The sequence below is a fragment of the Arachis ipaensis genome, chromosome B1, assembly GCF_059453495.1.
Source record: "Arachis ipaensis isolate K30076 ecotype BB chromosome B1, ASM5945349v1, whole genome shotgun sequence".
Taxonomy (NCBI): Eukaryota; Viridiplantae; Streptophyta; class Magnoliopsida; order Fabales; family Fabaceae; genus Arachis; species Arachis ipaensis.
The window spans coordinates 149,482,061-149,537,110 of record NC_142436.1 but is presented as its reverse complement, the minus strand read 5'-3'; the positions used below and the strand labels follow the sequence as shown (position 1 = coordinate 149,537,110).

General features: G+C 36.4%; 4 protein-coding genes across 7 annotated transcripts; 1 reads left to right on the top strand and 3 right to left on the bottom strand.

Moving 5' to 3' along the window:
- Positions 1-433: 433 nt before the first annotated feature.
- On the bottom strand, positions 434-1,580 carry LOC107627457 (protein NPGR2-like). The gene is made up of 2 exons (XM_021116964.2): positions 684-1,580; positions 434-592 (listed from the first exon to the last, which is right to left on the bottom strand). The coding sequence occupies exons 1-2, from the start codon at positions 1,578-1,580 to the stop codon at positions 434-436; spliced, it is 1,056 nt and encodes a 351-aa protein (XP_020972623.2).
- A 3,900-nt stretch (positions 1,581-5,480) lies between these two features.
- Positions 5,481-10,136, top strand: LOC107615436 (homeobox protein knotted-1-like 2). 2 transcript variants are annotated; one of them, XM_088502208.1, is made up of 5 exons: positions 5,481-6,366; positions 7,738-7,858; positions 8,900-9,243; positions 9,328-9,464; positions 9,874-10,136. In XM_088502208.1, exons 1-5 carry the CDS (start codon positions 5,890-5,892, stop codon positions 9,905-9,907), a joined length of 1,113 nt encoding a protein of 370 aa, XP_088358334.1. In that variant the 5' UTR covers positions 5,481-5,889; the 3' UTR covers positions 9,908-10,136. The 2 variants fall into 2 exon arrangements, with proteins under 2 accessions (XP_088358334.1, XP_088358333.1); XM_088502207.1 differs by having other exon boundaries at positions 9,871-10,136.
- A 941-nt stretch (positions 10,137-11,077) lies between these two features.
- On the bottom strand, positions 11,078-11,899 carry LOC107640782 (uncharacterized). Its single transcript, XM_016344285.3, has one exon. It carries the CDS (start codon positions 11,702-11,704, stop codon positions 11,261-11,263), a length of 444 nt encoding a protein of 147 aa, XP_016199771.1. The 5' UTR covers positions 11,705-11,899; the 3' UTR covers positions 11,078-11,260.
- Positions 11,900-12,640: 741 nt separating this feature from the next.
- LOC107640791 (RAF-like serine/threonine-protein kinase 20) lies at positions 12,641-18,589 on the bottom strand. 3 transcript variants are annotated; one of them, XM_088502210.1, is made up of 11 exons: positions 18,412-18,589; positions 15,314-18,169; positions 15,128-15,226; positions 14,824-14,993; positions 14,593-14,661; positions 14,361-14,513; positions 14,098-14,261; positions 13,836-13,983; positions 13,482-13,604; positions 13,294-13,381; positions 12,641-13,200 (listed from the first exon to the last, which is right to left on the bottom strand). In XM_088502210.1, the coding sequence occupies exons 2-11, from the start codon at positions 18,165-18,167 to the stop codon at positions 12,980-12,982; spliced, it is 4,089 nt and encodes a 1,362-aa protein (XP_088358336.1). In that variant the 5' UTR covers positions 18,168-18,169; positions 18,412-18,589; the 3' UTR covers positions 12,641-12,979. The 3 variants fall into 3 exon arrangements, with proteins under 3 accessions (XP_088358336.1, XP_088358335.1, XP_088358337.1); XM_088502209.1 differs by having other exon boundaries at positions 15,128-18,169; positions 18,412-18,586; XM_088502211.1 differs by having other exon boundaries at positions 15,128-18,582.
- Between the last annotated feature and the right edge of the window lie 36,461 nt (positions 18,590-55,050).

Here is a 55,050-nt window from a genome sequence, read left to right as displayed (position 1 = left end):
CCATCTTGCTTGATAGTTGACCTTTGTGCTCAATTTTTGGCATTTTAGCTGGTCGTGCAAACGCCATATTTTGGATAGATGATGGATTATTAAATCTTGCTAATTTGTCCTTTTGCCTTAGACACGTACTCGGAAGTTCTTGCACAGTTTTATTATTTTATCGGTTAATATAAATTATTCATAACCTATATATTTTATTTCTGTAAATAACGATGATATATACAGAGAAGAAAATGTGTTTCTATTTTCTTATTAAAAAACAGAGAAGGTGAGTGCAATATATAAAAAAGTGAAATGAGAAGTGAGAACAGGTTTGATCTGTATATTAATAAGCAATTCGACCATTACAAGACAATGAAAGTGGCATCATCTGCATAAATATTATCCTACCCAAGTTCAGAATCCTTGTCCCAAATAAGCTTTTGTTACTATATTACCCTATTGCATAACATCTAGTAGAAGAGTATAGTTTGATGGCCCGAGATTTTGAAAGGCAGGCCTCTGCGTCACGCCACTGTGAAAGGCTGATGTATACATAAGCAAGATCATGCCATACTTCAACTTCCAAATTCCTAATCTGATCTCTTTTGTCCTGTCACCAATGGTATGGAAAAGGGTAAGGACCTTAAAGCAATATGACTATGAAAAAGTATTTTGGGACTGGAAAAATTAAGAAAACAAACCTTAAATAGCTTATTCCGAGAACCAAAACTTTTACTATGAACTTGAAGAACAGCAAGAAGCTGAGTGTATGTCTCAATGGCACTCTTTAACTGGCCCTGAGCGATCTGAAGTTTCGCCTTTGTTCGTAACAAATCACCTTGATCCCATTTCCCAGTCTGATCCAAAGCAGCATTGATAATAGATTCAGCATCTAAGAACCGCTTTTGTGCGGATAATACCCTAGATAACAGTAACCAACCTTTAACATTAGAGCCAACTTCAAGTTTTACAATGCACTTAGCATAATGAAGTGCAGCATCCAACTTCCGTTGCTCAGCGTATTCTAAACTCAGATGGTATAATACAACAGGGTCTTCCATTCTGCTCAATTTGCAGGCAGTTTCAAGGGTATGAAGTGCCTCAGATTGTCTCTTAGCCCTCTCAGCATCAGAAATGGCCAATTTCGAGTATGCAGAAAGTGTAACACCAAGTAAGAAATTGGCCATATTTTCTAACTGATTACATTTTCCATCCAAGTTCTCAAGTGCCATCCGAGCAAAGCTTACCCCAGGGTCTTTTGTAACACTGAAGTTCTCGCAACAAATCTTAGAATCCATTAACAAACTTGGAACATGTCTTGGGTCCTCTCTATTACTCAGCAGTTTTCTAAGAAGATCCAGCGCTTCCACGTTCTTCCCTGCTCCGTAATAACAAAGAGCTAAAGCATAGAACCTCTCCTTTCGATGGATAGTTCCAGGAAGCAATTCTTCCAATTGATTGGCTAAAATCATCAAATCTCCAGAAACCAAAATTGAAGGATCCCACTCAATTCTATTTAGAGTGACTTTTCTTAGCAAAATCATTAAAAGAAGTATAGCCTCTTCAATGTTGTTTCTAGGCACAAACGATCCATCCATTTGGTCCCAATAGGGTAATATAGTAACAAAAGCAATTTAAAATTTACCAATTGCCCCAATTTTGTGCTTCCGACAGATATCTATCAGATCTTTCGTGGAATTGAGTATTGACAACCTCAGATATCTGTCACCCATTACAGGAGGCAAATGATGAGAAAGCTTGATTAGATGATAATAATAATAATAAACTTATAAAAGGAATCTGATTGTTCAAAAGTTACAAACACTCTTGACTCACCATATGAGAAGCAAGATTTTTTAGATTTGGTTGAAGGCCTGTGCATTTTGCTCCATGAGTGTACCTATTAGACCTCCAATTGCTGCAAAAAAACACACTGCAAAGTTCAGAGGAGGTTCTTTATGCTTGAACACTAAAGCAAGGAAATGCAGATACACAATATTTTTAGAGGTAAATAAAATGAAAAATGATATGGAAACTGACCTTTGTAAGGCATTCCTGGCACTGATGAGGCAACATCGGATGGAGCAGCAGCAAGGCGAGAAGAAGGGCCTGAAACTTTTTCCTGCAAAAGAAACAAAAAAGAGAGAAACTTGAGTTTTCACTGCTACAAAATAAAATTTATGAAAGTATATTCTGTTTACTTCCTTTTTTGTCACACTATTTCTTGGTAATTCTATTACTCAACATCTGAAGTTTTCCCTTATTTAACATTCATAAAAATAAGTGAAGAGAAATCACCGTGATAGCTTTTTCCTGCAAAATAATAACAACAATAGCAATGCATGATGCTTGATCTGTTTGAAAAAGAGGAAGAAGGTTCTTGCTTTGCAAAGGGACCTACATCAACAGGTATATTCTGCTTTATCCTAAAGTAGTGTTGTATTTACTCTATCCGTTTCAAAATATCTGTCACCTTGAAAACTCAGTACACTCACAATTCAATGTATCTAGATATATTTAGTATGGATGTACCAAGAGTACTATATATGCTTGTTTGTTCATCTAGAAGGCTACTGTAACTATGCTTATGTTGTGCTTCATAGCAAATGTTTACATGGCCAATCTCAACTCATCAATTGCAGATTTCAGAAAGAAAGAAACTAATTTCTTCCATAGACAGTGACAATATTAGTAAACCAGAAGGGGGCAGTATTTCTTATGAACATGGCACCAATGGCAGAAGCCATTCTTTTGAGAACCAAAATGGTAACATTCTAGGCATTTATGGAGGCTTTGATGAATCTAACCTAAGGATTCAAAATTCATCATCTTGACTATTCTAAAAGAATCAAACCGAACTGAGAAGAAGGCAGAGGAAAAAGTATACCTTGCTGGGTTTGTCGTCCTCAACAAGAAGTGGGGTTGAGGAAAGTTGTCCTATTTCAGTGTCATCAGGGAGCGGCGGCGGACGATGCGTGTTGTGGCGGCGAGGGTAGGCGAACCAGAGAGAAGAAGATGATAAAATGGCGTCACGCTAGCAGACCTCTCTTGGCGGCGGACGCAGGGAGTGGCGGCGGACGCAGGGAGCGGCGGAGGACGATGCGTGTTGTGGGGGCGAGGGTAGGCGAACCAGAGAGAAGAAGATCAGAAAATGGCGTTACCCTAGCAGATCTCTCTTGGCGGCGGACGCAGGGAGGGGCGGCGGACGATGCGTGTTGTGGCGGCGAGGGTAGGCGAACCAGAGAGAAGAGAGAAGAAGATGAGAAAATGGCGTTACCCTAGCAGACCTCTCTTCTTCGTTGAATGTGAAACTGAATCTGAAACTAAGAGATAAAGGGAAAAAGTGTAAATAACAAAAGTTAAGGGATCAAAATTTAATTAATAAATTTTTTTAAAAAAAAAAAACGGGGTACATTTTGTAATTATTTTACTGTAGGTTAATCATACTCCCACACAAAAGTGGGAGCAAGGAATCCTTGGCCTATTTTTCATTACAATTAAAATAAAATTTTTTCTTCTAAAATTAACAAATACCCTATCTCATTCTTCTTCTTTATCTTTCTCTCTCTCTTTTTTCCCATTCTCTATTTTTCTTACCTTTGTATTTTACAAAAAATAAAATTAACAATATAATATAATTCAAATAAAAAAAAATTATTATACGCATATTTTTTATTTAGTTCTAATTTTTTACTGTTTATCTTTTTAATTTATATTTTTTCTTCTTTTTCTTCAAATATTTATTATATATAATTTAGAGAAAATACTAATGTGATTAAAAATTAGAATAAAGATTCAATTATTTAAAAAAAAAATTTGAATTAATTTTATAACTATCAATATAATTTTTTTTATACTAATATCTAATTATATTTTTATATACATATATAGAAAAAAATATTATTTTTAAATAGTAAACATAAAAATTAACTATTTCTATTTGTGCAATAGACTTAACACCTAATTAAATATAAAAATATACACGTTAACTTCTTTCAAATTTTAGATAACGAATGTTAAAATTAATTATTAGTAAAAGATTAAACTTTTTCATATGAAAATAATAACTAAAAATTTTATTATTTATTTTTTTTATCTACGGAGACCATGATCTTCTTAGTCAACGGAGACTTTCGTCTCTGACGACCTTTTTATAAAAATAGTTTAATGCTATAAATATTTTGTGTCATAATCTATAATATAAGTACAGATGTTTAAAAAATTTATATTCCTGTAATATTATTACGGATAAAAATACTAGTAGAAACTAAATTAGACCTTTATTCCAATTATTTGCTAAGTATAAAAATATTGGTTAATATATATTAATTCTCCAAATTTTCTCCTTGTGTATATATTGGAACGGAAATGTTTGGTAACCAAAGAAAATCAGCAAAAAACAGCCATAACTTGCCTTATTTAGCATTTATTAATTGTTGCGACAATTAATTAATGCTAAATAAGGCAAGTTCTGACTGTTTTTTTTTTTGTCTATCTAGCATTATCCATATTGGAAATGGGAAAGTCTAGGGCCAGCAATTATTAAAATTTGGCTAGCACTTAACCAGCAAAAAGAAAATGAATGATTTTTTACCGTTAGATGAAATCTCACACTATTAAATACACTATTGATGATTAATTAAGAGCTACAACTCACAAAATCTGCTGGCCTAGCACTCCTCAATTTAAGAAGAAATGTAAATTTACTTATTTATTTTGGAGGTGTAAATACTAAATAGGATTTTCTCGAGTTTGTTGCATTGTACGGTAAAGGGTCTGATGGAAAACGAAAACGATGCCTGGCGCACAGAAGGGGAAGAGAGAAGAGGCAAGAGGCAAGATATGAAAAGTAAGATGTCACTTCTTCCCAGCAGTGTATGTATGTGTAGTGTAGTAGCACTAACTAGTAAAGTAAATATCTGCCATCAACACCACAAAGGGGCTTCCTTGCTGGACCTCAAAGGTTTGTTTCTGTTTTTCCCTTTTCCACCTTTATTATTATTATTTTCTATTCTCGTCCCAATCCCTACCATGCACTTAGCCTCCCCTATAATCGCCTATTTTAATACCCATATAATTACCCATTTAGCACTCCCCGTGATCTTTCCTCTAAAGAAAAAACAACACGTCAACGTAATGCTGTTTCATTCTTAGCCTTTTTGAACACGATATCTTAATCTATGTAACAAGTAGGGTATCCAAATTGACATAAATGGATTTTAATTCGCTTAAAGAAAAAGGATTACTATTATTTATTTTAATTTGTTGTAGGTATAAACGAATAAAAATTAATAATACATATGTCATGTAGCTGCCTCTCCTACATCATTGATGAATGGATCTTTGTCTTTATCAGAGGAAATCACCAATCACCTCACACCACAAACCCTACCACGTTATCACCAATCCCACCGTTGGATTGATCTCTGTGTCAACCCTTATACTTATAATTTCTCCTTTTTAAACACTAAATTGACTCATTATTATCTATTATCATTGGAGAGAAGATAACAAAAGATTCATTGAACATATATAGGCTTTTCACAAAAAATAATAATAACAAAAAGTAGAAGGAGTAGTGGACTTAATGCACAAAAATAATAAGTAAATTTGATGCATTATTATTACTTAGTTCTTTCTCTCTGTATATGCTTTTTTCCCTTAAAAAGTGTTTTCTCCAAACCTCTTCCATCTTTTTCTATCTTTATCTTCATCGTCACCACCACCACCAACAACTACTCCTCTCTAGTTTTCACTGCAGAAATTCTCTAGCTAGAAACTTCCCCTCTTTGACTTCATGCCGAGTTTGGATCTCAGTAGTGCAAACTAATAAAAGGATAATCGAGAACAAATGCAGTCATCGTAATAATTTAAAAAGACGAAGAAGGGCTTAATAATTGAACGGAAATGGCTTTCCACGAGCACCATATGCAGCACGAGATAGCGTTTCAGCGCTTCACCGAGGAGCAAGAACTAACAGCAGAGAATAGGGACATGCAGCAGCAGAGGGCGGCGGGGGTGGTTGCGCCGCCGACGTGGCTCAACAACCCTAGCAGTCATCATCATCGACAGCAGCAGAATTTCCTGCACCAGCTGCAACCACCACCACCACCACCGGAGACAGCGACCACGACGGAGAAGAGCATGGATCGGAACACAAGTTTCGAATCGTCTGATGAATTGAGGGAATACAAAGCAGACATCTTAGGACACCCGCTGTACGACCAGCTTCTGTCGGCTCATGTTTCTTGCCTGAGAATCGCCACACCAGTTGACCAGCTTCCACGGATCGACGCGCAGTTGCAGCAGTCGCAGCGCGTCGTTGATAAGTACTCTGCCCTCGCAAACCCTGTCGTTGATGACAAGGAGCTCGATCACTTCATGGTAATAATAATAGTAATCATTCTTTTTTTTTTTTTTTTTCTGTCAAATTTAAACCTAATACTTCCTTTTCCTCTTAAATGTCAAACCTTTTGTGTTTTTTTTTTTTTAATTACTATTTTGCTTCTACCAAACTTAGACGGTTACACCTACTACCTTTCATGAATTCTTGGGTTTAACGAACGATATATCACAATCTATTATTATTATTATTATTATTATTATTATTTTGAGCTTGAGGTTTATCCGGTGATGGGGATTTTGATAATTGTTAAGGTGGATGTGAATAAATGAATCTAATTTAATTTAATTTTGGATAACGATTGAGGGTTCTAATTATATGATAGTGCCTTCTCCAATTCCTAGACCTTCGATAATGCTGCAGACTTTATGACTTTAATTTATATGGAATCTTTTCTGTTAAATGTTGACATGTTGGTCTTTTTCCATGGTTCACTTTTCTTTTCTCTGAAAATTGGATGGCTCACTTGCTAAATTCTTATAATGGAATAAGTTCCAAGATTATTATTACCTGTATACTGAAACTGAACTTTAAGCTTTCGATCGATGATTACGAAGTTCTTTCAAGCTTTTTTTTTTTTTTCCCTCATATCAAATGTACGTACGTTTCTGGCAGTACATTAATGAGAGAGGTATGGGACCTTGCTGATTCGGTACGTACTAACTATTAATTAAATTAATTAACCGGTTATGGTATTATTTGTCCCCTACCATATGGCACTGCCGATTCAATCTACCAACTACATAAAATAATTAATGTTACTAGTAATATTGAATCATCATTTATATTCTTTGTAATAATATTAACAATGTTTGTTCATGCCAAAATTAAGTTTGTGATCACTTTAAGAATTTTCAAATTCAGAAAGGTGGAGAAAAAGTGGATGAGTGGATTGTTGGGTGAGTAGCTAGAATATAGTAGATTATATAGTAGGTATTTAAACAGACACACAATTTTGTTAGTAGTGTGCAACTAACATAGTTTAATATTAATATGGTGTTACTAACCAGCATCTGAAAAGGTGTTATAAAGCATTGATTGATGTATATCAAGCTATGAGTTTTTAATAAATGCAATTGATAAAAAAATTCAAACCTTTCTAACTACTCTTGATTCTTTAAGTAGTGATGTTAGAAAAGTGGATATCAAAATCTTATATTAATATTCATCAGTAGAGGTTTGGTTTTGTGGGGTTTATTATTATGATATGATCCTAATAATCATGTAGCAATATAATATAATACAAGCAAGTAATAATTCTTTCCAGTGTTGGTTGGTTCTGAAGAAGAATGCTGTATTCATGATGATGACGAAGATCCTTTTTTAAGGTTTGATTGTACTTTTATTTGTAGACACATTATGTTCTGCTGCTATGTGCGTTCAAGGAACAGTTGCAGCAACATGTCCGTGTTCATGCCATGGAAGCAGTGATGGCTTGTTGGGATCTCGAGCAGTCTCTACAAAGCTTGACCGGTAAGCTTTAATTTAAGCATCATCACATTCATCCCAATCATAAAGTGTCAACATTTGTTCTTTTTATTTTTCTTATACTTTAGTTAATAGTATCCAACTAATAGTTTTTAGAAGTTTCAAATGAGTTCTAATAAAAGTTAAAAATGAAAACTCAATCTACACGTGAAGTTGATAATTGAAAATGGTTAGATAAAAATTTAGTCAAATAATTCAAATTATTTAAAGGCTCTCAATTATCAATTACACGTACTGTACCTAAAATTTTACCTTCAGATATTTTAATTTCTAATAAATATTTATAAGAATTCATAAATTAATCTATAGAACAAATTGGTTTTTTTTATCATTTTAAAAGAGTGTAATTTGTTTTAGAATAATATTTTTTATCTAATTATTTAAAAATAAAATTTATTAAAAACTTATTTATACAATATTTATATTAAAATTTTGATTAATAATAACAAAAAAATTAATTTATTGAACAAAAATAATGATAAAAAATGTTAAAAAGATAAAAATTTGTTGAGTAATAAAATGTACTATATAGTATATACTAACTTTGCTATTCACCTTATTATAATATCTAAAAAGTAATGTCTAATTTATTAAAAAAAATTAATATTAATATTTAATTTAAAAAGTATAAAAATAAATAATTTTTAAATATTTAAAATTTGTTATAAAAAATAAGTTAGACAAAAATTAAATACAATCTATTATAGGTAATATATAAATATAGAGAAAGTCTGGGAGGTTAATAGATTTTGTAATTTTTAGCCATCAATTAGTCATCAATGATGTTTTTAATGGTATGAGATTGTATCTAATGGTATAAAATTATTCAATTTTCTTTTAATAGTTAAATGCTAGCCAGAATTTAACAAAAGTGCTGGCTATCACTCTTCTTATATAGAATTCAGCTTCTTCTATTTGTTATATATAAAAAAAAAACAAAGAGAGAAAATGAAATGTGTATTGTCAAAGTACATATTTATTTCGATTAGTTTGAGGGAACCCTAAAGGTGTAGGAACATGGAGCAGGTGTATCTCCTGGGGAAGGAACGGGAGCAACAATGTCGGACGACGAAGATGAGCAAGCGGAGAGCAACGGTGGCGGCGGTGGCGGGGGGAACCTATACGAAGGAAGCTTTGACGGTGTTGATAGTCTTGGTTTTGGTCCTCTTGTGCCGACTGAGAGTGAAAGATCGTTGATGGAGCGAGTGAGGCATGAACTGAAGCATGAACTCAAACAGGGTTACAAGGAGAAGATCGTTGACATCCGAGAAGAGATTCTCCGCAAGAGAAGAGCTGGCAAGCTTCCTGGTGACACCACCTCCCTTCTCAAAGCTTGGTGGCAATCACATTCTAAATGGCCCTACCCTACTGTAATTAATTATTAACCTACCTTAATTAATTCTACCCTACTTAATTAATCTATGTGTTTTATAATTTCAAATTACTCATTGCAGGAGGAAGACAAGGCCAGGCTGGTGCAGGAAACTGGATTGCAATTAAAGCAGATAAATAATTGGTTCATAAATCAAAGGAAAAGGAACTGGCATACTAACCCCTCTTCCTCTAGTAACTCTAAAACCAAGCGCAAGAGGTATATATTTTTACGGAAATATTTGGTAACCAAAGAAAATTAGCCAAAAACAGCATAACTTTTCTTATTTAGCATCTATTAATTGTTGCGACAATTAATGAATACTAAATAAGGCAAGTTCTGCATGTATTTTTTGTCTCCCTACAATTACCCATATTTTTAAATGAAAAGAACAAATTTAGGTGAAAACTCATTTGCAGTTACTTTCATGTAAAGTTGATACTTAAAAGTCATTAGATGACAATTTAGTCAAATCATTGAACGATTCTCAACTATCAACTTTACATGAAGAGAACTGCATTTGAGATTTTACTGCAAATTTATCCTAATCAAGTAATCATCATGTTAGTTATGTTTATATATGCTGATGATTGCTGTAGTGAATGAATATTATTAATTAATGCAGCAGTGCAGGTGAGAGCAGTAACCAAAGCTTCATGTGATGAACCAAAAGGAAATTAAGATATATACATACATATATATATATATCTATAACATTATAATGCTAGTCTTCGATTGCTTGCTGGGATTCTTAGACCTTAATTAACGTCCGAGGGCTACTGATATGGATGTAAAAGGGGATATATATCACTCTTGAATATTTTTGCTTTAAACACAGTAAACCCTAATATTGATGTACATATATGACTATATATATTTTCTGCCTTTATGCTCGTGCATACCTCATATATAGTTCATATTTCTGGCTAGCTCTTTATCTTTTAAAAAAATCATTTTATTATAATTTAGGATGGAATAATTGACGAGTTTAATTATACTAAGAGAAATTCATTACAATCCAGCTGGTAAACAAATAAACGATATGAGCATATATGCTGCAAAGTCTATTCTATGAACCTGATGATAATATTGGTGAATTCTATTATTCCCAGTAAGAATGTGCATAATTGCTAGTCTATTACTTGATGTGTTATATTCACACTTTCGTCTATTTTATTTATTTAAATATTTAAAAATATAAGATAATAATTAATTATATTTTTATTTTTGTCTTATATTTAAATTAATATTCATTAATTCTCTATTTTTTACTAAAAATGTTGATCCACTAGTGTTCTCCTAAATATTATTCATATCATTTCACTTTAAAGGTTGTAGATTTATTTATTTTGTAGGTGAAAATCTTTTAGAAAATGAGTTTGTATTTAAGTACAATTTATATATTTTTTATATTATTATATTATATATATATTAAAATCATTCATTAATATAAAATATATATTAAAAATATATTAAATAACACTTATATTTATATAATAATTAATTTAATAATTGATTTTTTTATATGCGCATAACATTTTTTCTTAAACAATATAAAATAGTTTGTAAAGTAGAGTTTCATAATTCCACTATAATATAAAATATGTAATTAATTAAAAGAAAATTAGTTCCGGTTTATTTATCTAAGCTATTTGTTTTTGACTTGGCATAAAACAAAAGAAAAGAATAAATGAGCATTTTGTGAACAAGTGGTTCCCCACAACGCGTTTACTTTTAATTTTCTCACGCAATCGTTTTCTTCCATTATCTTCCATTAATGGCTTGAATTGAATCTGTTCTATCGGTTAATAAGGCAAACACCGTGCAACTGGTTTTGCTGATCAAGAGGTGGTAGCACGTAAAATTATGAACAAAAAGAATATAGTGATCTTTACATATTGAGTTGAATCAAATGAATTCAGCTAACTATATAGGAAAAATACGAATAACATGTGAACAAATTTTACTGAATGAATCAATCTTAAAATTAGTATACACAGAATTTTATATTAATATCATGACTCATTTTGGCGGCGACCAACAGGAATAGGAGCAGAAAATCTGGCTGAGAAACTTGGAGGTATGTGATCTTCATCTTCGCTTTGAGCTCCACTATTGAAGTTAAGAGCATAACTGTGTTCATCATATTGAAACCTCTGCTTTTGATGCTTCTTGCCATACCCACTTATCTTTCTTATGAAAGTTTTCCACTTTGGACCCGCAATCACTTCCGAAGCCTCCTTCACCTTCCTTAACTTTTCCATCATCCATGGTTCTCCTTCGCCGCCGACGCCCTTTTGCTCCGCCAGTAAACGCTTACCTTCTTCGTCGCCGCGCCACCACCTCAAGCTGAGACTACGAAAGCATCCGCATCCGCATCCGCTAACATCTTCCAGGCCTTCAAAACCTCGTTCGTGCTCCATTTCCATCACCAATGGTCTTCCCTCGTAAGAACCCATGTATATTGGTATTCGTGTGTGGCTGCGTTGCCTTGTTTATTAGAGGAAGGATTTATATGGCAGAGGGTGATGATTAGAAGCAAGAGGAAGAAAAGTCAAAGAAAGCGTAGGAGACATGTTTGAACTTTGAATTTAGAAGGTTCCAAGCAAATATCCAATGAAAAGATAGAGGTACTCTCGGAGATGCTATTTTAAAGTCTACTCTATTACGCGATCTCTTCCGCATTTTATACACTGACATTACTCAAATCATGAAATGTAATAAATTAAATATAGCCAAGTAGTGAAGTAATGTTACGAGTACTTCAATCCCAACAGGGGTGGTGTGGTGTGATACTGTGATGTTGTTCGTTCTGCCTCCCCGCGTAGATTACGCAATGTTTTCTTACGAGCAAAAAATTGAATAATTTGGGAAATGGGTTCAAAAGTTAAGCCCAATAGCCACGGCCCATAAAAAAATCTTTTCTATATGTGCTGGTATTTTCTAATCTTATGTTAGTTGATTATTTATTGTTTTGTGCATTGAAGAAAAAGTATTTTAACGCAAATTTAAGTATTTAACCAAAGCACACTAAGTTGAATTTCCATGTTTTTCTCTGAGCAATCTTTTTTTTTTTTTTTAACATATCCTTTTATTTGATTCAGTCTAGTAACTAAATTGACCTATTCTCCAGGAGAAGAACAAGATCACTTACAGCTGGAAGTGCAAGACCAAAAATAAAAGAATAAAACAGAAAGCCTGAGTCAAACTAACTTATTAAAGTAGATATCTTGAGCTTATGAATTTAGTGAGTCGAGCTCAAACCTGAGATTTGAGTCTATTGGATCATAAATTAGCTCAATTATAATAGAGGAAACAAAGGAAGAAAACAACAAGCACAGTTGAGATACGGACTTCGGCACAATTGTAAAGCATTAAATAACGATCCATCACCCTTATTAAAAGGAGTAGTAATTAATTAAAAGAAATAATACCGATGGTTTAAAAATGTTCAAGTCTTTACAGTATCCGTATTTACAAGCCCTATCAAAGTGTGAACATATATTTTTCTTTTTCCAAATAGAAATGAATAATTCTATATTGTTCCCCTTAAAGAGTTGTATCATGTAGTAAGATAAAAGTGCAATATAGCTAAATGCCTGATAGCCCCTAACAGGATTGGTGTATCAACTCCTTGAACCAACAAAACCTTCCCTATCAATAAGTATTGCACACGATGCGTTGACAGAGTTAAATAATTGGATGGAACACAAACCAGAGAAATCGAGAAGAAGTCATTTCTGCACTTGGCTCTGCAAGGAAGAGGGTTGCTGCTGCTGTTGGGTTTGACCTTTGGCAGTGATCTTGGTCGCCATGGATCGCAATTCATTGGCAATCTCAGTGAAGCTAGGTCTCTCCGATGGTTCTGAGGACCAGCAAGTCTCCATCAGCAACCTCCATTTTGAATCGCAAGATTCCGGAACTGGAGGGCGCAAAGTGTTGCTCACAATACCACCTGAATTATATTTGGAATAACCATGATGCAACGGCTCAATAACTGAAAAGTGAGGTAGCTAAATCTAATGTGTGGATTCAAACTGCGGATTACCTATAATGGCACCATAATGCAAATCAGCGTATGGCTCTTCTCCAGTTAAGAGTTCCCACATCACAATACCAAATGAGAAAACATCAACCTAAGACCAAATGCCAATGCACAAGCATCAATTTCAAAGAGTGACAAAACACGAAGAAAGTACCAAAATACATCAATGGTTCGTCAGATAAAGTATAAACCTTCTCCGAAACAAGGCTACTGCTCCCATTCAGCAGCTCCGGAGCCATCCAAGGTAGAGTTCCTCTCACACCACCAGAGATCAGCGTCTGACGCTTCACTTTGGAAAGACCCAAGTCACCAACCTGATATCAGAAGCAAAGCTGTAAAAGAACAATTTATTTCTCTAAAAGGAAGGGGCATTGTCAGATTTATAATTAGTTGTTCCATGCTAAAAGTTAAGCAATGTTATACTCATACATGAAACGAAGTACTAAAGGCCCTAAAATCAGTGAAAATAAAACTCAGGCCATAAAGGACGGTTAATAAAGCATAGCTTCGAAGTCAAATTCCAATGATATATCAAGCATTTAAACCTTGCATATTGGGCGGTGGGGATCTCGGAGATTCACAAGCAAGTTGTCACTTTTCAAGTCAAAGTGAACTATGTTTTTTCCATGCAGGTACTCCATACCAAAGGCCACATCCATTGCAATCAAGAGTCGCTTGCGCTTGTCAAGGTTCCTGTATGATGGGTATTAGCATCAAACACTTATCATTCGGGAAAAACATCAAATCAGGTTAATGCAAAGGAACCAAGAGATGGCGCATACATAGAGAAAAGCATGCAGATATTACCTCCCATTCTTCAGCAAGGCAGTTCTTAGAGAACCATTAACCATATATTCAGTTACTGTTGCCACAGAACCTCCTGGGCCATCAAGGACAACACCATAGAATGCCACCACATTTGGGTGGTGCAAGTCAGCAAGCTTGATTGCCTCATTCCAGAAGTCAGCTCTCTGATGTATAAACAGATGATCAATGTAAACCATTTCATTAGTCATGGAAAAAGGGCAGGGGAAAAGGGAACTCAAAACCATTATCAATGAAAAGCAAACCATTCGCTCTTGCTCTGAAGGCTTTCCTGCAAAACACCTATCAGTAATCCGCTTGATTGCAACATCAGTGCCTCTCCATTTTCCATGATACACAGTCCCAAATGTACCAGATCCTAGTTCTGTAAGCTCTTCAAGGTCACAGTTCTTTATTACCTACAAAGGTTCCAAGTGGAAGGTGTTAGGTAAGCTGAATTGGCATAGAAAATGAAATATAACCAATAAGACAATCAACCTGCAATCCTCCAACATCTGATGCTGGAAAGCCAAAATTTGTCGTTTCTGGTTGCTTGCTCTTGATGCTCTATAGGGGGAAAAAAATATATGTTTATATTTATAATCATAATAATACTAATAAATCAGCAGTGGGGAACAGGCGGAGAGAGTAATTTATTCTAGAGACAATTCTGCAGCTACACAACAAAGATGAGTATACAAACACTGATGAATATGGAATCATAATCACCTGAGTTTCAGCAACATCTATCAGATTGTTTTTATCTTCACCATCCTCTGTGTTTTCAAGGTACATATTGTCCCTTGCATGCAAGTCAGGATTTGAAGGAATTCTTGAGTGCAGAACAGAAGCTGCTACATCTTCAGCAACAGCTTGTAGTTGTTGATCTTCTGCTGAACCTTCATTAAATAAACCAAAACACAATGCGTATGTACTGTTAGCTCCACAACCATAGATGATATTAAAAACAGAAAGAAAAACAAAATCAAAGGGAAAAGAGGTAAAAGTATAAAACTTTTCACATGTTACATACCTTTGGCAGATCGAACATGTTCTAAAGGTAAATGCTGTTTCAAAGACTGGTAGAGGCCATCATCAAATTGTGCTCCTAAATTTTGTTCGCCAGAGTTGCCTGGAAACTCACCAAAGTCATGCCCATGAGAATAGGTTTCTTTCTTCAAAACAGCTTTGTTAGGTCTAGCAATTGGAAAGAAGGTACCATGCTGTATATTCCAAGGATCTTGATTGCTGAAAAGTGAGTTTGTCGAATCCTGAATATCTCCAAACCTTACAGATTGTGATATTGATGAAGTTGTTTCATCCTTGTGGTGGTTTGCTATTTGTGACTGATGATTCAAACCAGGAATGCCCCAAACAGGGTGTTGTGCAACCTCATTGTATTCCCCTGGCCTAGAATTATGGGCATACAAAATTTCTGTAGAAGAAGGCAGCATACTAGGAACCCTAGCAATCCCGCTAGATTTATCAACCGGCTGAAAGCAGCGATCATTACTCACATGAACTTCAGGAATGCATACGTTGAGGGTGTCCATCCTCCCATCAATAGGTTTCAGATGGTCCTGTGTAATCTTATCCACCAACTCTGACTTTGGTACAACACCAGAAAGCTCAGTAGTATATTCTTTTGGAGATCCTTGGGCCATGCATTCTGAAGTTTGTGTAGCTGTCCCATCAACTGTAGAAATATTGTTATGGCCAGTTTTATTCACAAGCACATCCTGTTTACCCGAGTGTTCAACTGGAGACATATGCCGGTGGGCAACATCATCAATATAAGATAGTGGGGAACTTCCCATGAGCCCATCAATTGGAGACAGTGTTGGAGATTGTTTCCCCCCTGTCCTTCCAATGGTTTCGTACATAGTTGAATTTCTGGGATAATCAGAACCATCTAGCTTTTGCGTAAAAATCCTAACTCCCTCAGGTTGTGGCTCAAGATTTTGAGGAGGTGCAGTTTTTTCAGTACAAGTTAGTCCATCTGGGGACTCTGGTTTTCTAATAACCTGTGGTTTGGCCTGGGACACTTGTTCAGCAATACCTTCCCTCGACATAACATTGTTTGTAGCTTGAGCTCTTGAGTTGTCCTCCATGGGGAGACTATGATAAGCTGGGACTGAATCAGGAATTGATCCTGCACCATTAATACGTTGATCTTGAACCACTGAATCGGAATGTGCATGAGGCAGTTTTGTTTGGCATAATGAACAGTCCTCCACTCTTTGGCTTTTCTCAGGGACCATCACCTGTTGTTGGGGTAATAACCCATCAGAGTAAACAACTTGATCTTGTGAAGGAACCTGAACCCAGCCATAATTACCTCCAACGATGACAGAAGGGACTCGATTCATTGGAACCTGGTAAGTGTTGTAGCCTTGCTCAGTGGGAAGCTGGAAAATTCTCATCCCTGATGTATTTTCATCATTATACTGCTCTGAACGATTTTGCTGCAGTTGCATCACAGGTTGTGGTTGGACGACATTTGACCTCACACCAACATGAGAAGGCATGCCTTGTTGAGTAAATGTCATTTGCATGCCAGGAATGACCTGATGAGATGCTGAACCTGGATTGTTATCATGAAACTGTGGTTGAGTGAAGACTTGCCCTGTCTTCCCTAGAAGCTGAGCATTTCGAAACCCTGTCTGTGGAGGCATCTGGACATAATCTGCATAATTCATAACTTCCTGGCGCAAATCAAAAAAGGGCTGTAAATAAGGTGAAGAATATGGAACTTCCATTCCACTTTGCTGCAACCCAACTGGCTGCTGAGACATTGTAGCAGGTATAGACCTCTCTAGGTCGACCTCATTATGGAAATATGGTGCGTGGGTTGGAGTCCTAGCAGCCGACATGCCCATCAAAACTGCAGAAGCTCCACTGGCATCAGAAGCCATCAAATTTGAAGGAGTGTCAGAAGAAGCTGCTACATTTCCCTTAGGCACTGCACTTACATCACCAGAAATTAAACTATCAAGGGTCTCCGAGCCACTCAAATCAGAATTCTGAGTTGATGCTGCACTTGTAACGCTCTCCTTCCTAGTGATTCCAATACTAACATCATCTGCAATTCCATTCACGGCCTCGACATATCTCTGACCACTATCCTGCAAGTCTGCAAAGTGCATCCCGCCGGAGATTTCAAGATCAGCAGCAGAAAAAAGGAAAACCCTCAATTTAGCAGAGCCGTCAGGGGACCTCTCCATCAACTTTTCATACTCCTCCATCATATGCTCAACATCATCGGGGCACGAAACTGAGACCAGTGCATCAAGCTCCTCCTCAGGGAGCTGATACTTTATAACCACAGGCTGCCCATAAGTATCAACCATCTTCTGCATCAAATCATTGAATCTCACATCTCTCCTAACACTAATAATCCTAGTCTTCCCTCCAACATATCTCAACATGCCATCACTAGGCCTCGGCAAAATCCTCCCGCCAAAGCTGCACAAGAACTTCACTTTCCTCCCAGAAACAGATTCATCGACGCCGCCACCACTACCGCCACCATCCTCAACAACATGATCAGCCCGGTGGCCAGCAGTATGGCCATAAGTAGCCTGATCAGTGGCGTTGGCAACGACCCTGTTAATCCTAAGACCACCGTAGGCAGGAAAACCATTACCAGCATCATTACAAGCCTTATCCATTGCGCCATTAGTCCCCACCCAGTTCCCCAAATTCAAAGTAGCATTGCCAGGTGCAACCCTATTACAACAACTATGACCATAATTATACCCAATGGCAGGGTTCGCATTGGGATGGGCAATGGACATGGCGGGACGTAAACACCACGTAGTGCCAGCGGTGGAGGGCACATTCCCGTAGCTCAATCCAACGAGGGTGGCGCCGTCAGAGACTGTAGGTGAGTAGAAAAGAGGTACCTGCGGCGTGCCGGGGCTTCCCATTTCACGACCCGAATTGGGGGTGGGAGGTGTGGTGGCTGTGGCGGTGGTCGGCGGTGAAACGAAGTGCTCCTCCGCCATAGCCAAGTTCGTAGCTACATTCAGCGGACGCAGATCTTTTGTTACGGAATTTTGATCAAACGCCATACCTATACACACAAAAACAAAAAAAAAAACAAAAAAAAAACGAAATAGATATATAATAAATAACAAATAGTCAAGGTAAAAAAAAAAAGAGTTACGGAGAGATTGATATGAGAAGCAATGCGGATGAAATGAATGGAACGAAGAAAGGGTCGTGGATCGAATAGTGCATTGGGTGAGTGCGATTAAAACCCTACTAAGCAAAATTGGGGGAAAATTGAGAGAGAGAAAGAGAGAGAGAGAGTACCAGAAAATGAATTGAAGATTTGCAGTAAGAGTGATAATAGATAAAAATGAAATAAAAAAGAAAAAGAGAGAGAGAACAGAAGGAAAAGGGCATAGTCCGAATATGGAAATGGAAATAGAAATAGAAAGAGGAGAGCGTGACAAGCGTAAACAATCAACTTCTACTCTCCCTTCCTATGCGCTTCTTTTTTCTTCTTTTAATTTTATTTAATTTTATCCGAGCTCTGTTATGGAGTGATGATGTTTCTTTCTCTATCAAGTTCGACACCCCTTGCTTCCTTCAATGGATTCAGAATCTCTGTTTTTATTTTTTCTTTTTTAAATAATACGTCACCTATGAAATTCAGTTGGAGCTGGTCCGTTGGTACTACGTAACAATCATCTCGCAACCACGTAGGTATACACTTTTATTTATTTTCTCACTTTTTTTTGCCGGGAAAATGACGCAGAATAGTACAGTTGAAAACGGCACCGCATGAATGAGATAAAAGAGAAGGCTTTTTATTATTTAATTTTTGTTATAAGCTTTTAGATCGATTTATTTATTTATTTATTTATTTATTTACATTTCTACATCTAAATTACAACATCTATAGTATTTAAAAACAAGATAGATATGCTGTGATCATGTACTATGTTCAGTCTTGTTCATACCCTGGCCCAATAAATAGGGCCCAAGATCTAAGCAAAGAAGCCCAACCCAAAGGGTTGGCCCTCCTCCAGTATCAGCCTTCGTCCCAGAAGTCGGTACTAAACACGACCTGCTCTAAAGAAGTCGGATACGAGGGTTAGCTGGTAGATAACACTCATTCGAATGAGTAACTGCCCCTAAAAACTCTCTAACCAATTCATAGAGCCATATCTTAACCTCCCTAAGATATGGGAACGGCTATCCACCTAAAAAGGTGGCACTACTCCAGCGGTGGTTATTGGTTCACCACTATAAATACCCTGACATCCCTCAGGTATCACTAAGTTCCAATACATTCTCAACTTGCTCACACTCTGGCTAACTTAGGCATTGGAGTGTCTTTGCAGGTACCACCCCCCATTCTTCCACACGCACAAGTCGGACGGAGGAACACCGAGTTTCAGGTTCACTCGATAGTCACCTCCCTCACGCGTTTGGGCCAACCAACGTCATCCGGCCCACTAATCTCTGGTTACCCACCGTAACATTGGCGCCGTTGCCGGGGACCCGAGAGATTAACCAGTGATGGCGGAAAGATCCCCTGAAGAAGGTCATGTGGAGACAGATTCTGATCAAGAGAATTTGAACACTGGAAACAATGAAGCAGATCAGAACCTCCACCAGGAAGCCAATGATCAAAATAAGGAAGGCACCTCCGGAATCAAAAATCCGAAGGTGAACTCCTCGGAGGGGCGCGAGTCAGAAAAAGAAGGACCCCCTCTCGCTAGTGAGCTTATGGGATTAATCCATAGCCGCCTCGAGCAGCTAGAACAGGAGCGGGAACGACAAAGGGAAGCTGAAAGGAACCTAAAAGAGGAGATGGAGCGACGAAAAGAGTTAGAAAGAAAACTCTTAAAGTTAGAATCCTCCCTCAAAGGTCGGAATTCCCACGACGATAGAGAAGATTCTCCCTTAGGAGAGAAAGATCCGTTTAGCGAGGACATAATGAGGGCAAAAGTTCCGAGAAACTTTAGAAGCCCCGATATGGACCTATACGATGGAACCACCGATCCAAAGCATCATCTGAGCAACTTTAAAAGTCGGATGTATCTGACCGACGCTTCTGACGCTACGCGATGCAAAGCTTTCCCGACAACCTTGTCAAAAGCAGCGATGAAGTGGTTCGACAGTCTCCCTCCGAGGTCAATTACCAGTTTTGAAGACCTCTCAAGAAAATTCCTGATGAGGTTCTCCATCCAGAAGGACAAAGTAAAACATGCACCAAGCCTCCTGGGAATAAAACAGGAGGTCGGGGAGTCCTTACGGGCCTATATGGAAAGATTCAACAAAGCATGTTTGGAGATTCAGGACCTGCCCACTGAGGCAGTCATCATGGGGCTAGTCAATGGTCTTCGAGAAGGACCCTTCTCACAGTCCATATCAAAAAGACACCCCGCCTCTTTAAATGATGTACAGGAAAGAGCTGAAAAGTACATCAATATGGAAGAAAACGCTAGACTAAGAGACCCGAGGTTGCGACTCGGACATCCTCCCTCAACGAAAGAGAGGGAGAGAGAAGCTAAGAAGAAGGAAGAACTCGGCCTCGATAGGCCAAGAAAATACCACTCTTATACTCCACTGAAAATTCCTGTAGTGGATGTATACAGAGAAATTTGCAATACCGAAAGGCTGCCTCCCCCCAGACCCATTAAGAATAAAAAAGGGGGGAGTTGACCTCCTATCCGACCTCTCACAAGTCTTTGACACCCTAAGGTCGCACGGGATGAGACTAAATTCTGCAAAGTGCGCCTTCGCAGTGGAGGCAGGAAAATTTCTAGGATTCATGCTAACACAAAGAGGGATCGAAGCCAATCCCGACAAGTGTAGAGCTATCCTAGAGATGAAAAGCCCGACTTGTTTGAGAGAGGTCCAACAGCTGAATGGCCGACTAGCAGCTCTCTCCAGATTTTTGGCAGGATCAGCATTAAGATCCCTTCCACTGTTCTCCCTACTGAAAAAGGGACACCAGTTTGAGTGGACTCCCGAATGCGAGGAGGCGTTCCAGGAGTTCAAAAAGTTTTTGAGCCAACCTCCTATCTTAACCCGACCTATAGCCGGAAAAGACCTCGTCCTATACCTATCCGTGGCAGACAAGGCTGTTTCAGCAGCCTTGATAAGAGAAGACGAGGTCAGTCAACACCCAATCTATTTTATCAGTAAAGTTCTACAGGGCCCTGAGCTAAGGTATCACAAATTAGAAAAGTTTGCCTACTCTCTAGTAATAGCCTCTCGAAGGCTACGACCTTACTTTCAGGCTCACACAATAAGAGTCCGCACGAACCAACCCATGAAGCAAATCCTCCAAAAGACGGATATTGCAGGAAGAATGGTCCAATGGGCAATAGAGCTCTCCGAGTTCGACTTGAAGTACGAAACTCGGACGGCGATTAAAGCCCAGTGTCTCGCCGACTTCATTGCTGAATATGCAGGGGATCAAGAGGACAAACCGACTACCTGGGAACTCTACGTGGATGGGTCCTCCAATAAAACAGGAAGCGGCGCAGGCATAATATTGGTAGATGAAAGGGGAACCCAGATAGAAGTTTCCCTCAAGTTCGAATTCCCAGCTTCAAATAATCAGGCAGAATACGAAGCCTTGATCGCAGGATTGAAGCTGGCTGAAGAGGTCGGTGCTATGAAAGTGATGGTATACAGCGACTCCCAAGTGGTGACCTCCCAAATAAGTGGGGAATATCAGGCAAAAGACCCAACTATGAAAAGGTACTTGGAGAAAGCCTCGGAGCTCCTGGGGCGCTTTGCAGAAACCGAGGTGAAACATATAACTCGGGATCTAAACAGCAGAGCAGACGCCCTATCCAAGCTAGCAAGTACCAAGCCAGGAGGAAATAACAGAAGCCTGATTCAAGAGACTCTCCAGGAACCTTCAGTGGTAAAAATGGAAGACACACTAGAAGTCCTTGAAGTGGTCGGATTAAACCTCGGATGGATGAACCCCTTAGTCGAATACCTAAAATTCGACATCCTCCCTAAGGAGGAAAAAGAAGCCCAAAAAATCCGAAGGGAAGCACAACACTATACCTTGGTGAAAAATGTTCTCTATAGAAGGGGGATATCAACACCATTGCTAAAGTGTGTGCCGACCTCAAAAGCCACCGAGGTGTTGGAGGAGGTACATAGTGGAATCTGCGGGAATCATCTCGGAGCCAGGTCATTGGCCAGGAAAGTGATCCGAGCAGGATTCTACTGGCCAACCTTACAGAAAGATGCCACAGAATTTGTGAAAAAGTGCCAGCCATGTCAAATGCATGCAAATTTCCACGTGGCTCCCCCAGAAGAGCTCATTAGTATCACTTCTCCATGGCCCTTTGCAAAATGGGGAATGGATTTGTTAGGTCCTTTTCCCCAGGCGCCATGACAAGTTAAATACCTAATAGTGGGAATAGATTACTTCACAAAGTGGATAGAAGCAGAACCACTGGCCACCATCACTGCACAAAAAAGTCGGAGGTTCCTCTACAAAAATATAATCACAAGGTATGGGATACCTTATTCCATTACCACAGATAACGGAACCCAGTTCACCGACTCCACCTTTAGAAGCCTGGTAGCCAGTATGAAAATTAAACACCAGTTCACCTCGGTGGAACACCCACAAGCCAATGGGCAAGCCGAAGCAGCCAACAAAGTCATTCTGGCAGGGCTGAAGAAAAGGTTACAAGAGGCGAAAGGGGCTTGGGCTGAAGAGCTCCAACAAGTACTATGGGCTTACAGAACAACCCCCCAATCCGCCACTGGAGAAACACCCTTTCGACTAGTCTATGGCGTAGAAGCCATGATCCCAATAGAGGTCAATGAGCAAAGCCCAAGAGTGATTTTCCACGACGAGATCAGGAATATACAGGGGCACAAAGAAGAGCTCGACTTGCTCCCTGAAGCCCGAGAAGAAGCTCAGATAAGAGAAGCAGCGTTGAAACAAAGGATGACTACAAGGTACAACAAAAAAGTCATTCGAAGGAGTTTCACCCCTGACGACTTAGTATTAATCAGAAACGACATTGGAATCAACAAATCGGGGGAGGGAAAACTCGCTGCTAATTGGAAAGGACCATACAAAGTCAAGGAGGTCTTAGGAAAAGGCTATTATAAGGTGACCGACTTAGGCGGCACCGAGTTACCAAGGTCATGGCATGCTTGTAATATGAAAAGGTACTACAGTTAAAAGCGAACTCTACTCCCTGATGTACTCTTTTCCCAGCTTCATGATTTTTTCCCAGAATCAAAGGGTTTTTTCTGAAGAAGGGTTTTTAACGAGGCACCATAGTAGGGACTAAGGGAAATAAATTATCAAAAGCCCTTAGTAGCAACAAGGTACCTCCTCGATTAATAAAGATCTTTTTTCATTTTAAATATCTCTTTCAAATTCCCTTTTTATTTTCTTTCTACGAAACGCGCCGATTTAAGCTCGACAAAACGTGAAAATCCCATGAACCGACCTAGATGGTCGTCAGGATAAAACGACGAGGTACAAGTCGGCGTAAAGAGGCTATAGAAGTCGACCATGATAAACTCGGAAGCAGTCCGACTCATAAGTCGGAAAATGAAGCCGAGTAAAGTTAAAATGAATCGCAAAAGTAGCCTAAGTCACGAAGAACTCAATAAAACAAAATTGAGTACTAGGAATAACGAAAAGAGATAAGAAAAAATAGTAAGGCTGCCTTGAAATTCAGAAAAGCAGGCAAGCCTCAAAGAAAAGTTTTTCTAGAAAAGATCAAAGAGTCAAAAGAACCACGAACAGAAAAAGCATGCGCACATAAGGTAACTCAAAACCCTTATCCAAAAAGGGGCATCTATTTAACGCCAAATTAAACCCTTATTAAAGGGCATCATTGTTTTGTTTACGGCCTTAAAAGGTCAAAAAATTGTTCAAAACACCAACAAATAAATATAAAGAGTTTAAAAAGAGGGGCCCACAGGCCGGGCCCCAATAGCCAAAATCACTTTTTAGAGGATCACCACCAGCAGAGTCAGGGGGAACGCCAGGAGCAGGAGTCGAAGAGGAAGTCGGGAGAATGGTAGAGGAACTCGGAGCGTCCTTAGAGCGAGGAGGGGACTCTACGATCCTCTGCCCCCGAGTCTTTAAATCAGACTCAGATTCCACTATGGGGACAGGAGGATCCACGATGGCACCATCAATAACAATCTTATCAGGGTCCAAAGGAGAAAGGTCCAAGTCAGGAGCAATAACTCCGACCTGTTCCTTGAAAATCCTCCAGGCCTCATCAGCACCATCCGCAATAGAGTCCTCCAACTCGGTGTAGGCCTTCCGAGCGTTCAGCAAGTCGTTCTTTACAGACACAAGATCAGCAAATAAACTATTGTAGCTGGCTTGCGCTGCTTTCCTCAACTCCACCTCCATGTTGCATTGGGCTTGCAACTTCTGCCCCTTCTCTCGGAGGCTGTTCCTCTCCTCCTCCAGTTTGGCGACTTTCCCCTCCAACTCCCTCTCATGCTCCTGATATATGCGAAGCCTACCCTCCAGCTCCTCGACCCTCGAGGTCGTCCCTAAGGAGCTGATGGGAGTCTTCTCAAATATATCCAAGAGTTTGCCACAAACCCCCGCCGTCTTGAGACTCTCCTCAACCACAGTGGTAAGGTAGTGCCAAACAGAAACATCATCCATACTCATACGAGCATGAGGATAGATGTTCTTTCGGACGAACGCAAGAGCGTCCGCCTCACCAGAAGCGCCGGACTCCAAGGCCTTACGCTTCTTTAGCTCTGGTTCGGGAGTAGGTCGGGCGGAAGGGGGTGGCAGAGAGGAGGCAGAGGAAGAAATCACAATAGGTTGGGAGGAAGTCCCAACATTCCGAGGAGGAGGAGAAGGAGAGACAACCGTCCTAACACCTCCAGACCTGGCTCGAGACTTTGCCTTGGCTTCCTGAACCCTCTGGTAAGACTCTTGAGCGTTTTTCTTTGCCATCTCTGCAAAAACAAATTGGTAGCTAAAATCAGACAAAGTCGGTAAAAGAAATTGCAAGTCGGAAATAAGCAAGAAACGCAAAAAGCTACCTAATTGTGACTGGACAAAGGCCGGCGACCCCTGGAGAAATTTTTTAGTATCCAAGTATGGGGCCCTCCCCCACACTTCTCGGAGGAACCCCACAATGGCTGCCTCTACCTCATTTAGGTCATCTAGACCATATTTCTCGCAGGGGGAGGCCTCCAGCCAATATAAAGGAAAACGGGGAGAAGAATGCTCATCCAGGAAAAAGGGGTGGTGACCCTCTACAGCTTGCACTTTGAAAAAGTAGTTCTTGAAGTCGTGAAAGGACTCGTCAAAAAGGGTAAAAAGCCTCCGACCTTGTATGGCTCGAAAGGACACCCACTGTTGCTTATTATTTAGCCCACTGAAGGGCTTGGTCATATGGAAAAGGTAAAAGAAAATCCTCGGAGAAGTCGGAAACTCTAGAGCCTGGCTGATAAATTGATAAATTTTCAGAAAACCCCAAGAGTTGGGGTGAAGCTGGGTGGAAGCCACTCGGCAATGACGCAATACAGACATTTCAAACTCTGAAAAAGGGAGAAAAACGCCCAAACGAGTGACCATACTCTCATACATAAAAAAGAAATGAGGGGCCGTCTCGTCAGCCCTCCCGAAACAAACCCGGTATTCTGGACCCGGGACTATCAACTCATACTTCGGCTCATCTTCTTCAGAAGTACAAATTCTATAGTGAGTACGTAAATGGGTGATAAATTCAGTGTCAACTGAGGGCTCCTCCCCTAGGACTGTAACATCGACCCACTGGGAGAGAGCATCTACGGAAGCCATTTCTTTTTCTTAAAAAAGGGTGACAAGAAACCTACAAAAGAAAAGGAAAATCAACACACGGTCTCTAAGGGAAGGGGTGTGGAACTAAAGCCTACAAACCAAATCTACCTACAAGATAAAGACACGCAAATAGAACGCATGTTACAGAAGGGGAAAGAACTAACCTTTATCCGGAAATAGAGGTTGGAAGCAAAAACCTTCGAAAACACAAGAATGCAGCACGAACGAATGCAAGGGAAATTTGAAAGATCGCAGAAACGAAACAACGAAAGAGAGGGAAAGTATTTATAAGAACGTTAGGGGCATAATGGTAAAATTGGGGCGATCATTAATGAAGATGCACCGTTACCAAGGCCATTAAAACCCTACGCACGCCCCTAACGGACACGACGCTTGATTAGACGTAACTGTCAGAACCAAAAGGTCACGAAAAACCACGTCGGTTCTTAAACCATCACGTCGGTCCTCTTGCAAATCGGCCACAACCCCGAGTTGAATACTCGAACCCAACTCTTAAAAAGAAATTGGGCTCGAGTAGGGGCACTGTTCATACCCTGGCCCAATAAATAGGGCCCAAGATCTAAGCAAAGAAGCCCAACCCAAAGGGTTGGCCCTCCTCCAGTACCAGCCTTCGTCCCAGAAGTCGGTACTAAACACGACCTGCTCCAAAGAAGTCGGATACGAGGGTTAGCTGGTAGATAACACTCATTCGAATGAGTAACTGCCCCTAGAAACTCTCTAACCACTTCATAGAGCCATATCTTAACCTCCCTAAGATATGGGAACGGCTATCCACCTAAAAAGATGGCACTACTCCAGCGGTGGTTATTGGTTCACCACTATAAATACCCTGACATCCCTCAGGTATCACTAAGTTCCAATACATTCTCAACTTGCTCACACTCTGGCTAACTTAGGCATTGGAGTGTCTTTGCAGGTACCACCCCCCATTCTTCCACACGCACAAGTCGGACGGAGGAACACCGAGTTTCAGGTTCACTTGATAGTCACCTCCCTCACGCGTTTGGGCCAACCAACGTCATCCGGCCCACTAATCTCTGGTTACCCACCGTAACAAGTCTCAATAGGGATCATATATCCTCTCTTCTCATCCCAAGGAGCACTCCTAGGAGGTGGGGAATGTAATTAGGATGGGCAAGAGAATAAAGAAGGATAGAGTTTGAATTTTATTCTAATTTTATCTATTGATTGAAATTTTTTTTTAATTTTATTTTCGTTTATTTGTGAGTTAAGAATTTTTTAATTATAATTTTATCTGTATTTTAAAATTTTAAATTTTATCTTATTTTATTTTATTTAAAAAAAACTTTTTAAATAAATATAAAATCTAATTATTTTAAATTTTATATATATTAATAAAAAATAAAAAATTAAGTTTAAATTAAAATTAAAAACAATAAAATTTAAAAAAAAAGCAACATAAAATTACAAATAACATTATCATCAAATTCTTAAAAAACAATACTTGGGTCTTAAAGTTTTTGAATGATATAAGTTTTATGGGTAAAGTACTAAATTGGTCCCTTATATTTGGGCGTAATTCTGTTTTGCTTCATAAGGTTTAATGTGTTCTATTTGAATCCAAAAAAGTTTCATTTAGCATCAATTTAGTCCCACAGTGAGGTCAAAGTTAAATAATTAACGGAATGTCCTACATAACAACAGTACAATAACAAAATCGATAATTTGGAGAACAATACAGACTCCAGAGGCACAAAATCAACCATGGATACATCAATACATTTATTTATTATTTTTCTTACAATATAAATAAAATATTTTCTATAAAACTAAAGAGAATGATAAATAAATGTATTGATGCATCAATGGTTGATTTTGTGCCTCTAGAGCTTGTACTTGTTCTCCAAATTATCGATTTGTTCTTGTACTGTTATTATGTGGGACATTCCGTTAATTATTTAACTTTGACCTCACTGTGGGACTAAATTGATGCTAAATGAAACTTTTTTGGATTCAAATAGAACACTTTAAACCTTAAGGACTAAAACAAAATTACGCCCAAACATAGGGGACCAATTTAGTACTTTACCCTAAGTTTTATTTTTATCTTATGTTAATTTTATAAATATACAAATGCTCTAAATTATCAATTTAAGGAAGAAGGGACAAAAGTACACCTGAAAGTTCATACGCTGGAAATAAATACACTTGAATCGTTTAATGAGTCACGCATGCACATTAATTATAAACTCCGGCGGACAGAATCACCATTCCGGCCATCAGCGTGTGGCGTGGTTAGTGAGAGTGGACAAGTGGCTCTATTTTATCCTTGCTGGCACGTTAAGAGTTAGTGAGCTGGCCAATTAGTGCCAACTCAGATAAAATATTTTATTTTAATGTTTAATTAGGCAAAATTAACCCTGAAACCCTAACACCTTCATTCTCCTTTATCTTCAGAAGAAAGAAGCTCTGTGTTGAAACCCTAACACCTTAACCAATAACTAAGAACATGGACTCACTCAAGGAAAAATCAAGCTCTTTATCCCTAAATTGTGGCAGCGCTGTTGGTGGCGGGTCTTCGTTGTTGAGGAACAAGAAGAAGAAGAAGAAGTTTGAGTACAACAACGGCAAGTGTTTGCACGAATTTGAAGCTGTGGTACTCAAGTATGGAATACAGTGGAATCCAGACAGATTGTTTCTGCGTTGTCCTCTGTGGGGGGTAGGTTTCGAAATTGCCTTTCTTGTTACTGGCGTTATCCGTTTGTTTCGTTCTTCACCCCTCCTTGGATTGTTGTGTCTAATCTTCAGAGTGTTGAACATCGTTGTGAGTATTTTGTTTGGCTGGACGAAGTAGAAGGAAAAACAAGAAACGTGTGGGCAGAGGTTGTATCTGAAAAAAGGCCATTGACACAATCATACAATAAGATGAATGAATTTACAGAGTGTTCCAGCAAGTTGGAAGAAGTTGTGCAACTGTTATAGAAGACAGTTGATATGATTAGGGGTGAAATAACTTGTATTAAGAATATGGTTATGGGTGTTTGTTTAGGGTTGGGTTTTTGGACATTGTTGATGTGATGATATATTCTCAGAAGTGAGGATCCTGTACGTATAATAACTTTCAAACTGTCAAAGTTGCATTGAATAAATAGAAGAAAAAAAAAAGGTCTCCTTTTTTGTGAATCACATTTTGTAATTGGTGTAACATCAACCATTGACATAAGAGAAAAATGTAAACATGTGAGAATTTGGTTGAAAATAAGCAATTCATAAACAAGCTAACTCATACAATATCCAACAACATCTTGTAAAATCAGAAGTCTTTGCTTCATTATAATCACAAAATAGGCAGAGTAGTTACCATAATCATTGAGTTTTCATACAAGCCAGAAATACCTGATTAACAAGCAAAGTCACAATGTATATAACATAACATACCACATACTACTAGATTGCAAAAAAAAGTCCCAAGGTTTATGCTGATAAACAAAACAGCCTTCCCCACAAAAAACAAAACATGCACATCAGTCTTCAATAAAGGTTCTATGTCTCTGTTGCAGCCCCTTGCATGGTCCCACCTTCACTTGGGCCAACTTGATCAGTTGCTGTAGCTGGGTCATTGCTTCTTCCAGGAACTCCTCTTGGGACTAGCTTTGATGGTCTTGGCCCCGGATTTGGTTGGTGCCTCAGAGTTGGAGTTGGCATAAACTGTTCAAACCTCTGCCTCATTGCTGGGCTTGCAGCATTCATGGTTTCAGTGGAGACCATAGGTTTAGACTTGGGTCTTGGAGCAGTAGCAGCATCATTAGGGTTCTGTTGTTGGGGTGGTGGTGGCTGTGCAGGATTATTAGTAGCAGCAGCAGCTTCCTCTGCTTCCATAGCTGCAACCTCATCATTCATATCAGCATGCTTTTTTTCACAACCCCTACTATTGTGGCCACTCTACAATATATAAACATGAGAAAATGAAAATATAACAGTATCAGTGATCTCTAGAACAAACTCATAAAACATGATATTCATACCTCTCCACGATATTTGCAAATGATTGTTTCATATCTCCTTTTAAGCTTATGTGGGTTAGAATTTAGCTGTGCCTCATTTTTCTCCTTTCTTCTCTTTTTTGTTGGTCTTCCAATGGGTGTCTTATAGTGAGGGGGCAGTGGAGGATAGCCTTCAGCTTTATCCCAAAATTCTTTGCTTGGTACGGGATTGATGTTATGTTGGTATGCTGAGTTATATGCAGCCATTCCCAGCCAGTTATGGATCTGGTCTTCTGGCCTACGACCCCTCAGAGCAAGTGCTGCACAAGCGTGTCTGCAAGGCAAGCCTGTGAGCTGCCAAAATCGACAGGTGCACTTCTGATTTCCCAAGTCAACAGTAACCTTAGTAGGATGCTTCTCAACCTCATAAATTTCTCCACTGTCATCCCCTGCCCATATGGGAGTCCATTTATTACTTTCTTCCTTCTCTCTCTCAAGCCTGCTAAGTTGTCTTGGTGCAACAGAACCAACATAGCCACTTAGAGACTTTTTGTTCCTCGCCATAACCCTCATGATATGAACTATGACTTTCTCTAACATTGTTATGATTGGCTTGCCTCTGTATTTGAGAATCTTACCATTGAAAGTCTCACAGTTGTTGTTAGTGACATTGTCCACCTTAGGCCACTCACTGAAATGTGCCTTTGTCCAAGTTTTTGGGTCAAGTCGATCTAAGTATTCCCAGGCAGCATTGTTGATTCCCTTTAACCTCATCATTGTAGCTTCAAATTCAGTAACAGTGGTGGCTCTACAACATTCCCATACTGCTCCTTTCAACTGTTTATCCTTCCATCTTTTAGTGAAGTTGGCCCAAATGTGCATTGCACAAAACCGATGATGCACTCCGGGCATAACCTGCTCCATGGCTGGTATCAGACCCTGCGTTCACACAGACAACAACAATTAACAAGCTGAGTGATACAAATCAACCAGGAAATAATATTTAACAATTACCTTCTGTTGGTCACTCATGAATTTCCAACCATGCACCCTATAGTTCCCCAAATCACGATGCAGAAGTTCTAGAAACCATCTCCAGTTATCTCTTATCTCTGAGTCAATGACTGCATATGCAATGGGAAAGATCTGATTGTTAGCATCTTGTTCCACTGTTGTAAGCAATTGCCCACCGTAGTAACCTTTCAGGAATGTGCCATCAAGTCCAATAAATGGTCTGCAACCTTGTATGAAACCTTTTTTGCAAGCGTCAAAACATATGTATAGTCTCTTGAAGATCGGGAGGGAATCAGGCATAGGGGTAGTGTCCATATTAATAGTTGCTCCTGGATTAGCTGTCAACAAGGCAAGTATGTAATCCCTCAACTCAGCATACTGCTCCCTCTCAGAGCCCTCAATATTCTCCCTTGCCTTCTTCATTTCCCTTTGTATTTTTTGTAGTTGATGGTTACATTGAACTCTCTTCTAAACCATGCCTCAGCTTCAGATATTTTAAAGTCCCTTTGGTCCCTCAACTTCTCCTCCAACTGTTCAATAACCCACTTTCTATCAGCTGACTTGTTGGTGTGGCTTCTTGCAAAAACATGTTGGTTGACAAACGTCTTAACTTGAAAACTCTTTGGTTCATTAGACCTGGAATAGTAGATAATCCATGGACAGTTGGCCTCACAACAAATTGCCTTACACTTCAATGGTTCTAATCGGCTAAACATGATACTCCTTCCAATTTGTATATTGAACTTCCTAACAGCTCTTTTGAATTGCTCCATAGTTTCGAATTCCATCCCCAGCTCTAAATGTACTGAGCCAAAAGCAGCATTCGGGTTTTCTTGAGGCTAAACATTGCGCTCTGCCTCATACTCACTATCACAGTCTGATGAATAAGTGCTGTGCAGCTCCTCAGGCTCATACTGATGGTAATCTAGATCAGAGTCATCATCATCACTCTCTGATGACTCACTGGTTACACGAGGGACAAATATTTTTGGAGCTTCACCTATGCCTCCTTGCACAAAGGTCTGTCCACTAGGAGCTGGCCTCTTGTAAGAATTTCTTCTGTTTTTTTGTTTTGCTCTTGATTCCTGGGTAGGGACCTCATCTTATTGAAGGTTGAGTTGTGATTGAGTTCCAGGTTCAGAAGTTGTTGGTGGTCCAGTTTGAGTGGTTTGGGTTTGGGCCATAAGAGTTGTATGTTGGGCTTGGCCCACATGTGGTGTGTGTTGGGCTTGGGCCACATGTGCTAGCTTAACTTGGGCTGTGGGTGACATTGTTTTTGGTTTGGGCTGTGGGTGAGATTGTTTTGCTGGTTCAGATTGTGTGGTTTTTTGTTGTCTTTCCCTTGGGTTGGTTTTCTTCATTGAAGGTAATAAACTATGGGATGACTTCTGGCCTAGTGTTGTTGTTAGTTTTCTTGGCCTCAGAATTCTGGCTGGTTTTTGACTCTTTTGTGCCCTCTTCTTTATCCTCCCCCCAGGTGATTTCACACTCTCTGCATTTACATTGGCTGTTTCAGGGGTAGGGACCTCTTCCGCATCTACGTCAACCACCTCAACCTCAGTTGGAATGTCTACTGTACGCTCCCAATACACATGTACCACCCTACCATCATTTTTAATTGCATCCTCATACATGTTCACCACATCCCTATCTAGCCTAAGTAGCTTAAGAGCAATACCACCTCCAGCATCAGGCTTTCCCCAGTAAAATTCCTTCCATTGAATATAACCCAAATCCTTGAACAATCCCTCCATGAAAAACAGGTTCAACGTATCCACATTGACTCTAGGAATTAAGGACACTTGACCACCGCTGTATACTGTAACCCCTTTAGAATTTCTCTCCAACCTCCCCCATGATGATACACAAGTGTGATGTGAGTTGACATCTACGAAGAAAAACAAAACCCTCATAACCACAACTAAACCCAGAAAACCCTAACTTTTTTCGGACAACCACAAACTAGTTACTAAACAAACATCAAATAGCATGTTCGATCATAATAGGTACAATGGGAAGTTCAAAAGATGTTATCTTTAGATCGTCCCTGCCTCCAGTGCGTGATCGTCGCTGTGGTCATGTGGGTTGACTTCACTTCTTCGAGTACTCCTCCAATGATGAACTGACTCACCACTTCAGAGCAATGCCATTGCTTCTCTGCTAGGGCTGTCTAATTGTCTCAAGGTGCAAACTATGTTACCACCAACAAAACCTTGAAGTTCATAATTTGATTAAAGAGAACAAAGCATTTTAGGGTTAATTTTTCCTAATTAAATATTAAAATAAAACATTTTATCTGAGTTGGCACTAATTGGCCAGCTCACTAACTCTTAACGTGCCAGCAAGGATAAATAGAGGCACTTGTCCACTCTCACTAACCACGCCACACGCTGATGGCCGGAATGGTGATTCAGTCTGCCGGAGTGTATAATTAATGTGCACGCGTGACTCATTAAACGATTCAAGTGTATTACTGTCCAGCGTATAAACTTTCAGGTGTACTTTTGTCCCTTCTTCCTTAATTTAATTAATTAGTTTAGTGGTTACTCACTTACTCTAAGTTATTATATGGGAGAGATTGTGTGTTTAATTCTCACTTCCTTCATTATATGTATAATTTTTAAAATATATATTATATATTAGGGGTTTTACTGAAAGAACCCAAAGAGGACTACCGAATTCTATGGCTGCCTAGAAAATTACAAAAAAATAGTTTAGTTAGGATCTATTAAAATCTCTCAGCCAATAATTTGTTGGGCACTCATTTACATAGTCGAATGTGTTAGAATATAACTAGGATCAATTAGTATTATTTTCTTTCTTTATAAACGGGTTAGATTTTTCGCCCAACAAAGGCTTGGAAACATCATTTTTCCTAGCGAATGTGTTCAAAGACTTGTCATTTGATTTATCATTCAGAATGTTCCCACTAATTCCTGGCTTGTCTAACCCAAGTTTTGCATTACCAATAATTGCAGGATCCAAAACCCTAATTGGATTAGCAAAACTTGGGTTAGACAAGCCAGGAATTAGTGGGAACATTCTGAATGATAAATCAAATGACAAGTCTTTGAACACATTTGCTAGGAAAAATGATGTTCCCAAGCCTTTGTTGGGCGAAAAATCTAACCCGTTTATAAAGAAAGAAAATAATACTAATTGATCCTAATTATATTCTAACAGAATGGTTGGTCAAAGCCTTGGCAACAATAGGGTCAAAGGAGATGTATCCGAAAATACCTTGGCAACAATAGGGTGGAAGGAGATGTATCCAAAAACAACCATTCAACATCTATTTAAATACAAATATGATCACAGCCCCTTGCTACTCAATTTGGCCGGCTCAATTTGGCCAGAAAATTGGGGAGGAAAAGGCATAAGGCGGGTGGAAGGAGATGTATCCAAAAATGCCTTGACAACAATAGGGTGGAAGGAGATGTATTTGAAAATAACAGTTCGACATCTATTAAATACAAATCTGATCACAGTCCCTTGCTACTCAATTTGGTCAGAAAATCGGGAAGGCGCACAGGTTCAGGTTTGAGAAAGCATGGTTAACAAGTGATGAATGTAACAAGGTGATAGAAGATGCATCAAAAAGTAGCAAATGAGACATATAAGAGAAGATACAAATTTGTGGTGGAAGTTTAGACAAATGGAGCGCACAAAATTTTGAAAACATACCAAAAAGAATCCGATAAGCACAGCAGAAAACTGACCAACTGAATTCTGAATCACAGACTGAAGATGTTCAAGTATCCATGTTCTTAAACCGCCACTTGGTCAAATATCCATGTTCTGCAACACTGCTACACAACTTCTCGTGGATTGCGAGATGTTCATGTTTTGCAACGTTTGCTTCTCGTAGATTGCGAGATGCTGGTCCATCTTTATATCCAGATCTAAATGTATATATAAATTAAGAAAATAATTTTAAATGTTAGAATCAAAATATTAAAAAAAATATATTTAAACTTTAGAAATATAAAGTTTTAAATTAAAGGATAAATAATATATAATTTTTTTTATCCCACTTTATTCGGTTGATTGATATTATTTGAAAATGTTGTAACTTTTTATTCCACATTAAGTTAATTGAGCTTTATTTTATAGTTAATATTCATCAATAAATATTATAAATTTATCATGCTATACATGTAAAATGGTACCAATGTGATGCAGCAAGCAGTGCGATGCAGCAAGCTGTCAAAAGAAGAGAAGAGAAGTGAAAGCTAAAGCTGATGATAAAGTTTCAGCAGATTGAAATTGAAGAGGACAGTGAAAAAGATTTGAAGAAGTCAGAGAGAAATTTGGATGATGAACATTCTCTGTTTATTAAATAAATCAAGCATCATGATTTTACACTGTAGATATACACTTTATATATCTGTACAAAGGAAGGAGATAAATAACTAATTCTCAGCTAATTCTCTAACAAATTGTAACAAACTAACAAACTCATTAGCTGTACAAGACTAGAAGCTTCCTAACAACTTTTTGTATTTTATTTTAAATTCGATTTTATTTTCAGACTCTCACATATTATGTTACATTCTCCCGCAAGCTGGTATTGCTTGGTTTGTGCAAATCAAGTAATCCTAGCTTGGACAATAGAGAGGAGAAGGGCCCTGGAGCAAGGGGCTTTGTAAAGATGTTAGCAGGTTGGTTAGCAGAGGCAATATGTCTCAAATTTGAAATACCTTCCTTGTACTTGTTTCGAGCAATATGACAATCAATCTCCACATGCTTGGTTCACTCATGAAAGACCGGATTAGAAGCAATGTAGATAGTAGATTTGTTATCACAAAAAATATCAACTGGGAGAGGAGGATGGATGTCAAACTCCTTTAACAATTTCAGCAACCAAATGAGTTCACACGTCCCATTAGCCAACGCTCGATACTCTGCTTCAGAGAAAGATCTGGACACAGTTGTTTGTTTCTTACTCTTTCAAGAGATGAGTATGTGATCAAGAAAGAAGCAATAACCAGTGATGGACTTCCTAGTGTCCTTGCAAGCACCCCAATCTGAATCAATGTAACCAGAGAGCTTAAAAGAGTTTGTGGCAGAGAAGAAGAGACCAGAAATTGGAGATTGTTTCAAGTATCGAAGAACCCTGTAAGCAGCTTGCAAATAAACATCAGTGGGTGAGTCCATGAATTGAGAGAGGCAACCCACATAGTAGCTCAAATCTATCCTGGTATTGGTAAGATAAAGAAGCCTTCCAATCAATCTATGATAGAGTGAAGCATCAGGAAGCACAATTCCTGATTCTCTGGACAAAGAGGTTGAATACTCTATAGGTGTTGTCGCTGGCTTGGCTCCAAGAAAGCCACAGTCATTGATCAAATCCAAAGCATATTTTCTTTGGTAAAGATAAATTCCAGCTTTGCTCCGAGCTACCTCCATTCCAATAAAAAACTTAAGAATGCCAAGATATTTAATTTGGAACTTGCTATCCAGAAAGTGCTTGACATGTTGCATTTCATTCAAATTATCACCAGATAGAACAAGATCATCTACATACACCAAAATTGCTGTGAACCCATGTGTAGTAGATTTAGTGAACAAAGAGTGATCACTTTCAGACTGATTGAACCCCAATTCAGTTAACGCAGCAGAGAGCTTGAGATTCCATTGACGACTCGCTTGCTTCAAGCCGTAAAGAGACCTATCTAGCTTGCAAACCAGCTTGGGATCAGAACATTTCAACCCTTTCAGAAGCTTCATGAATACATCTTCATGAAGGTCGCCTTGAAGAAAGGCGGTGTTAACATCAAGTTGATGAATATGCCAGTCCTTTGCTGCAGCAATGGCCAGAAGGACTCGAACAGTGCTCATTTTAACCACTGGGCTAAAAGTGTCAATATAATCAACCCCTGAAATTTGGGTAAAACCTTGAGCAACTAGCTGAGCCTTGTGCCGTTCAATAGTTCCGTCTGGGTTGAACTTAGTGCGAAAGATCTACTTACAACCAACTGCATTCTTGCGAGATGGTAAGGAGGTAATGGTCCAGGTTTTGTTTTGCTCAAGAGCAGCAAGTTCTGCATCAATAGCCTTTCTCCAACAATCATGCATGACAGCCTCAGAGTAGTGTTTAGGGTCAGGGTTGTTAATGATAGCAAGAGTGAATGCTAGGTGCTTTGGAGAGAAAGATGCATATGACAAATGGTGAGACAAGGGATACTTACAATTTGAAGATAATTGGACAGTGTGGACAGGATCTCTATGTGAACGAAGGTTGAAGCAGTGATAGTCCTGAAGATAAGATGGTTGCCTGCATTCCCTTTCAGACCGTCTTAAAACAGGAATGGAAGATGGTGAATTAACGGTGGCAGATTGAGTAACTTGATTAGGAGTTGTATTAGAGGTATAAGTATCACGCAAAGATGCAGTAGATGATACAGTATGAGGAATAATGTCAGGGGATGCGTGATTAGTTGCTAAAGATGGAGTGTTATGAATGTTAGGATGAAATGCAGAAATAGGATACAAATCCAAAAAGGGATCCAAATTTGCAGGTGTGAATGATTGTTGTGCAGTGGAGTGTGAATTACTTGAAACAGTCTTGAAAGGAAAATGTTGTTCAAAAAATTCAGTGTTCCGAGACATAAAGATTTCTTTAGTTTCTATGTCAAGCAAAATTGAACCTCTAGTGCCGATTTTATAGCTTAGAAAAATGCATTTTCTGGACCTTGGATCCAACTATCGTCTTCCAGCAGTGAGAGTGGAAGCAAATATAAGGCAACCAAACACCTTAAGTTCACTTAAATCTGGTTTATAATGAAATAGAGCTTCATAAGGAGTCATATTTTTCAAGAAGGCATTAGGCAATCGATTTATCAAATGAATTGAATGTTGTACAGCATAATGCCAAAAATATTTTGGGACAAATGAATGAAACAAAAGCGCTCTAGCAACAACGAGGATGTGTTGATGTTTGCGCTCCACAATACCATTTTGTTGTGGAGTTTCAACACAAGAGGTTTGATGCTCAGTGCCTTTGACTGTAAAATGACTCCATTTTGAATTTCAAACCATTATCAGTTCTAATTTACTTGACAATTTTGTTAAATTGTGTTTGTACAAGTTGAACAAAATCTTAAACTAATTTTCTCGCTTCTAATTTTAATTTCATGCAATAAAGCCATGTGAATCTGGTTTTGTCTTTAACAATAGTTAAAAAATACTTATGACCTGAAATGGACGGAACAGAAATTGGCCCCAAATATCAATATGTAACAAATCAAAATCATTAACAGAATGTGTATTGCTTATAGGGAAGGGAAATCTTTTTTGTTTGGCATAATGACATGAGTCACAAACATGTGACTGAGAAATGCATTTAATGAAGGAAAAACTATTTTTCACGGTTATCATTCTGCTATATAGTAAATGACCTAATCTAGCATGTCAAAGAACTCCTATATCTTGCTGTATAGTAAGTGTCACAGGTTGTGTAGTGAATTTTGGTGAAGGTAATTTTAATGGATCTGCATTCATCACATAGAGATCTCTAACCACTTCAGCTTGCCCAATCATCTTCAAGGAGGGAAGTTCCTGTATCTCACAAGAATAATCAGTGAATCTAACTTCACAATGCAATGTTTTAGTGAGCTTTGAAACAGAAATTAAATTATATTTAAAGTGAGGAATGAACAAAACATTGGTGAGGATCAAAGTGTCTGATAATTGCACTGTACCACAAATATTTATTGTAGTTTTGGAACCATCAGGTAGATTGATTAAAACTGGTTTTATATGAAAGAAGATTTTGAAAAATTCTTGGATATAGCAAGCATGATCAGTGGCACCACTGTCAATTATCCAAGAGGTTTTATGAAAACATGCACTCAAAATATGTCTACCTTTTGGTTGAGTGAAGGTGGTTGAAGAAGTAATGTGGTTCACACTAGTTGGAGCTGTCATAAGCGGTTGCTGGAGCAGAGCTATTAACGTTTCCTTCTGATCAGGAGTCAAGACAAGCAGGGGCGGAGCTAGAAGAAATATTAGAGGGGGGCAAAAAATATTTACACAATAAAATAAGACTAAAATAAAATTTTAAGGGGGGGCTAAACTAAAATTTACATATAATTTACATGTAAAAAATTAAAATTAGGGGGGCCATTGCCCCCCTTTCCTTGTACCTAGCACCGCCCCTGAAGACAAGCACTATCTCATTACTCTTATCATCTTGACCAGAATCAATTAGCTCAGCATTGGAATCCTCAATTGCCCCTTCAGTGCTGATATGATTTGCAGATTTCTGCTTCAAGTGTGCAGGAAATTCATTGCCCCCCTTTCCTTGTACCTCGTCCTGAATTTCTGCCTCATCCTCTGCCTCTTGAGGCAGGGTTGTTGCCCGAAGAGTGTTGCACTTCCATGGAGTTTGCAACTATTTTAGTATCCATGAAATCCGAATGGAATTGGCATTCTTGCTGTGTTAGCATGGCCAAGACAGTATTGACATCAGGCAAAGGCTTTAAAAGCATGATCTGAGACTTGACAGTGGAATATTGCTCGTTTAAGCCTTTCAAGAATTTAACAACATACTCTTCAGACGCATAATCTCTAATAATTTTCAATCCACAATTGCAACTATTAACACAAGCCAAACAACTAGGAATTGTACGAAGATTCTCTAATTCCTCCCAAATAGATTTCAATTTAGTGAAATAAGTAGTGATAGTGGAATCACCTTGGCGAATAGCATAGAACTCCTCTTTAAATCACCAACTCTGAACACATCTCCATGCGAGTAGCGAATTTTCAGATCGTTCCACAAATCTGAAGCAAAAGTGATCCACATCACGCTCTTAACAATTTCTGGACTGAGAGAGAGATTAATCCAAGAAAGAAGAAAGCTATTGCACAGATCCCAAGCTTCGAAGGTAGCTTCATGCTCAGCAGGTTTCACAATTGATCCATCTAAGAATTTTACCTTATTCTTAGATCTGAGAGCATGCCACATATCGTGTGACCACTGATAATAATTTTGAGGTGTAAGTTGAAGAGGTATCAATGAAGTGCCAGGACTTTCTGAAGGATGAAGAAAATAGGGGCTGGTTGGGTCTGAAATGGAGGTAGAACCAGATCTGGAAAATTGAGCTTGAAATTGGGAGAATTGGGCCATGAAGGCAGTGAATCGTTCGAAATCCGCAGCGGAATGAGCAGCGTTGGTACTGGTATTCGTATCATCGGGCGCCATTGAAAGATCGCAAGCTCTGATACCATGTAAAATGGTACCAGTGTGATGCAGCAAGCAATGCGATGCAGCAAGCTGTCAAAAGAAGAGAAGAGAAGTGAAAGCTAAAGCTGATGATAAAGATTCATCATATTAAAATTGAAGAGGACAGTGAAAAAGATTTGAAGAAGTCAGAGAGAAATTTGAATGATGAACATTCTCTGTTTATTGAATGAATCAAGCATCATGATTTTACACTGTAGATATACATATACACTACTTTATATATCTGTACAAAAGAAAGAGATAAATAACTAATTCTCAGCTAATTCTCTAACAAATTGTAACAAACTAACAAATTGTAACAAACTCATTAGCTGTACAAGACTAGAAACTTCCTAACAACTTTTTGTATTTTATTTTAAATTCAATTTTATTTTCAGACTCTCACATATTATGTTACAATATATTTCAACTATTATATAGTAGTTGAAACGTATATATAGTATATACGGTGTGTCTGTAATATTTATTGATAAATATTAACTATAAGTCTATAAAATTGTTATTTTTTAGCACAAATTTAATAACAACATTAAAACAAATTAAAAAAAAAATGATTATATTATGACTTAGATAGTAGTATTTATAACAATATAACTTCTTATAAGTCTTATTTTTTAAAATAACACAAAAAGATTCATATCCAAATTTTTTACCCAAATTCAAGCTTAGGCAGAAGTAAACATCAGGAGGCAGCTGCCGACATTCTCAAATATCCTCAAATATTTGTCGATTACGCTGGTTTTAAAGACACCAACAAGCAATATAGCATAAAAAAAATCACAAACAACCATGAAAAAAATAATTATTATATAACTATTATTATAAAAAAAACACATAACTTAAAAGGAACAAAAAGAAAAACTACTTGTGATTTTATATATAACAGCAATTATAAAAGCAGCAATAAAATGTACTAAAATTATTAAGGATGTATTATTACGTAAAAGTAAAACAAAACAAAAAACGCAATACAAATAACCCTTATTAATTCATGGGAATTGATTCAAGTGATATCATAAATATCTTAGATCGAACAAGATTACTTAGAGAATATATGTGATTCAACTAAAACTATTAAATAAACTAACCCAAGGCATAATTCACATTTATACTTCTTCAGATATTATTTATAATTTAGCTATAATTAAGGGATACACATACATGATGTTAAAGTGTGCCCATATTCATGAATGGTTACATTATAGTATCGTACGATATAGGAGGTGGATTTTTTTTTCTTTTCATGTGCAAGTCATGGATGTGATATTGCGTCTAGTAGACTAGTATGGTTTAGAATAATAGAATTCCAACTTAGTTTCTATTCAGTTATGCAGAAGACAATCCAACTTCTAATAATAAAATGCTATATTCCAATTCTAGATGTTGGTTGTCATCATGAAATACAATAGCTGTAAATAATGTCTTTGTCAAATACTAGAAAACCATATGCTTCTAGGCTTCTAGCATGCATGTGTTTAAATTTGTTGATATGGTAGACCTTAGTTTATCTAATTCTTATTGTAGTAAAAGAATTATTTACACACAAAAGCAGACGCAAAATGTCTTTTCAATTTACTTAATAAAAAAAGACAATATTTATAAAACAATATCACTACCAGAAACACGGTAGTTTACCACGGGAAAATATTCACGAACAAGAAGCAGTAGCAAATTTTCATGATCGTCGTAATCACTTGTAACGTTTTGCTTTTCCGTGGTTAAATTGTGCGAAAGTTTTCCACGTTTTTGTTTGTCTGTGGCCAATTTGAATTGGACTCTCTCAATTACCACAGACCCAATGCTCACCGTGGCGAAATCAAACGATGTCTACTTTTAAATTACGCGCTTCTAGTGTTTCCTTCCATCCCTTTCAAAAATTTTATAGGCAGTTCCTATTTTTTTCAAATTTAAACTTTAATAATAAATTTCAATTTTTAAGGGTGCAGATTTATCTAGTTTGTCGATGATTTTTTCTCTCTCCTTCCCAGCCATTTTCAATTGATAAGATATGCATTAGTTGGAATAATATAAAAAGAGTACATACTTATAACTCTAATTAATTGAGAATAAATGATAAAAATATAAAATTCATAATAAAAAGAGTACATTTTTTTTGTCCTTAATTCATAATATGTATTAATTTTCCTAAATTTTATTTTTCTATTTTTTATTTTTTTATTAATTTAATAAAAAAATATCCGACATAAGTTAACGTACGTTTATTTTTGAAATAGTTACCAAATTTTAATATTTTTTTTTCCGGCAATCTTTTTTTATTTTTTTAAATCTAAGTCAAAATCCATAATCCTAATTAGTATGTACCATCTTTGAAATATGATATATAATTATAATTTTATATTTTTTTATTATAGTTAACTATTAATTTAAATTAAAAATCTTAATTACTTGACTGAAATAAATTCAAATGAACGTTTACAATACACAAGTGAAATTTTCGGCCAAAAAAAATAACTTTTACTTAGCACCAAAGTAAAGCCCACTCACTAAAAAATCGGAAGAACTCTCTCACATGTTCAGACTATTGTTCAGTTTCTCCTTATCCTTAGTAAATTCAGCATTGAGTAACCGAAGATGCATTAGTTTTTTTTGGTGACTAGAAGATGCATTAGTTGAAATAGTATAAAAAGAGTATATACTTATTGCTTTAATTAATTGAGAATGAATGTTAAAAGTATATATAAAATTCATGATAAAAAAGAGTAACATTTTTTTTGTCTCTAATTTACAATATGCATTAGTTTTCCTAAATTTTATTTTTTTATTTTTTTTATTATCTTTTTATCAATTTAGTAAAAAAAAATATCCAACATAAATGAACGTAAGTTTATTTTTGAAACAGTAATTAGTATGTACCGTCTTTAAAATATGGTATATATTATAATTTATATATTTTTTATAGTTAACTATTAATTTAAATTAAAAATTTCAATTACTTGACTGAAATAAATTCAAATGAACTTTTACAAGTGAAATTTTGGGCGGAAAACTTAAAAGTAATTTTCACTCAGCACCAAAGTAAAGCCCACTCACTAGAAAATTGGAAGAACTCCCTCACAGGTTCATACTATTGTTGAGTTTCTCTGTATCCTTAGTAAATTCAGCGTTAAGTCACCAAAGAAGGTCCCAAAATAGCGGAAATCAAAATTTTGCAGGCAATCCTGAATTACAAAGAAAAATGGAAGGAACCCTAAGCAGCCCCTTTTTTATGTTTATCTAATATTCTCTTGGATCTTTACTTTTTTTTGTATTTAAAAGACTATTTTTTTTTACTATTCACTAATTCTTCCTCAATATTCCTGTGTAGGAACTAGATCTGCGTGTATCAATGCTGCAACTTTGTCTCTTGTCGATGCTGGGATCTGTTAGGGTTTGGTTGAATTAGTCCCACATTGCTCAGGATAGCAAATGGAGTGGGTGGCCTAGGCTATAAATATGAGGCTAAGTTCTCCATTTATTTTTGCACCAGTCAGAAACACTTTAAGCTTGTATCTGATTTTTCTTTTTCTCTATACTCTTTGATTAGAGAGTGTTGTGAGGTGTAGTTAGATATTTGCTTTGAGAGAGTGTGGGTGTACTGGGGTGCCGGTGAGAGAAAGAAGTCTATGTGTTGTAATAATTTTCACATAGTGATATTCTCTCTGGTTGTCATTTGACAACGGCCGTGGTTTTTTCTCCGGTAATTGGAGTTTCCACGTTAAATTCTTGTGTTGTGATTGTGTCTATTTTATTTCTCTGTCAAAGGTGTTTTCTCAAGGGGGAATGGTGTATTATTCCCAACAAGTGGTATCAAGAGCTTCGGTTCGGTGGGATTTATTCTTAGTATGCTCTGTGGTTGCAGCCTAATATGACCTTCCACATCAGAAAAGAATTTTGTCCTGTGGCTTGAGGTTGATCTTTGGTTGCTGTTGTTGTTGCTGGAAGGCAGTGTGACACTGTGAGAGTGCTGTTTGGAAAGGTTCTGGCTAAGGAAAGACTTGGTATTTAAGTGTGTCCATTGTGACCCACCTCTCTTTCCTGGGGACCCTTCCTAGTGCACGGTTGAGTTATACTATTCCAGTATACGGTTGCAACAATGTCAGGATATTCAAGTGCTGTGAAGCTTGAAATAGAGAAATTTGATGGAAGAATCAATTTTGGCTTGTGGCAAATACAAGTCAAGGATGTGTTGATACAATCAGGTTTGCACAAGGCGTTGAAGGAGAAGATCTCTGGTTGCTCTCTCTATGAGAAAAGATGATGTTCTCTAGAAGACAAGAAGTATCCTCATGGTATTACCGCACTGCCATGGATAAGGATAAGTTGTGGCAAGCGGGTCCACAATTGCACACGGGCATTGGTTGGCGTTGAGATGCGAGGTGTGTGGCGGAGTTAGGTCGATGGCTGAAGAACTTCCAGGAAAAGCCAATTTGGAAGTTGTACCATGAATTTTCAGCAACGTTTCGATCTGTACCAAGGTGAAATGCTTGGAGTGGTCTAATTCCAAGTGAGTATACTTTCATGGTGGAGTATGATAGTTCTCTGAACTATGATTGTCGGTATAGACAATGGCAGCAAAGAATTGTCGGTGTTGACAATGGAAGCTGAAGATATATGACTATTTCAATCAAGGTGGAGATTGTTAGGATTTGGTTGAATTAGTCCCACATTGCTCAGGATAGCAAATGGAGTGGGTGGCCTAGGCTATAAATATGAGGCTAAGTTCTCATTTGTTTTTGCACCAGTCAGAAACACTTTAAGCTTGTATCTGATTTTTCTTTTCCTCTATACTCTTTGATTAGAGAGTGTTGTGAGGTGTAGTTAGATATTTACTTTGAGAGAGTGTGGGTGTACTGGGGTGCCGGTGAGAGAAAGAAGTCTATGTGTTGTAACAATTTTCACATAGTGATATTCTCTGGTTGTCATTTGACAACGGCCGTAGTTTTTTCTCCGGTAATTGGGCTTTCCACGTTAAATTCTTGTGTTGTGATTGTGTCTATTTTATTTCTCTGTCAAAGGTGTTTTCTCAAGGGAGAATGGTGTATTATTCCCAACAGGATCTCCATGCAAGTTTGTGTTTTCTTTTAAATTGTTCAACTTTTAATTTAGCTTTGTAGCTTTGTAATTATTGAAACTTATATGAATATGGATAAATTTGAACTAAGTAAAAGACAGTGTTAAAGGTCCTGATACCAACGTTGAATAAAGTTGCACTTCTTTAAGTTATTATCTGTGCTCTCACAATTCTCGAGTACATAGTATCTAATTATCTATTTCTTTGTACTATCAATAGCATTTTTGCTTTAATGTTTGTTTCAATATTTAAGCTGTTAATGGATGAATATGTCAATAATGGTAACTTAGAGTAATGGATGCATGTTGCCATGGAATAAGGAGCACTTACCTGGGAGGTCCGCATGAAAGTTTTATTCGATAGTTACCTGGTCAACTTTCTACTTTAAAATATTGACCTTAGTAATTTCTAACACATTTTTATTTTTACTTTAAGTTCTTTTTCTCTAAATGGTTTTGATTGCAATCCAATATCTCGCTAATAGTATTCGTTTGTCTCGTTAAATAATACTATAGTTAAGTTTTAATATGAGAAAATATCATTAATATCACTCTCTATTTTATCTTTATTCTTGACAGGCTTGCTTATTTACTTGCATGAAGCAATTGAATTGAAAGTTGTTCACCAGGATATCAAGTCTAGCAATATATATATTGATTGATGACGAGTTCAATAAGATGTTTTATGTTGTGAAAATGAAAACTCAGCATTATTGGGTATGCATTCCTACTTTTTTTTAACTACATTAAAATATTATTTTAAATAATGTCTTGAGACTTTTTTTTCATAAATTAAGAGATAACACAATCTTATTTGAATGTTTTTGCAGGTATTCCAATGAAGACGTTAGAGATCTAATAATGATACATTTTGATACTTGATTTTGTAATAGTTTAAACTCATTTAGTTCAGGATATTTGCTTTTCAACACTGTTACTTAAATTTCATATTTTTATTACTAAAAATATTACTTATATGGATATGGCTAATCTTTTTAATTTTGTATAATATAATTTTGTTCTAAGTAGCATCTTTATTATATATATATATAATTTATCTTTTATGATTAGCCACGGAAAAACCGTGGCTAAATAACCCAAACAATGTTTAGCCACAAAAAAAATGTGGCAAAAAAGCCCAGTTTACTAATATTAGCCACTAGGGGTGCACAGACCCGGCCCGGCCCGAAGGCCCGGTCCGGTCCCGAACACTTTAGAGGCTAATTTGGTGTGATTTCATCGGTTTTAGGGCCGGTGATACGAGTCCCATGGGACAAACTGAGAACTGTCATATGCCAATTGGTCCAATTACAAGAGCAACAACTAAGAGAATAAAAGAAGGTTTTGCAAACATGGCTAAATCATGTGTTCAGGAGATGCATCAAGAATTGGGCAAGACAATGATTAACGATTACCAAAAGTCACACGTCTTACTATTTTACAAGATGCATTGAAGACTCTCATTAGTCAAGATGAATTAAAAGAGACATCATTTTCTTAGAATTTATTTTATGTTTATTTTATTTTTGTTATTTGTTTGTTTTAGGCCCAATTATGATTTGGCCCATATTTTATTCTAGTGAACTTATGAGTTAGGGATTTAAATTTAAGAGGTATAAAAACCCTCTAAAATCCGATAGCCATTTTTTTTCTTAATTTTGATGAATGAAATTTTCTTTGAGTTTCTTTGAGAAACTTAGGTGTGAACAGGTGAGGTAGAGTGATTCCCTTAACTGTTGCATCAGGAAATCAAATTGAGGTAGATGAGTCCCTTTCTTTGATATTCCATCTTATCCTGGGTTACATTCCGTATCATTTGGTATCAGAGCTCAAGTATTAGATTAATTCTTATTAATCTATATTTGTTCTTCTTTTATCATAAAAAAAAAGAGTCAAGTGTTTGTCGCGTCTTTCTTTTTGTGCTTGTGTTCTTGTTTTCGTTTGCGTTTCATTATTGAAAAAAAAAAAAAGAAGAAGCATAAAGTGAAAAAAATAAAAAAAAAAAAGAAGAAAAAAAACAAAAAAAAAAGAAATTATCTTCCTTATAATTATTGTCCTTTTCATATATTATTTTTTTTCCGCCTACAAGATTCGAGGACGAATCTTTTTGAAGAGGAGGAGAATGATACATGCTTCAAATGTTCGTGATATGAAGAGTTCAAGAGTTATTTAGAAGATATTTTAGTTTACATTTTTAGAATATTTTATTTAATGTATTTTGATTTTGTTTATTTAATTACTAGATTGGGCCTTATGTTTATGGGCTTTAGGGTTTTCTTTGTTTTAACCTAATAAGAGGTTATAAATACATCCTTAGCTATTGTAGTCATAGCATAGAATTTTTAGAGGTTTCAAAACCCCTTTTTGGTTTCGTGATGAAACCATAATGTGGACAATTGAGGTTGAGGAGTCCCTCTCTTGTTACATCGGGGAATTGGGTAGAAGGTTGAGGAGTCCCTTCGATTCAATTTCCAAACTATGGCGTTGACAAGTTAGGTTGAGGAGTCCCTTTCTTGTTGCGTCAAGAAATTGGGTAGAAAGTAGAGTGATTCTCTTTGTATTCAATTTCAATCTATCCTTTTTATTTCTATTTCAATTTTAATGTATCTTTTCATTCAGTTTGAATCTTTATCTTCTTGTTTATTTCTTATTTCTTTATCAGCCGGGTAAGGGTCTCAAAAATAGACCCGATCATTATTTCGGGTCGGGTCCGGGCCATAGCTCGAGTCACCCGAAGTCGGCCCGGTGGCCCGGTCATCATACACAATTAATATTTTGTATTATTAGTGATGGATCATGACTATTCTTATGTGGAATTTAAGTATTGTAAACCTTAATATTTTGTGTTATTAGTCATTATAAGACTATAAGTTAAGGTTTTATAGTTAGAATGCATAAGACTTTAGACTAATGCATAATATTGTGTTATTTGTATTGATTTAAATATTTGATATTATTAGACAATATTAGTATTGATTGTGGTTTTGCTTTAGTATTGATTGTGGTTATGCTTTAATTTTAAAGAAGGGTTGGTTCTTGTTATATTTTTCTAAGTGAATTTTACCATGTTAAATAATGGTTGGAGTCTTGGAAATTTGGATATTTTTACATGCTAGCTTACAAGAAGGTATCAACGTAATATAATGTTAACGGCCCGGTTTTCACCCGGTATAATTGTGGCCCGAAAGTGTATTGGTTTCATCGGGTCTAGGGTCGGGTTCGGGTCTAATAAATAGACCCGGTGTATATTTCGAGTCGGGTCTGGGTCACATCAAACCCGGCTTCACCCGGCCCATGTGCACCCCTATTAGCCACGGAAAAATTGTGGCAAAGCTATACTTGTTGGTTACACTGTTGTCATTTAGCCACGGTTTAGAGTGTGGCCAATAACGTAAAAACCGTGGCTATTCAGATGTCTCCACAGATCATAAAACTGTGGCTAACCGGACAAAAACCGTGGCTAACTGAAAAGGCGTCGCCCTTGTTAGCCATGGAAATGTTTCATTGCTAAGGCTTAATCGCTACGGAATTTCTTGATTTTAGCCACGGTTTTTTCCATGGCTAATCACTGCATTTCTGGTAGTATAAGTGAACAGGAAACACACTTAATGCGCCTGTATTGTATGAAGAATATTTTTATTATTCTAAAAATTAAGCAAAATTATAATCTTATCGTAACAGCAGCAAAGACAAGCTACAAAAGATTAAACCACTAAAAATATATTTGAATTATTTTGTTATTGGTAAAAATATTATTAAATTATTTAAAAACGTGACAAAATTATATACTTAAAAATTAAAACGTTCTACGTTTAATAGAAAAATTAATGTGATAAACATAACTTTTTATATAATTAGGGGTGGAAATGGATATGCCCGTCCATTTCGTCTATTAGACGATCCTAAATTTCTATTACACTCCGTCTAACAGCGAATTAATGGGTTAAGTCTGCCAATTTTCTCTTTCTTTTTTTTTTTTAAAAAATTATTGAACTATTAAATATTAAAAATATAATTTTATAAATATTTTAATAAACTTATAATTTTACAAACACTAAAATATTTATAATTTTAAATATCTAATAAAATAATCATCAACTAAATTTCTTAAAACAAAATAATAAAATTAAGATTGTCCAAAGGCCAAAGCAAAACAGACATTTTTAAAATATATATAAGTAAATATTGTCTAAATCTTTAATCAATCAAACATAATCCAAATTATAACTTAAAATAAAACGAACAAATATTTTAAATACAAGCAAAATAGTAACGTTTCAAATTCAATTATCATCTTAAAGCCAAAAGCCCGACAAACAAGCTCGTCCCACCAAAATCTACTAAAATCTGTGGATTAAGCGGTGCATATTAGACGAACTTTTTATTATAGTAGTCTCAAATTTATAGCCCGACCTATCTTTTTGGCGAGTTATGCGGGCCAGTTCGACGAGTTTCGTCTCGTTTACCAGCCTTATATATAACAAGTGAAACTCTGATATTAGTAAATGTATCATGTCACGTTTTTCTATTAACGGAACATATTTTTTTATCACAATTGAGTATTTCTATCATATTTTTAAATTATTTGATAGAATATTTTTATAACAAAATTCAAAGACATTTTTATTAGCATCAAAATAATTCAGGTATATTTTTAATAATTTTTTCGTCTATAAAAATATTTTAGACATATTAAACATAAACATGCTAAAAAATTTTAAATTATGTAAGTAAAATGTTAAATTAGTAAGATAGATGTTAATTGACAACTATGATGTACGGAGACTGATACGGACACTGACATGACACGGACATGGGACACGATACGACATGCGATATGCCGACACGCAAATTTTAAAATCTTATAAGACACGGGGACACACATATATATAAAATATAAAGTATTCTTTAGATAAATCGTAATGATATTTTGATATTTTATTGATATTAAAATATAAATTAATTTTTTAATTATTTTTAATATCTTATTTTAATTATATCAAGTATTTAAAATATTTTTTATTTTAATAAATAATAATATATACTATATCTAAATTTATTTCAAGAATATATATTAAGAATAAGACTAGACATGCTGACATGTATGTGATGATATTTAAGTGTGTCTAAAATTTTTTTTTTATTTTTTATTAAGACATAATTGGACACAATAAACACGCGTGTCGGACAAATATCCGTGAGTATCGTATTTAAAATGTGTCTGACACACGGACACGATAACTCAATAAAGTATCCGTGCTTTATAAATTGACAACATATGCAAAGGAGATTGGTTAAGAATTAATTAGCCTCTGATTCATATTAGTTGAAACTCATGACCAACACGTATATATAACTAAATAAATAAATATCTATATACATATGAAAAATTATGAAACTTTTGCTAGAAGGAATATACGGTGTAAATTCCTTCTTTCAGGGGCACATGGAATGAACTTCTTTTGTTGAATGCAAATATTTGAATTTTGGACTCTTAATTTGTAGTGTAGTGTTTGAAAGAGATATGATGATCTTCATTTACGGGATTTTCTTTTGGTCGTAATTTATGGGTTTATCTGGGTAAGGCCAATACCACCACAACGACGGTGTGTTACTGTTTTGGACATTGACGCTTCCACTGGCCCTCATGTCTCACTCTCACCCATCAAATCTTCTTCTTCATACCTTACCATAAAACATCTGAATTAATTATTAATTAGAAGTATAACTTTAATTAAACTTAATTAAATATCAGTTTTCAATAAGAAATAAAAAAATTATGTGTACATACATATCATATTTTAATGTATATTTTAAATTCTAATATATATTTTATGTGAATAATTGATTTAGTCACTAATTTTTAGTATATACATAATATGATAATATGATAATGTATGTTGTAGATTAAGTTTAAGCTAAGAGTATTTGCAGTGTAATTTGGATGGGTTTTGAATTAAAAAATCATCCGATTTGAATACTAATTTTACTTGCAGTACGATTTGAATTGGACTTTTTTTTTAATTCGATCCAATTTCAAGTGATTTAGATTAGAATGGATTTACGATTTTGTAAAATAAAAAAATTAAATATGCTTAACAAATCTCACCATCAAATTTTAAATAATCAACTATGACATAATAAGTCTTAACAATATTTTAAAAATTAATAATAATATAATAACAGAAATAAAATTGTATGTCAGTCAAAATAAATAAATAAAACTCATTTTAAATTTAAAATATTTATTAAATAATAATAATACATAAATAATATAAAAATATATAATAAATTGAACATATTATAAATAAAATTATAAATATAATAATAAAATAATAATATTATAACACATTGTACAATTTAAATTAGAGTGAATTGATTTTAAAAAATAAATTTAAAATTCGATCTGATCACAAAAAATAAAACCAATTAAATCTAAATTAATACGATTTTAATCGGTAAAAATTCTTTCCTTATAGGATACTATTCCAAACTCGTTTATTGTTCATGAGCTTTGACCTCCCAAAAATATCTATTCGGCAAATAAATAGCTTTCATCAATTTTGTCCATCGGGACTCTAAATTGTTGATTAGTCTTCATACTTGTTTTTCAGTTAAGCCGTTTTCTGGTGACTCAACTCTAAATCGTATATCATTTTCTCTTTTGTTTGTACATAACTTGTTCTAGTTCTTCCAATAAATCTCTCTTTTCTTTTTCGGAATCCTCCACCAAAATCTAACCACTTCCGCACATATTTTTTTGCAGAAGTACTTAGAGTATCTTAGAACACTATTTGATTGGTATAATGATATTTTTAACGAGATTTTTAAGGGAACACTAAATAAGGGAATAGCTTGAATGATATTTTTAACGCGATTTTTTTTTTCCCCTATTTGATTAAGGAGACCTTTTTTTCACCCTTTAATTTTTCCATCCACTTTGTTCTCTATCCATTCCAAAATCTTTGTTTTTTTTTTATCTTTTCCATTGAGCCAAAAGGCCTCTGTATTTTCTTAAGTTGTCTAAGGACAAAATCTGTAGGATATCTTTTATATTAACCATTGTTTGGATGAAAATTTGGTAGCCAAAGGTGATTCTTGATTTTTTCCAAATTAATCATCTGTCCCGACACAAATGTGTAGTAGTGAGAATTTGGATTATTAGGTATATTTCTTTCTCGAGTCCTGACACTGACACGGGACACGTCGACACGCAAATTTTAAAATTTTGTATGATATGGGAATACGCATACATATAAAATATAATGATATTTTGATATTTTATTGATATTAAAATATAAATTAAAATTTTAATGTTTTATTTTAATTATGTCAAGTATTTAAAATATTTTTTGTTTTAATAAATAATAATATATACTATATGTAAGTTTATTTTAAGAATATATGTTAAGAATAAGACTGGACACGCTGACACGTAATGATATTTAGGTGTGTTCGGAGAAGAATTTTTTATTTTTTATTAAGACACGGTTGGACACAACAGACACGCGTGTCGGACGAGTGTCGGCGAGTGTCGTGTCCGAAATATGTCCGACACGCGGACACGACAACTCAGCGAAGTTCCGTATTTCATAGATTAGGATCTAGCTTAACCACTAAAATTAAATTTTTGAGTAAAGTATCGTTTTTATCCCCAACGTTAGGGATAAGTCTCAAAATTGTCCTTAACGTTTGAATCATCATATTTAAGTCCCTAACGTGTTCATCATATTTAAGTCCCTAACGTTTTAAAATTGACTCAATGTTTTTCTGCCGTTAGAAATCTGTTAACGAAATTGATGGCAGGACAAAATTGAGACGATTTTAAAACGTTAGGGACTTAAATAGGACGAACACGTTAGGGACAAAAACGATACATATAAAAAAAATTAATTTTATCCTTCAATAATATCAAATTTTTATGGTACATGGTTATTTAATTATTTTTTAATCACATCTAAGTATATTATATTTAATCACATTAATTTTATTCTAAATAAATTTATTTTTTATAATTTTACTCTTAAAAATTTTTACTCATCATAAAATGTTTGTAAAATGATTAGTACATAAATTTGTGGGAAAAAAATTATACATATACAATAAAGTAATGTGATTCTAGTCATTTTACAAACATTTCATGATGAGTAAAAATCTTTAAAAGTAAAATTATAAATAAATTAATTTATTTAGAATCAAAGTAATGTAATTCAGTGTAATTTACTTAAATGTGATTAAAAAATAATTGAATAACTATGTACCGTAAAAGATTGATATTAGTGAAGGATAAAATTAAAATTTATTTCTATGTATCATTTTTGTCCCAACGTTTTCGTCCTATTTAAGTCTCTAACGTTTTAAAATTGTCTCAATTTTGTTCCGCCGTCAATTCCGTTAACAGATTCGGCAGGACAACATTGAGTCAATTTTGAAACGTTAGGGACTTAAATAAAACGATTCAAATGTTTGAAACAACTTTGAGACTTACCCCAAACGTTAGAGACAAAACGGTACGTTACTTTAAAATTTTTTTGTGTTTCATCCATTAAAATGATGAAAATTTTCAAAAATTATGATAAAAAGATAAGGTGAAAGAAAATCTTTCTATTTCTATCTTCTCTAAGAAGTGACTTTTTTTAATTAAGATTGCCATTAAATTTGAATGTGTTTTACAATTTTTACACATTCCATCGTCAGCTCCAATCACCTTTATCTGAAAGCAAAAACTATTAACACGTTCTTCAAAAAATCTCACTCTAACTGATCATACGCTTTATTCATGTCTAATGTGGTTGCTAAGTTATCTGAATTTCTACAATTCTTCTTTGGAAGAGAGTGAAACATCTCTTATGCTATGATAATATTATTTTGGATAAGTCTATGCTATCAAACGGATCGGTTTGACCCATTTAGACTTAGCCTGCATAAGTTTATAGGTTATATACGGGTTGATTGGTTTAAGTCCATTCTATTCACAAATAATACTTTTTTTAGGAAAAGTATGAGAAGACAATGTATGTTTTATACAATGTGTATAATGGAGTTAATTTGAAATTAAAACTAAATTATAGGCAACTAATTAATTTTGAATAGTTTCCGATTTGAAATTTAAATCAAATATTAAGATTACCGTCGGTTTTGGAAACAGATAAACTACCTCCCTCTCTCACCTCTCTATCTCAATACGGTTTGTCAGCTTTCTATGCCTTTCTCATGGAGTCTCGCCGGTACACTAACGCCACGGTCACCAGCCGGCATTAGAAATCGCGTCGACACTGTTCTGACTAGCGCCGTTGCCGCACAGGCCACCGCCAAGGGAGGACGCGTATATTGTGTGGGTCGAACTAACGGCACCGCAGCAACCTGGACGTCCAGCGCCTCCATCGCAGCTGGTGTGTGCCTTCTTCCCGACATCGTCCTCACCTCCTTCGATGCACCTTCGCTTTCTCCCATTCCGTCAAGTCTCTTATCACCGATGATACCACCATGCTCTTCTTCTTCTTTGGATCCAAGCATGGTTAGCTTCTTTCATGATTTGAGCCATATGCTTCACAACAGTGCCGCTTTTGTCATGACTAGGGGTGGAAAAAGGCCAGGCGGCCTGCCAGGGGCTTGCAACCTGGCCTGGCCTGTTATAAAATAGGCACAGGCTTAGACTGTTATAAAAGCCTTATTATATTAATAGGTCAGTCCAAGCTCACTAATTAGTCTGGTCTGGCCTGTCAGGCCTATCTGCGCCTTTTAATACATAATTACAAATATAAATAATTTTTTTATTATTAATAAAATTATGAGATATTTTAAATTTATTATATTTAATTATAAATAGCTTTATATATTTTAAATACTTTAAAGTT

What these genes read in the sequence shown, in the direction of transcription:
- LOC107627457 (XM_021116964.2), bottom strand. Translation starts at nt 1,580, where the DNA reads ATGGATGGATCGTTTGTGCCTAGAAACAACATTGAAGAGGCTATACTT. An exon ending in CTCGGAATAAGCTATTTAAG is followed by an intron (nt 593 to 683) that starts GTTTGTTTTCTT and finishes CATTGGTGACAG; the next exon opens with GACAAAAGAGATCAGATTAG.
- LOC107615436 (XM_088502207.1), top strand. Translation starts at nt 5,890, where the DNA reads ATGGCTTTCCACGAGCACCATATGCAGCACGAGATAGCGTTTCAGCGC. An exon ending in AGGAGCTCGATCACTTCATG is followed by an intron (nt 6,367 to 7,737) that starts GTAATAATAATA and finishes TTTTATTTGTAG; the next exon opens with ACACATTATGTTCTGCTGCT. An exon ending in CTAAATGGCCCTACCCTACT is followed by an intron (nt 9,244 to 9,327) that starts GTAATTAATTAT and finishes TACTCATTGCAG; the next exon opens with GAGGAAGACAAGGCCAGGCT.
- LOC107640782 (XM_016344285.3), bottom strand. Translation starts at nt 11,704, where the DNA reads ATGGGTTCTTACGAGGGAAGACCATTGGTGATGGAAATGGAGCACGAA.
- LOC107640791 (XM_088502209.1), bottom strand. Translation starts at nt 18,167, where the DNA reads ATGGCGTTTGATCAAAATTCCGTAACAAAAGATCTGCGTCCGCTGAAT. An exon ending in ACATGTTCGATCTGCCAAAG is followed by an intron (nt 14,994 to 15,127) that starts GTATGTAACATG and finishes TATTTAATGAAG; the next exon opens with GTTCAGCAGAAGATCAACAA. An exon ending in GTAGCCTTGTTTCGGAGAAG is followed by an intron (nt 13,382 to 13,481) that starts GTTTATACTTTA and finishes ATTTGGTCTTAG; the next exon opens with GTTGATGTTTTCTCATTTGG.